This window comes from Malania oleifera, chromosome 1 (genome assembly GCF_029873635.1).
Source record: "Malania oleifera isolate guangnan ecotype guangnan chromosome 1, ASM2987363v1, whole genome shotgun sequence".
Taxonomy (NCBI): domain Eukaryota; kingdom Viridiplantae; phylum Streptophyta; class Magnoliopsida; order Santalales; family Ximeniaceae; genus Malania; species Malania oleifera.
Window position 1 is genome coordinate 128642644 of NC_080417.1, and position 72089 is coordinate 128714732.

Genomic DNA, 72089 nt, shown 5'->3' on the forward strand with positions numbered 1-72089 from the left:
TAGAAACTAAATCGAACTACCATCGAATTCTAATACACAAGCCCGTAACATATCCTCCAAGATTTGTATCGTCCTCTCTAATTGTCCATCAGTCTGGGGGTGGAACGCTGTACTGAAAGTAAACTTTGTCCCTAGTGCTTCCTGTAAGCTCTTCCAGAATTGAGAAGTAAACCTCGGGTTTCTATCTGAAACAATGGACACCGGTACCCCATGCATTTTGACTATCTCCTGCACGTACAAATTTGCTAGCCTACTCAATGAGTAGCTAACCTTCATCAGTATAAAGTGAGTTGATTTTGTCAACTTGCCCACGATTACCAGATTGCATTCTGGCTATGTAGTGCTGGTGGTAACCCGGTGACAAAGTCTATGGAGATGTGCTCCCATTTCCACTTCGAGATACTCAATGGCTGCAACGGCCTTACTGGCCTTCGATCTTCAGCTTTCACCTACTGACACATCATACAATGCTCTACAAATCGAGCAATCTCCCATTTCATGCCACTCCACTAAAAAGTCTTGTACTAATCCTGATACATCTTTGTACTACCCTGATGTACCGTATACAAAGAATGATGCGCCTCCTCCAGAATCGTCCTCTATATCCCCTCGTTGTTTGGAACACACAACCTAGTCCCAAACCTTAGCACACCTCCCTCAGAGATGTTAAAGTCTGTAGCCAACCCTTGCTGCACTTTCTCTTCAACCTCGACTAACTTCGCATAATTAGCCTGCGCAACTTTAATTCTCTCAAATAATGTCGGCTGGATCACCAAGTTAGCAATGAAATCGTGATGATTACTATCCACCAACTCCACGCCAAGACTTTCCAGATCCCGTTTGATATGATGCTGACTTACTACTGCAGATACTGATGCATGCTCTGACTTCCGACTCAATGCATCAGCTATCACGTTAGCTTTTCCCGGGTGATAGTTAATCGTGCAATCGTAGTCCTTAATTAGTTCCAGCCACCTCCTTTGCCTCATGTTAAACTCCTTATGTGTGAAAAAGTATTTGAGGCTCTTGTGGTCCGTGAAGATCTCATATTGTACACCGTACAAGTAGTGTCTCCAAATCTTCAACACATATACTACTTCCGCCAACTCCAGATCGTGCGTAGGGTAATTCTTCTCGTACTCCTTGAGTTGCCGAGAAGCATAAGCAATTACCTTCCCTTATTGCATCACCACAGATCCCAACCCTTTCAACAATGTGTCACTGTAAATCAAAAAACTACTGTCCCCATATGGAATGGTTAGAATCGGAGCAGTGATCAGTCGGCATTTCAACTCCTGGAAACTCTGCTCGCACTCGTTAGTCCAATCAAATCTCACACCCTTCCTCATCAACCATGTCAGAATGCCAGATAACTTAGAGAATCCCTCAACGAACTGCCGGTAATATCTAGCCAGCCCTAGGAAACTCTGAACATCCTATACGCTCTTTGGTGTCACCCAATCAACCATTACTTCTATCTTAATTACCAAAATCAGCTAAGATACCACCCTTCGACACGATATGGCCTAGAAACGTGACCTGATTCAGCCAAAACTCGCATTTCTTCAACTTAGCATACAACTTCCTCTCTCGTAATACCTGAAGTACCAACCTCAAATGGTTTTCGTGCTCTTTCGAATTCTTAGAATATACCAGAATATCGTCGATGAACACCACTACAAACTGATCTAGGTAGTCATGGAAAACCCTGTTCATTAGGTCCATAAATACGGCTAGAGCATTAGTCAACCCAAATGGCATGACCAGAAACTCGTAGAGTCCGTATCTGGTTCAAAAAGTAGTTTTTGCCACATCCTCAGTCCTAACTCTCACCTGATGATACCCTGACCGTAGATCGATCTTCAAAAAGACTTGCGTTCCTTACAGCTGGTTAAACAAATCATCTATACGAGGAAATGGGTATCGGTTCTTCATTGTTACCTTGTTGATCTCGCCGTAATCAATGCACATTCGCATCAACCCATCATTCTTCTTCACAAACAATACTGGAGCCCCCTAGGGCAAAACACTAGGTCAGATAAAGCCCTTATCCATTAGTTCCTGCAACTGCTCCTTTAACTCTCTAAGTTCAGCTGGAGCTATCCAGTATAGAGCTTTAGAAATCGGCACCTTGCCTGGTAGCAACTCAATAGCGAACTCCACCTCACTATGAGGAGGTAAACTGAGTAAGTCTTTCAAGAATACATCTAAAAATTCATTAACCACTCGGATATCTTCGATCTTCAGATCATCACGAGGTGGTTCCTTCGCGCAAACTAGATACCCCTGACAACCCTCCAAGAGTAACCTTCTCACCTGTATAGCTGATAGAATCTATGGCGTTGAATGCACACATGACCCCATGAACTCATACTCTTGCTCCGAAGGAGGTATGAACACTACTACCTTCCTATGACAATCAATGACCACATAGCTAGAGAATAACCAATCCATCCCGAGTATGACATCAAACCTAGACATGTCGTATACTACTAAATTCCCCGGTAGTTGTCTTCCCTGAATAACCACTATGCAGTTTCCTAACATCTTACTACAGATCGTTACACTCTCAGTCAGTGTAGCCACAGATAATCACTCATCCATTACTTGGGTTTCAACCCCACACAGTTTTACAAAGCTAGCAGATATAAACGAATGGGTTGCTTCCGAATCAAATAAAACAATAGTTCTATTCAAAAGCAATAACATGGTACATGTCACCACATTCCTAGTGTGTTCCGCATCTGTTGGAGTAAGAGAGTACACCCTCGTCGGAGCCGTGTTTGCCTAATATTCTCCTGAGGCAACTGATTACTTCCATGGTTCTGGCTTTGTGTAGACATTTTGCTCCTCTTTGCCTAATAGTTTCGAGACATGTGGCCTGATTTGCCACAATTGTAGCAGTTACCCCATAATGGCAGGCATTCACCATCGTGCCATTTATGGTACTTGGCACATGGTGCGGAGGATGGATCCCCCTAAAAACTCTGCTGCTCGCTATTCTAGCGATAATTCAAACTATAGTTCTTCTTCTTCTTCCACTATCCCTGTCGAGGACCAGTCTGAGAACTAGAAGGTATTGGCATCTTCCTCTATTCCTATACCATCTCATCTCCTTATAGGTAGCCTCAACTATGGTGGTTTTATCCACCAAAATAGAAAACTCTTGAATCTGCAGCATCCTCACAAGTCTGCTGATGTCCTTCCTCATACCCTTCTCGAACCTCCGAGCCTTCTTATACTCGTTCGGGACCAAGTACGATGTGAAACGAGATAACTCAATATATGTGGCAGCATATCTCTGCACCGTCAGGGTTCCCTACATCAAGCTCGAGAACTCATCAGCCTTTGTGTCACGAGTGGAAGCTGGGAAGTATCTCTCAAAAAATACCTCCTTGAAGTGGCTCCACGTCATACCAGACGGACCGGCTCTTTGCTTCTCAAGCAGACTCACAACTGTCCACCATCTTTCAGCCTCTTCTGCTAGAGAAAAAGTAGAATAGAGAACCTTCTGCTGGTCGGTGCAGTGCAGAACTTCCAATATCTTCTCGATCTTCTACACCCAGTTCTCTACTATTATCGGATCGGGTCCTCCCGTAAACGTCGGAGGGTACATGCGGGTGAACCTCTCTATAGTGTAACCCATAGTCATAGGAGAGTGCTCACATCTCCTAACAATCCATCCGATCTCCCACATAACCTGCCTCGTCAAACCTCAAGGCACGGAAGGAGACTTATCACTCGTAGTTCCCTCTGAACCACTATTCAAGTTGTTATCCTAGGGCTCCATTCTGAAAATAAGATAGGAATCGGTTAGAATTCCTATATCGTACACAGTTTGCACAATCATTGAAAACTAATCATGTCAACTACTACTCTCACTAGTCTAAGTCTGTCCTATCACACCGACACGAATCCATCAGTGGTTTGCCGTGATTTTACTAAAATCGTCATTCCAGAAAAAACATAGAACACCGCCAACGAGTCCCTGTCTAGCAACAAAACAACCCTCGACCTACTCTGCCCATTCCTTACATCCTATACTATGGAATGTACACATAAATACGCCTAACCAAGTCCACAAGACCTAACAACCTGGTTTAACTATGATGCTAAGCTGTCACGCCCTGAACCCTCGGATGGGTCCCAAGTGTGAATATAGTAACCTAACTTGTCTCTGTATCAATTAAATATACATGATACAATACTGAATAAGGGTCCGACCCCGTGGGTTACACGTGAACCATATACACATTCACATACATATCCATATTCATCAAATACGTAGTGAAAAATGTTCTTTCTATATATACATCATACCATACCAGAGTCTATACAGAACTAAAATATACGTTCCCAAAATTACGGCACATACTCTAGGTATTTACAAAACCCAACACTGACAACCCGGTTACAAAACTCGCCCATGGTAATTAGCCGAGACATGGCGTCAGCGTATGATAATTAGTCACCACTAGCTGATTCAACGTACGATAATTAGCCGCCACTAGCTATTTTTACAAAACCTGGAACATTTTACATACAACAGTTCATTCCACACTTATTTGGTATACAACAAATCATATTGTTTTCAGTTCAAGAATACATTTTAATATAAATATGGGTACGATCATCTTAATACTACAGTTTTAATACAACATACAATTTCCCAAAAAAAATAGAGATGATAATCGAAACCCCCAAATTTTCCCAAAATCTATAACCCGAAAATCCTGCATTTTTACCAGATAGATTTCCCCAAATAAGTAGCCAAAACATACATACATTCGTAAACTACAAGTTTACCAATCCCGATTTCAAAAATAAACTGATATAAAAAGAATTCCCTTACCTTTTCCCAAATACCAAACTATGAACTATACGACTCCAAAACTACGAACCAAGACACCAAAACCTAAACAACCAAGAACAATACTTCCTTACAATTCTTACTACTACACATATTTCGAAACGAAATTGCAATCAGACCCTTACCTTGGTTTTGGGTCAAAACCTGAAAATCCTCGAAATGATTTTTCAATCCACCATTCACGAAGAGATTCCTTCCCTGATCTACGCAGTAACATCGGATCGTCGAATCAGACGACGAACAACGAAGAATCAAAGAGAGAGAGAAAGAGAGATCCCGCTGGAGTGTGTTTTGGTAGCTAAGAAGCAAATGAAACAAATATTTATAGTACCTTTGACCCGGCCAACCTCGTCGACGAGATGGCGCCTTCGTCGACGAATCATCCATACATTTCATCGACGAATCGGCCCCTTCGGCGACGAACCCTATTCTGATATTTTACAACACGTTCAATATCTCTTCATTGACGAGACTCTAAATTTCGATGACGAAGAGTATGAGGTCCTTCGTCGACGAGAACAATGGCTTCGTCGACGAAGCCTACAAAATTTACCTTTTTACCCTTTCACCATTTAGACAATTTACATATCTTGGGTCGGGTTCTTACAATTATCACCCAGGTTCTATCCCGCACTTCTACTGCCTTATCAGTCTCTACAGGTACCTCTACACCTTGGTTTATTGATTTTGCCTATTGCAATCATATGACCTCTAATTCCTCTTTAGTGACACATAAGCAGTCTTTAAATCCTGTTCCCTTAATTTATACTGCTGATGGTTCTCATACGTCTGTTAGTCATCTTGGTCATGTTTCTACTCCTACTTTTTCTGTACCTGACACATATGTTATGCCTAACTTGTCTCTCAATCTCTTTTCTAGTGGTCAACTTGTTGAAAGTGGTTTGATTTTAACCTTTTCTCACAAAGGTTGTGATTTGCAGGATCAGAAGACGGGCCAACTTGTTGGGACCGGGCGTAAAGTTGGTCGCCTTTTCAAGCTCACATCTCTACATTTTCCTCGTTCGTGTTCTCCTCCGTCTCTTTCTGTTGTAGTGTCTTCCAGTGTTTGGAATTCTCGTCTCAGTCATACCTTGTTGTCTTGTGTTCAGCCTTTAGCTTCTAGTGGTTGCTTAGGAAATGTTAAATTTGAACATTTTGATTGTAATAACCTGGATAATTATTGGAATTAAATAATAAGGAAAAGAGAATGGAAAAGAATTTCTAAAGGGGGATATAGCAGGGCCTCTGCGTTCATCGACGATTCGTCTGCTTGGCCCCGTCAACGTGGACATGTGTCTCATCAATGAGAATTTACCGAGAGGCAGTTTTTCAGGGCCTGAAATTCGTCAATGAGGGTACTGTTTATCGTCGACGAACCGCCTTTATGGACTCATCGATGAGGCGATGTGGCTCATCGACGAGGTCACGTGGACAACATTTTTATATATAGCCCTAAATCAAATTTCCTATGAAAATTTCATTTCACCAGTTTCCTCTCTCTCTAAAATGTATTCTCTCACTTCTCTCTAAATTTCTGACTCAAATTCTCCCCGATTCTACGATTAGAAGCTACCAAAGATGATCCTAGAGAGATTCTCTACAACCTAACTAGAGCAAAAATTCAATTTGAGCAGTTTGGGAATCATTCCAAAATTAGGGTAAGTAGATTTCTAGGTATTTTTAGTATTACTAGTATTATTTGAGGTCAGATTTTGTATACTATGAAAATATATTGGTGTTTTGTGGAATAAATTTGGGGTTTCATATTTTAAGGAATAGGATGTTTTGGGCCCTATAGTCATGGGTTGAGGACCCCAACAAGTATCTCTTTAGGAACCCAGGTAAATTATAGTTTAAGAAATTTATGAATAGGCAATTTTAGGAATTATGGGTGTATTGATTTACTGGAAAATTTGTATATGTAAATACAGGTTTTGAGGTTGGTACACCGAGGGTGCGAGAGTGGAGTGAAGTAGAGGTCAGCCTCCCAGTCAGATAGGTAAGGGAAATATGTTATGTTAGGGATTTTAGAAAGTATATCAGAAGATTATGAATTTGTATATATATCAGCTTATTATTCAGTTTTTCCAGAATATTATTATTATTATTGTCGCGATGTCCCGGCAGCGCGTGTGCCCCGGGCGGCGAAATTAAAATGATTATATTTTTAAGGAAAATCATGGAAAAGGTCGGAGTCGCCACTAACCTTTAGTGCGGTTAGAACACATGATTACTACTCCGTTAAGGGTAGAATTGGTCTACATTACCAGAGTTGGGGTCGGGAGTTCGGTTACGCGAGGGAAAGGTACAAGTAGGGGTGTACACGGTTCGGTGCGGTTCGGTTTTGGCCAAAACCGAAAACCAAACCGAACCGTTCGGTTATGTCATTTCCGAACCGAAACCGAAACCGAACCGAAATTATGCTTAAATTGAAAACCGAAAATGTGGCGGTTCGGTTGCGGTTTTTCAAGTTTTAAACCAATTTTTTTTACAAAAAAATAACATTTATTTTTCATGAAGTAGTTGAAAATTTATTGAGCATTTTAATTTTTTATAAGGACCCATAATTTTAACAAAATAAAATATATTGGGCACTTTTAATGATAAAATATGTTGGTCACTTCTAAAATTAGAATTACATATCAATTCCACAATGTCCCAATCCTTAGGCACTTTTAATAATTAATTCTCTCTATCCCTAATTTCACAAAACGAGCAATGAAGCAAGCAAACATTCACAATAAACAAGAATATATATATATATATATATATATATAAATATCCCAAATTACAAATACAAAATAGACATTCTAATTGTTCATCAATGGTTCAAAATTTTAATGAATTAAAGTAATCCACATCCTTCCATCCACATTGTTCCATCTTCAAGATTGTAGCTTCAATTCTCCAATATATCGGTCAGCATCATTCCTAATAAAATGAAACAATATAAAAGTTACAACAAGATGAAATTAAATTGACGATCAATGTTCAATTGTTCATAATACATAATCTTACCAATAAATCATCCATGCTTATTTGATCACACATTCTTCCATCTTCAAAATTATTACTTCAATTCTCCAATCTCGATGTAAACATCATTCCTAATAAAATGAAATAATATGAAAGTTATAACAAGATAAAATTAAATTGACTATCATTGTTCAATTGTTCATAATACATAATCTTACCAATAAATCATCCATGCCAATTTGATCAAATTCTGAAATGAATGAAAAAAAAAAAGTTAATGAATTAGAGAAAATAAATACAAAACAATAATTAAAATAAAACAACTAGAAAATGTGAAAAAGATGTCTTAAGAAATTATGTTTTACCTTTCTCAAGTTTATCAAGTTCTTCAAGGCTTTCTTCATAGTTCACTGGTAATGGTGAATTTCGCAACCAATCTTGAGAACATATAAGAGCCTCCACAATCTTAGGAGTCAATGATGTCCTAAAAGAATCAAGAACACGACCTCCCGTACTAAATGCAGACTCAGAAGCAACAGTAGCTATGGGGATAGCCAAAACATCACGTGCCAACTGTGAAAGGATAGGAAACCTTGGATTATTTATCTTCCACCATCCTAAAATATCAAATTCTTGGCTACCCTCTTCAGGTGCCTCAGAAAGATACCTCTCAAGATCACTCTTGCCTTCCCCACCTTCTTTTTCTGACCTATGCCTCTTGAATTTATCTAGCATAACCATCATCATCTTCATTGTTGGTTCATCATCATCCACCACATAGTCCATACCAGAGATACGACTAGAAGAACTAGAGCTAGCTTCGGTAGTTTTACCACTAGGTCCACTACATTGGAATTGTCTACCCCCATTTTTGTAATCATCATACATTGAAAAAATAACATCCTTCACCTTTTTACTCAAAATTGAAGATGTAGGAGGAGGAAACAGTTCAGAAAGGCCCCAATCCACATACTCTAACTTGTATCGAGGATCAAGAATGGTAGCAACAAACATCATCATATTCAATTTTTCTGGATTCCCCCAATAATCATCATATTTATGTTTCATTTTGAATGCCATTTCACTTAATTCAAAATCATCACTTTTGCACCAATTTTCCAAAAAAGCATTAACCATGCAAATTTCATGGAAAAAAGTATTAGAAGTCACATAATTAGAACCAGAAACACGCAAAGTGAAATGATAGAAACATCCTAAGAACTGCACCATCTTCCTCACATTATCTCAATCATCTTCCATTGGCTTTCCTTTTCCACCATCTTTTGAAAGATCAAGTGTAAAATCTCGGTCTTTTTCATCATATCTATCAAAAAATTTTTGAAATTTTTGAGCAGTGTCCAACATCATATATGTGGAATTCCATCTAGTAGGCACATCCAAACACAAATGTTTTTTACAATTAACCTTTTCCTCATCTGCACACTCTTTGAATTTAGCAGTTCTACCAGGTGATTGCCTAATATATTTTACTGCTTGCCTAATTCGAAGTACAGAATCTCCCACAAGTTTTAATCCATCTTGCACAATTAAATTAATGATATGTGCAACACACCTCATATGCATGAACTCACCATTGAGCACACTACCCTTCCAATTGTTCACCCTCCTCTTTAAGTAATTGATGGCCGTACCATTAGAACTTGCATTATCTACAGTAATAGTAAAAACTTTATCAATTCCCCAATCCAACAAAGCTTTCTCAATAGCAAAACCTAACACTTCCCCTCGATGACTAGGAATTGGACCAAAACTTAAAATTCTTTTGTGTAACCTCCATTCATTGTCAACAAAATGCACAGTTAGACACATGTAACTAACATTCTGTAAAGATGTCCAAGTGTCTGTTGTAAGGCAAACTCGTTGACAATTATGTTTCAAAAATTTTTTCAATTTCTTCTTCTCTTCTCTATATAAAAGAAGACAATCCCTTGCCACTGTCACTCGTGAGGGAACCTTAAATCTAGGTTCCATGAGGCTACAAAAATATTTAAAACCTTGTCCCTCCATAAATCTGAATGGTAGTTCATCCACTATCACCATATATGCTAAAGCTTTTCTAAGAATATTAGCATCATACTTTTGACATGTTAACTGTTTTTCTTCCATTTTTGTCTCTGGTTTGAAGTTGATTTGGGATTGATTACGATCATGAGGTCTTATAGGGATACTTAGCACATAAATTCAAATGATTCCACAAAGCTCTTGTTCCATTCCTTCTTGAATCAGCACAAAATACTTTAGGACAATATTTACACTGAGCTTTAACCTCTGTAGTGTTATCAACACATAATCTAGTAAAATGATCTCATACCTCTGATCTTGATTTAAATTTCCTCTTCTCACCTAATTCTGTTCCTGCGGCAACATTATTACGGATTCTGTATTCATGCTTGGACTTGGACTTGGACTTGGACTCGGACAAGGAGTTGTATTAAGACTTGCGTTGTCCCCAAATTCAGACATCTATAAAAATCATAGATAAGTGCAAATTTATTAGATGAGACATGTTTAAAATGACAAAACAAAAACTTGATTAATTATATGCTTATTTTTGTCTATAAATCAAATAACAATTAATACATATGAATAAAATAATAACATTTAAAATATTATTATAAAAAATAAAAATGATTATAATTAATTTACATAATTACTATAGTTTAAAAATAGGAGCAATTTTATCATACATGACAACAAAAAAATATTCAAAACATTTTCTATATATTATTTATTCTCTCTTGAAAAATTTAGAAAATTTATGAATATTTTTTGTTTATTATATTTTAAATTCACATAGCTATTTTTCTTTAATTTTGATTTTAATTTACATATAACAATAAATAATTTGATCCACAAAATTACTTTCAGAAACCAAAAAACTAGGCATCAACTCCGATTTTCAATTTTTTTTAAAACAGTTATTGTTTGAAAAAATAAAGTAAATAATAAATTAGTAATATAAACAGAAAATATAAAACTAAAACTAAACTATAAAACAGAGAAAACAAAAAATATAAAACAGAGAAAATAAATGAAACTAAACTTACAGAGTTACAGGAGCTTATACCTTACAAGTTACAGGCTACAACAGCTAAACAGCAGCAGCAGCCAGCAGATGCAGGTGGTGCGGACTGAAGACACGAGAGCTAGGAGAGAGGCAGAGCTGCAGGCGCACGGCGGAGGCACAGCAGACGCACGGCGGCACAGCGCAACAGAGACGAGACTCGAGAGAGTGAGTCTGTGAGAGTCTGAGAGACGACTCAGACGAGGCCGGACGAGTGACAGACTTACAGCGAGAGGCGAGAGCCGAGAAGAGAAGAAGAAAAATGAGGAAGGAGGAGGAGGAGGTGGAGGCGGGAGGCACGCACGGCGGACGGCACACAACCGGTTGACAGAGTCACAGACTCACGGGCTTACAGCGAGAGGCGAGAGCCGAGAAGATCAGCAGAGATGAAGAAAACTGAGGAAGGAAGAGGAGGGGGGAGGCAGTGAGGCACACTGGCCGGCGGTCGCTACGCACGCACGGCGCTCACAGATTCACAGTGAAGAATCTGAAGATGAAGAACTGAGGAATGAGGCTTGAGGAAGACGAAGAGGAGGAGGCGGGAGGGAAGCGGCGGCGTGAAATTGAAAACTGAAAAAGGTGAGTAGGTGACCGTGAAAACTGAAATGAAAAGGTGAAAAGTGAAAATAATGATTAAAAATTAAAACCCTAAGCACGTGTGTGTGTGTGTGTGTGTGTTCCCGTGTCCTGGTGTCCATGTATATATAACTATAAATAATTTTATTTATGAAAATCAGTTTTTTCGGTTTTTTTGGTTCGGTTTAAACCCAAAACCGAAACCAAAACCGAAACCGAATTTTTTAGTATTTGCAAACCGCAACCGGAACCGAAAACCGAAAAACCGAACCGTTTATTGTTTCGGTGCGGTTTCGGTGCGGTTTTCGATTTTTCGGTAATTTTTGTACACCCCTAGGTACAGGCACCCCCTACGCGCCCGTTTTTACGAACGGTACCTAATTAATTTGAAATTATACTTAAATTAATCTAATAAGTCTTTAAATTACTCCTTTTTATGAATTTATAAATACCTATGAAAAATAAATAAATATATACATATATATTCCCTCAGAGCTTAGGGTACATGATGCCCGAAGGCTCATACCCCCGTAATAAAATCATAGGGAAAAAAAAATCGAAAATAATTTATAAAAATACACTCCCAAAATTTTTTTCAAATCTTATAGGGTTTTTTCTAAGTATAAAACTACTAGCTTGGGAGGTTTTTGAAATAACAAATAATATATATATATATATATATATATATATATATAATTAAAGAAAATAGTGAAAGTCAAGTCAAAAATGTTTTTAGAATTTTCTCTTAGTTTTCTATTTTTTCTTTATTTTTCTGTATTTCACAAAAATTTCAAATAGCTAATAACAAAAAATAATATACTACTTAAAATATAAATCAAAACCCGTAAATATTATATATCATAATAGTCAAATTTTCAATGATAAGACCCCAAGTATTAATAATCAAACCCTAATGATATACTCTAGAATGGAAATAATCAAACCCTAAAAATTATGTACTTTTTGTAAACATATAAGGAGATAGAATGAGATTATGGACAATAATTCACATCATGGATCTATTATAAAATATACACAAACTCTAAAATATTAATATACCTTAATATGGAAATGCTGTACATAAATATGGAAAATAAATCAAATTCTTCCAAGCCATATAAAAGCCAAAGAAGTAATATACATTTTATGGAAACCCTTAAGATCAATATTCAATGGTATGGAATCCCTAAAATTAGTACACAATAATAATATAGAGACGGATAAAACACCACTCCAAACCCTAATAACGTAAAATAGTCAAAACCCTAACATAAAACAATAACCAAAATCTTAAATGATAATATCGTGAAAATAATGTAAATAATCAAGAATCATGAACATACATAAATATTACAATCCTAAATAATAAACAATAATACATAAAATCCTTAAACATCCCATAAACAATAATCATGATAAATATCCTAAATACATCAAAAAGCCTAAATAATGTCTAGACAATAAAACAAACACCATAAATAATATGTAACAATAAAAATGATTACAAAAAAAAAATACAATGATAATATAAGTACTTTAAACAAATATACAACAATATTATATATGTAGTGAAAATCTGAACTTTAACAAATTTCTATAATAAAAACTTTACAATAAAAAAAAATATGAACACAAATATTAACCACATGAACAAATATTATTACATGAAAATAAAAATATTTATTATTTAAAATGCATAAAAAAAACAAAAAGAATTTAAACAAACATGAATATTATGACCTTAAAATTCCTCCGCAAAAAAAAAAAATAAAATAAAATAAAATAAAACATCCTACAATAATGAGAGCAAACCGGTTAATATTTACAATAATAAATAAAAAAAAACAAGATGATAATAAAATTAAATAAATATGTGGATAACTAAAAAAAAACATTTTTACATATATTTGCTGGTGTTTCAGTGTGTGTGTTTGTGGGTGTTCAGTGTAGGTGTGTGTGTGTTATGTGTACGTGCGTGTAGATACAGCAGGGGCTTATCGTGGGTGATCGCCGGAGCTAATGATGCTGGGTGGCCGGAAGGCTGGAGCAGGGAGCGACGGTGGCTGGAGGAAAGTTGCAAGGCGCTGAAGTAGACAGCAGGTCCGGCTGGAAGCCTCGGTGACTGGAGGGAAGTTGCAGAGGGAGTTCTCGGTAATGGTTGGCCGGAGCAGAGGGTGGTGCGTGGTTCCGTCGTTGCCGGTGCTTGAAGACGGTGACGTTGATGATGTTGGCGGGGTTGGTATGACGAGGGTGACGGCGAAGACGGGCTTTCAGGTAGCCGGAACTACTGTGGTGGTGTCCGGGACTCTTGCAACAGATGGAACAGGGGGTGGATTGCGAGCTCTCGGTTCTGAGGGCGACGGCGAGTGCGGAGTGGTGGTGTTAGCAGCGGCTAAAGTCGTGGATGGAGTTGTGGTTGGAGGGGGCTCGGGTTGCTGGTGAGATGGGGATGGAGAAGAGAGGATGGAGGCTGGGAAGTTGGTGGCTCGCGGCTGTCTGTGTGTTGCAGCAAAACAAGGTTTTTTTTTTTTGTTCTTCTTGCTGTGCCTCTGCGCGGTGTTGTGCCCATGTGCAGCGCCTCCCCCCTCCTTGAGAGAAGCCAAAAGAGACCCTTTATAAAAAAAAAATTTAGAAACCCTACTTCTCTTTTCCTTTTTTGGTTTTTTTGTATTTTATGGTATTTTTTTCTTTTTGGAAACAATATATATGAGTATAACTACTTATTATGGTAATAATAATAATAATAATAATAATAATAAAAATAAAAATAATAATAATAATAATAATAATAATAAAGTGAATATAGAAATAATGTTAATAATAAAGATAATAATAATAATAATAACAGAAATAAATAATAATAATAATAATAATAGTAATAAAGATAAAAATACTAATATAATAAAAATTAAAAATAATATTAATAATAATAAATAATAATAATAATAATAAATAAAATAGAAGTAAAAATAAAAATAAAAGTAATAATAATAATACTAATGAAAAATAATAATAATAATAATAATAATAATAATAATACAACTAATGAAAATTAATAATAATAATAATAAGAATAAATAAAATAATAAAAATACTAATAATATTAAAAATACTAATAATAATAATAATGATAATAAATATATTGGGCCGGAGTAAAAATGGGGTGTCTACAATTATTACAGTAGGAGTTACAGATTTAGAGCATGAGAATCTAATTGCTTAATTGTGTGGCATGAGTTCATAACAGTTTAGAAAAGTATTAATACAATTTTACAAATATCATGTTTTACAGTATACTAGCAGAAGATATCAATATGCAGTTTCCAGAAAACATGATTTATAGTATTTTTCAGAATGGCATGACTACAGAACCATAACACTCAGTTACTTAGTTATTCAGTTATTCAGTTTTTCAGCCACATATTCCGATTATGTAGATCAGTTTTGAAATGTTATGGTTATTTCAATATCATGGTAAAAATAGTAAGATAATTATATATATATCAGTACTAAATAGTATTAGACCTTGTGGAAATATTCAGTCAGATTTAGACAGCAGAGCACGGTACCATTACTATTTCAGATCAGAGTGCAACCACATATCTCAGATAGTGTGAGGATTCTATCTACCGTGCTAGGAAAGATTGCATTCTCCCTAGAAACTTGGGTTGAGGTGGCCGGTTTGACGAGGTAGAGTAGTAGCGTGCCCAGAGAGACTGCAGTGGGCCAAATTGTTGATTGGTAAAGATTCAGATTGACTTTCTTGGTAGGCCAACGATAGTTAAGTCCCACCTATGAGCCACACAACCTTGTCATGAGGGGTTAAATCATGACATTCAGTTCCCAGGGTATTATCATAATTGTTTCTATATATATACAGATTTACAGTGTAGCAGCGGTTTTATTATAATATTAGAATTATGTGTAACTAGAAAAGTCAGATATACAGTTGTATTTTTAAACTATAATAAATGTAATCTGTACGGTATACCAGACTATTAGTTTTACAGTTGCAGTATTATATCAGTATGTTAAATATGTAACTTAGTTGCCACACACTAGTGATAGCATATCTTCTCTTATTGAGCGTCGTCTTATCCTAGTGACTTAACATTTTTCAGGTGATCTAGTTAGGTGAGTTGATCTGGCTCGTAGGTAGAAAGGTTCTTGCGCTACCCTTTCTGAAGGGTGAGTGTTTCCTGGGTGTTGATTGTTTGGGTAGATCCCATGATTTTTGATGATGTCTCTAGGTATTTTGTGATGTATATTTTGAGACTTTTAGATTTCTAGTATTGTAAATATTGTTTACAGTTTTATGTTTACCGCCGCTTAGGAATGTAATGTGAACAGAGTTTTCTCAGTGCTCCCTTGGGGACTGAGATGTTTTAAACAGATAATACAGGGAGATTTGCTATATATATTTAAGTGGAAAAAAAATGGCATGAAAAATCAAGCTGTTACATTGATTGTATGCCTTGTTAACTTGGGAAACAGAAAGCTTTACCTTTTAATGAAGTAATTCTTTGTCTTCTGCACCTTTTGATTTGGTTCATTCTGATATTTGGGGACCTGCTCTTGTCCTTACTAAGGGCGGGTCTTGTTACTTTGTCATTTTTATCGATGATTACTCTCAGTATACATGGATTTATCTTTTGCATGATCGCACTGGATTACTTAATGTTTTTTGTGACTTTAAAAAGATGATTAAAACTCAGTTTGATCGCACCATTAAAGTATTTTGGTTCGATAATGCCCTAGAATATACTTCTACCCCTTTCATTGAAGAACTTTGAGAGGCTGACACCGTATCCCATCGATCCTGTCCATCCACCTCCCAACAGAATGGCTGTGCAGAACGTAAGCATCGTCACATTCTTGACATTGTTCGCTCTCAACTCTTCTTTGCTTCCCTCCTAGAATCCTTTTGGGGTGAAGCTACTCTTATTGCTGTTTACACTATTAATTGGGTTCCAACCCCTAGTCTTTCCAATAAATCTCCATATGAGGCTCTCTATGGAAAGGTACTTGATTATTCTCTTCTCAAAGTATTTGGTTGTGCTTGCTTTGTTTTGTTCCCACCTCATGAACATACAAAACTTGAACCTCGCTCTCATCTCTGTTGCTTTCTTGGTTATGGCATTGAACACAAGAGTTATTGGTGCTACAACCCCATAGCCAAGCGTCTTTGAGTCTCTCTGCATGTTCAGTTTTGTGAACACAAAATGTTCACTAGTATCTCTCCATTTTCTTCCGATTGTCTCTCATACTCTCCCATTTTCTTTGACCCTGCCATAGCTCCCTCTCCCGATTTCTCTTCTAATGTAGGTCATGACAACTCATTAGGTGATCCCTCCGCATCTGCCGCTCCCGAACCTGGACCATCTGATGATCATGCCATCGCTTCCACTCTGCCTGAGTCCTATGATTTAGATGTTCGTCATTCTGGTCGGGTAAGGGCACCTCCTACTTATCTTAGTGATTATCATTATTTTTCTACTCTTGACTCCCTTCACGAGCCTCGCAATTATCGCGAAGCTTGTTCTGTTCCTGTTTGGCAGCAAGCTATGTATGAAGAACTTGATGCACTTTCACAAAACTCATACTTGGGACTTGGTTGACCTGCCTCATGGTAAGACTGTAGTTGGGAACAAATGGGTGTATAAACGGAAAACGAACTCCGACGGTTCTGAAGTAAGACATAAAGCTTATTTAGTGGCAAAGGGCTTTACTCAGGAATATGACATTGATTATGAGGAGACAATTGCCCCTGTTGCTCGTATTACCTTTGTTTGCTCCCTTTTGGCTGTTGCCTCTGCCCGACGATGGCCTTTATTTCAAATGGATGTCAAGAATACCTTCTTACATGGTGATTTGGCTAAGGAGGTATATATGCAGCTATGACAACTCGAATTAAATGGAATTTAAATAATAAAAAGGAAAGGAAATTATCAAAGGACTTGTCGATGAATACAGGGGATTCGTTGACAAGGGTTTAAGAGAATTCATCGACAAGTACAGGGGATTCATCGACGAGGGTTTAAAAGAATTTGTCGATGAAGACTGAATTTTGTCGACGAAGAAATACCGAGGGAGATTTTGAGCCGACTGAATTTTGTTGATGAGGACTGAATTTCGTCGACAAAATTATTGAAGGATTTGTCGACGAATGACATGGATCGTCGACGAATCCCCTGCTCAATAAATATAAAAAATCTGAGTTTTAGCTTCCTAATTAAGAAATCTCTCTTCTCTCTCTCTCTCCTCTTCGGTTCTCCCTCTCTCTCTCTCTCTCTCTCTCTCTCTCTCTCTCTCTCTCTCTTTGTTTTTGATCTGAAGTCACCACAACGTTTCTGGGAAGTTCTCTCAAAATCTGCCGGAGCGGATTGTTGGTGGAAGCAAGTTGGAAATCATCCCTAAGTTGAGGTAAGACTTTTTAAGCCAAATTTGGTCTTGTGGTAGTTATAGGAAATGATGTACACGTGAAAATACTGAGGTTTAATACTAGAAATTTTCAGTTTCAGGGTATTGATTAGGAAATCCTACGGGGGTTAGACCAGGATATTTTAGGGGCTTTCTCAGTAGTCAGGTAAGGGAATAAACTAAAGCAGTTACTTTTCACGCAAATTATTATTATTTATGAGTAATTTGATTTCCTGAAAGTATTTACGATATTTGAATATTATGGAATAAATGTATGTTTGAGAAAAATACTGCCAATGTGATGAAACGTATATATATGTATGAGATGCCAAAAATTATGATTTTTAGAATATAATGTATGGTTTTATACATCAAATGTGTGCATGAATATTATTTTCCATGGAAGAATATCATGATATGACAATGATACGAATGAAATATGTTTTGTGAAATTATGAAAGAGTACAGTATATTATGATGATTTTGAAATACATGGTAAATGATTTATTTTCAGAATGATATGTATGATATGTTTGGCACGAGGCTGTATTTATGATATGTTCGGCACGAGGCCGTAATTATGAAATGTTCGGTGCAAGGCCGTAATTTATGAAATGTTCGGCGTAAGACCGTAATTTATGAAATGTTCGGCGTAAGGGCGTAATTTATGAAATGTTCGGCGCAAGGCCGTGATATATGAAATGTTTGGCACAAGGCCATATTTATGCAATTATGAAAGATGCTATATGATTATGTATTATATGTTATCAGAACCCGGATGTTAGTTTAGTTCAGTTCAGGAGTTCGGTACCGTAGCTATTTATAGATTAAATATCTATATTCGGACTTGTGCTAACCACCTCACAAGGGGGTGGGAGATGGATAGTTGATGTGGTTTTCAATGTAGAGTTGTAGACGTCCACCTGACAGTCTGGACCATGGTGTGGCAGGCCTATTGCACTTACAGACACTTTTTGACTCGGCAGTGGTCGGCCAGCCATTGTTGGGTCCCGCCTTCGGGCTGCACAACCCGTCATAGGGGGTAATACATGGCATCAGTTAGCTATTCATCCTAGGTATGTTTTCAGTAGTACCAATTATAACAGATGTTTATGTACGATATTATTTATCAGCAAATATGAAAATATATGATTATTTAGTACGATATAATGAATGTTTTCAGATATATGAAATGTACTATATGTATAATTACATTAAATGTTCATGTTGCCACACAGCTGTATTTAGTTTATTTTTTCTTACTGAGAAGTGTCTTACCCCCGAACTTAATTAATTTTTCAGGAGCCTCTGAGAGACCGGTAGGTCGTGACCGTCATTGAGTTATTGAGTTACCCCGTTAGGAGGGTAAGTCTTGTACTAGGATCAAGAGATTTTTGTTGTATGATCCTAGTGTTATTTTGACTTTCTGGAGATTGTATATATATATACAGTATATTGATGATGTAGTAGACTCTGGTATTATGTAATTAGTGGTTTGATGGATGAAATTTATTTTTACTGCTGCTTAGGTTTCCGCTGTTTATGCTAGACTATCCCCGCTACCCACAGGTTCAGGTTGATATCATTATTGTTTATGTTTATTATGTGATAAGTTAAGGAGGTCGTTACAGCAACCCCCTCCTGGGTATCCTCATTCTCCTGGCAAGGTCTGTTGTCTCTGCCGTGCTTTATATGGGCTTAAGCAAGCTCCCCGTGCTTGGTTTGCCAAGTTCAGCTCCACTGTTGCACAACTTGGGTTTGCTTCTAGCCCCTATGATTCAGCCCTTTTTACCCGTCACACTGCTACTGGCATCACTATTCTACTACTTTATGTTGACGATATGATCATTACTGGTGATGATACTTCTGGTATTCATGAGCTTAAGCAATTTCTATGTCAGAGGTTTGAGATGAAAGACCTCGGTTCTCTTCGCTACTTCCTTGGCTTAGAAGTGTCCCCTACCTCTGATGGCTACTTTTTGACCCAAGCCAAATATGCCTCTAATCTTCTCACACATGCTGATCTCACAGATTGTAAGATAACTGATAATCCGCTGGAGCCCAACATCAAAATTTGTCCTACTGATGGGGAGCTCCTTCCCGATGCCACTCATTACCGACAACTTGTTAGGAGCTTGATTTATCTCACTGTCACTAGACTAGACATTGTCTATGTAGTCCACCTTGTTAGCCAGTTTATTTCGGCTCCTCGTTCCGTTCACTATGTAGCTGTTCTTCGCATCTTACGATATGTGAAGGGCACATTATTTCATGGACCTTTTTTTTCCTCACTCATCCTTGACGTTGCAAGTTTATTCAGATGCTGATTGGGCAGAGGACCCTACTGATCGTCGGTCTACCACTAATTTTCTTTTTTTATTTGGTGACTCTCTTACCTCTTGGAGGAGCAAAAAGTAGTCTGTTGTTGCTCGCTCTAGCACTGAGGCTGAGTATCGGGTTCTTGCTGATACTACTTCTGAGCTTCTTTGGCTTCTCCAAGATATGAGTGTTCCTCAGCCCTCGAGCACTCCGCTTTATTGTGACAATCATAGTGCTGTCTAGATAGCTCACAGCGATGTCTTTCATGAACGCACCAAACACATCGAGATCAACTGTCATTTTGTGTGTTACCATCTTCAGGAAGGGACACTTCGCCTCTTGTCAGTTCCTTTGGCTGATCAGTTGGCTGAAATCTTCACGAAGGCTCATCCACCCGGTTTAGTCTGCAAACTCCAAATGACATCTTCGATACCACCTTGAGTTTGAGGGAGGATGTTAGCAAATCTCCCTAATTATCTCCCTAATTTAGGCACATCTATGTACTTACTGAATTACCCTTGTAATCTGCCTCCTTCACCTATAAAAGGATGACCTTTGTACAGTTTTATATACACAAAAGAATAATAATAATAAAAAAATTAAATAGCATAAGGTTATTTTAGAATTATTGTAGATGATGATGATTATCATTATATTTTGTGATAATTATCAGTAGTTATAATGATAAATTTGATTTTTTTAAAAGAAACATTAAAGGGAGAATTTCCTCAATGCTACGTTTGGAAGCATGAAGGCCCTTAAATCTGAACTTGTGTGAATTTGGATAAATTTTAATATGATTTTACATTACATTTTTTTCGTTTAATATGAATTTAAATCTAAGGTCAATTGAAACTTAGGGTTATATTATTAAAGAAAATAATTTGATATTTTTTGAAAAAAAAAAAAACACGAAAGAGCATTGCTGGTTTCTACTCGTGCAAATGTTATACACATGCATATATTCTTTAACCAAAAAGAAGAAGATCGACGGAGCTCAATATCTGCACCTCCACGTCGGATCTCCTGCGATTTGCTGGCGCACTTTGTCGGCATCGACGAGCAACTCCGGCGCCGGCTGCCAACATCCTCGTTGGGTTTGCTCGACCCACTTCCCGCTTACCCCGCCCCGTCCTCTCCCTCTCTCTCTCCCTCTCCGCGGCGTGATGGGAAAAAAGGATACCTCGAAGATGAACATCGCCATCATTCATCCCGATCTTGGTATAGGTAATGAATTGATCAAATAGCACAATTTCCTCATCACAGACTCTGTCCTGTTCTACACATTGTATTTTGTAAATTGATGAATGATTGGTAAGCTCTGTGGATCGATTCCGTATCCTTTAACTACTTTAGTGATATCTGATGAAACCCCATATGCCCATTTAGACCCGCTTTGAATTTCCCTGCGACAGTATGCCCCTACCGGTTGGCTGTGGAGAAATGGAAAATTCTTGAGTTTTTTCTTTGTTGTTGTGGTTTTAGGGCGACCAATCTTGTAACAAATTTTGAGGAGCTACATTTGTCAAGGGCAATTGAGCAATTTTGAGGACTCCAAGTGTATACGGGTTATCTTTGGCGTGACGTTTTTTTTTTTTTTTGGGAGAAGTCTTAGTCTTTTGGTCGAGTTCTGCCCTTGAATGCAACTTAATCTTAATGATATACGAGGTTATTGTTGTGATATTCATTTAAACGAAATTTTCTTGTTTTTTTAATTTCAATTTTGAGTTTGTGGTGTAGTTTATTGTCATGGGCCGAACACTTCACACCTCGTGAAGGACCACGAAGCACTTGTTAAAGTACTCTTGCTTAACATAAGAACATGTTTATAGTAGTTGAGTGAAAAGTAAGTTGAAGCAATAAGCTTCCATTGAAAGCAAGTGGCATGCAAGTGGAAAACATTGAAGTAACTTAATTCATTAATACTACCTCCATAAGGATTGTGCATTCGTGTGTTTAGCAAGGGAAGCAAGTAGGCTAAATATGTTTACAAAAGTTAGTGAGTTTTACAAAACTAATAAAGACTCACCCTCCCCTAAAAATATTTATACGTTATTTTAATTTTGGCACTAGTAAACATCAAAATGTCTTAGTAATATTCCAATTCTACACTAAGGCATTGACACCCTACATTAACAAAATCTATACTAGTATTTACATGATGGTACCCTATCACAGGCAAGCATAATGTCGTGAACAAGTTTGGCTCGTAACATTATTCCCCACTTATGCAGTTGATGTCCTCATAGACTTTTATCTTAGGTACTCTTTAACTTTGTCCATGAATGGTTGTGAGTCTTTAGCTGAAATCTAGTTGATTTCTTCGTCTCCAAGGCCATTCTGCGTCTTCCTTGATGATGTGGACTCTTTATTTGCAACAATGACTTCAAGTTCTCTTCTATTAAGTTGTGCTATCTTTAGTAGTACTTTGGTTGGTTGACTTCTGCTTGGATCTTTAGTTTTGGTGTTAAATGACTGATGTAGGACAATTCTAAGTAGCCCTAGTCTTATGATTGACCCTCTTTGTAGCACACACACAATATCACAATCTATGGGAAGAATTGAATTAACCAAGCATGAACATCACATACATATTCTAATGATCACAAGTTGTTGAGATTTTGAAAACATATATGATTTGGTTTAAAAGCCCTTAGTTGATAATTTCATTCAAGTAATCAAGTTCACTTTAAAAGATGTTATATTAGAAGTCTTAGATCACAAGTCCTAGCGTTCAAATCAAATATCCCTAAGCATGGTACTAACAAGCATGTTCATGTTGAAAATCTAGGAAGATTCAAAGAGAATGAACAAGGTTTTTCAATCAAGGATTCAGGTAGAGTTTCAAGGCTTACAAGGTACTTTTAGGGACTGTTTTAGATGGTCACAAACAAGGAATTGAAATGAGTTTACCAAAAGGTTCGTAATGACAAACACAAAGACACACGAGTACTTGATCACACCACGAACAAGCTTATTGATCCTTAGGAATATCGAGACAAGAATGAAGCTTGAGGAAGGTTGTGGTTGTGAGCTATGAAAGAGGAGTGGGCGTGTAGTGTTGATGATGACGTTGATGTTGTTGTGGTCTCTCACCACCCAATCTCCGGGACAGACGAAACGTAGCCTCACACTACTCACTCACAAGGAGAGGAACAAGTTTCACAAGTTTAAGCAAAGACTTCTTTTTTAATTGATAATGCAAAGATACCTTTTACGATACAAGTGATGACATATTTATAGCCTTACATGAGCTTGCACATGGCTTCTTAGATATTAAAAAAAATACAAAAGTAAAATAAAACATTTAAAGCATAGGTAATGAGGTTCCTAGGAAATAGTTTGTTATAGGAAATATGTGCCTAAGAACTAGAATAATTATAATAGTGGAGTCTAGGAACTTAAAATGAAATAAATGCTTCTTGAAAAAAACAAGACTCTTTGACTTGCAAGTTGTCATGCTTCTTGAAAAACCAAGATTCTTTGACTCGCAAGTTGTCATCCTCTTTCTAACTAGCTTCCAAGAGAAGCTTCAATTGCTGCAAATAAAGTTCACATCCAATGGTGGACTTCGGGTGGTTGTCCATGTGTCACAATATCCGCGAAAGATACTCGAGGTGCATGTTGATCCCCATCAATGACTTGGGGCAATTGACATGAAACATAGTATGCACTTTTATCCAAGTCAAAGGATCAACCTTGTAAGACCCCTTCCCGACTTTAGCCAAGATGGGCGCTGATCTTTCTTTTTTGGGAAGTAGTCTCCTATCTCGACCCCGTAGTGACCTGATCTATTCAAGATGGAGCTTAACAAGCACCAAGTTATCCTTGTTGAAGTGCAATGGTCTTCTCCCCTAATTTGCCCACTTCATTCACTTGGAAGCTTTCTTCATGATAGATCTTGCACTTTTGAGTGTGAACTAATGATTTTTCTTTAGTTTGTTTCTTATTGTTTGGAGGATATCATATTCTCTTTTTATACTCTCCTTTTTTTTTTTTTTGTCTTAATAAATATTTATTATATTTTTTTAAAAAAGGAAAAAAATTTGGGCATTGGAGGTGGTTAGTGGTGAGTGAGGGTTGGCAATGGGTGAGGACGTGGTGGCAGTTGTGGAGATTTTGGTGGCAGCTGTAGCAGTGTGGGGAAGGTGGAGAGCAGTGGCGCGGTGGGCTGTTTGGGTGGTAAGTGGAATGCAATGGTGGTGTGCTGCTGCTGGTGTAGTGATGGCAGTGCTGGTGCTTGTTTCTTTGATAAAACATAAGTTGTCATCTTAAAAAGTTGAATTAAAAGTGTTTATTATTATTTTTTATTATATTTCTAAGATTTGGTTCTTGTTTTGGGCTTATTTCCGGGGAAATAAACTTTATCCAACGAATTCTTATGATGTGTTGGCAGTGCAGATACATTATGATTTTCATTTAATGCTGTATTTATTCTTTGGTTATCTTGCTTTGATATATAGGTGGAGCAGAAAGATTAATTGTTGATGCTGCTTTGGGACTTGTGTCCCATGGACACAATGTTCATATTTTTACTGCACATCATGACCAATCTCGATGTTTTGAGGAGACTCTTTCTGGTAAGAATTTGTCAATATTTTTTTCAATGTTTTATGTCTTTTGAAAAATTTAGAAAATTAGTAAATAAAAGAAAATCAAGAAAAATCAAATGTAATTTCTAAACTACATGTAGGCCATCCATTCTAAACTTACCAACATCATACAAATAAACCATTCCAAGAGATAGTCACCAGCTGTAAGTTTAAATTGTTTCACTGTTAAGCTCTCACAAGGACGTTACTAGTATAATGTAAAAAATATAAAGAGAATTGAAAAATATAAAAAATGTGCACACATATAAATTGAGTCTACAAGACATAAATAGTACAACTGTAAGATCCTACAAAGTATACAAATAATGATTAGAAATCACCAATTTAACATAGTAAAAATTCATTTCATTATTTTAAGTGTTTGTGAACATATTTTGATCAAGTTGGGGAAGTCAACATAGAGCTAACGAATTATTTACCCGGGACTTAGCAATTGTATTTTGTAATGAAATTTCCTGTATTTAACTGCTAATTTTTTTGAGGCTAAATTAATTTGTTAAAGCATTGATTTTAAGATGTCCCCAAATTCAAATTTTGGGATAACAAATTTTGCTAAAATTTTGCAATTTTGTTGTTGGAAGGATGAATTGTTGCTTTATTCTTTGAGAGTTTTTTGAGTCCTTTTTTTTTTTTTTTTGGGGGAATTCAAGTGAGGGCATTTCCTTGATTATATGTGAAGCAAAATCTCAAGTGAATGAAAAGAAAAGAGTGATAATGACATTTATGTGAATGGCTTTGCATGTAATTATGTAAATAATCTGTTCATCCTATTGGAACCCTGGTCATGTGTGCTGGAACAGAATATGGTACTAATGAGGTAAACACCTTGCCCTAAAGGTAGTGTAAGAACAGAGCAGTTGTCCTGTGAGGCATACGAAGGATGTGCTTTACTTTAGATGCATGCTGTGCATTGCCTGGTCCTGAAGCTTCCTTGGTTTGGGCTTCCAAAAAAGACATATTGATTGTAGTTTGGGCTTTTTGAGTGACATGCTTCATTCTTTTGTATTTTCTCTGTGATTGAGAAGAGAGATTGATTAAGCATACGAAATTACTTTAGATACATGAAGTTATCATTTGTGGCATATAAAGGCATGTCGAATTCTCTATTGTTAATTGCTTTATTATTAAGCCATTAAATATACTTTTTTGCACTTGCTAAATACTTCGGTCAATTTTTGTGCATGTACATTATATTATCAATGTCAATTTCCAGGTGCCTTTGCAGTTACAGTGTATGGTGCTTTCCTTCCGCGGCATATTTTCTATCGGTTCCATGCCATATGCGCATATCTACGGTGCATTTTTGTTGCTTTTTGTGTACTGTTCTTGTGGTCTTCATTTGACATTGTACTAGCTGATCAGGTCTCTGTTGTAATTCCATTGATGAAACTGAAGAAGTTTTCAAAGGTAATTCTGCTTTTACACTAGTTGTGATTCAGATTATTGTGGTAACATTCATGTTTACATGTTTCACATTTTCTTCAGGTTGTATTCTATTGCCATTTTCCAGATTTGTTGCTGGCTCAACACACAACTTTTGTTAGGAGGATGTATCGGAAACCTATTGACTTCATAGAAGAAATAACTACTGGTCTGTGTTGTGTTTATCATGTGAATTGTTGTGTGAGTCGTGGATGTATTCCTTTTATTTCACAGGAATACTTGTATTCTATAAAGTTTGTAATCAAACTGCATCTGGGACATGCAGGAGTGGCAGATTTAATCCTTGTTAATAGCAAGTTTACTGCATCTACTTTTGCAAATACATTCAAAAACCTTCATGCTCGGGGAATTCAACCAGCTGTTCTTTATCCAGCAGTCAACATAGACCAGTTTAATGAACCCAATGCTTTTAAGTAACAAACATGATTGTATATCTCTCTGTGTTTGAGTTATAAGATTGCTGTCAAAATGCCATGTCTAAATATTTCTTTTGACTATATTTTTTACCTTGGAAAACTCGAGTCTAATTATTTTATTTTATTTTTTTGTCTTCTTATGTAGGTTCAATTTCCTCTCCATCAACCGATTTGAAAGAAAAAAGAATATAGAGTTGGCAATTTCAGCCTTCGCCATGGTACACACTTTTGAAAGCAATGCTCTTCAAGGCCAGAATTTGGACAATATTTCCTTGACTATTGCAGGCAATCCATTTACCTATTCTTTATTCAGTATATCATTTCATCCTTGTAAAATATTTTCTGTTGCATATTGTGTTTTTGCCATAGTTTTTATGTTAAGTTTCAGAAGTCAGCTTGTACTTGTTGAAGATTAGTTTTATGTTGATTACTGAGCAGATATATTCTCCTGTTTCTGTGTTTGGTAGTGGTTCTTACTGGTAAGCTTATCCAGAATCCAGATATTATAAATTGGGTCCTTTGCTCTAGTCGTTTTGCAAGTTACCTTAGGTGTGCCCCTTGCATTTAGACTTCTTATTCACTCAATAATGGAAAAGACATTCTTTGTTGTCATGTTATCTCAACAAAATTTCAAAAACTACAGTACAGTCTATAAGTTCGGATTTTGATAGGGGTTAATTTCACTTTGCGTCTTTAAGTTTTAGGCTGTTTCCAATTCCTCCCATAAAGTTAGAATTGAAGCAATGTCCAACCCAGTTTTAAATAAATCGTTAGACTGCTTCACTGTTTAAATTGGGACTAACATCAACGGCTCAAAGGTAATTGTTAGAAGAAATAGGCTATTTTAGTAATTATGTGGTGTAAGTAGGGGTATTTGTGGACTGAAGTAAGTTAGGAGTTACGACTACCTGCCATATGGGAAGAGGCACCAGTCAATAACCCATGAGGAGGGTGAAGAGGCAAGAAGCCCGGTTGTACTTGAATGGGGCATAGTAGCACTAGATGTGGAAGATCAGGTTTGAAGTTGGTGAACTATGCAGACAAGATTGTTATACTTGGGACATGGTAGATGATGTATTCTACTGTGAAGTGTTAATGGTAGAATTACTCTTGACAAAACTTATTGGCCCAAGTAGTTTTCCCATGGATATCCAGCATCAATCAATAGTATGATTTTTCCTTGCCATAATGTGTGCAAATGCAAGAATTGGCACGATGAACTCTTCGTCCCGGTACACTACTTTTTCCACGACTGCCATCCAAACCTCATCTTTGTCCTCCAACACTCCCTGACCATGGTAAAACATAGTGCTAAGAGCTAATCATGGACGGGCTATCACGTGAAGAAGTTTGAGAAAAAGACTGAGAGCTGTCTTTGGTGATCCATTTGATTCTAGCATATGTTTCATTCATAGATGGTATGGATTCACAGGCAAGAATCTGATCGCAGATGGTTTGAAGCTCTGGAGTCAACCCAAGCAAAAGCTAGGCAACCAAGAAATTTGCCTTTTACCTCTTAATCATCTCAATGTCAAAACTAACTAGTGATAGATGTTGAGTTCTTCCCACTGTCCCACAAAACCTTGAGAGTACTATAATACTCACTAATGGACCTACCTTCTTGGTCAAATTTATGAAACTTTTCATTTAGGTCGAAAACACAACTTTGATTTTTATCTTGTGAGAAGCTTCCACAAAGATCATCCCTAACAGCCTTGGTTGTTCTATGAAACATCATGTTATCAGTAATTTGTGGCTCCATGATATTCCACAGTTGCACAAGCAATATGTTATTTTTTTTCATCCAATATTCCAATCCTTGGAGTTTGGAGATGGAGGAGAATGCAACAAATATTTGGACTTTCCTTTCACATAAATATACACAGGCACAACGTGAGACCTTGAAAGGTAGTTGGAGGATCCAATCAATTTGATGGCTGCGATTTGTACATAAAACATATCAGTTGAAGCTATCTTTGTAGAGGCCATTAGAACAACCCCCAACATGCTACAATAAGCACGCATTAGTATCTTAGGTGAATCAAGAGGAAGATTCTTGGATAGCAAAGAAAGTTTGTGGTGGGACCAAGATATCCAAAAAGTTATATAGAGAATTTGGTATAAAATATGGGAAAAATATAGAAACATGGAAAACTTTTAAAAGTATAAAGAGGTGAGAAAAGATGCAAAGAAGGTCGTTATTGAAGCTAAACATAGATCATTTAATAATTATGCTAAATTAGATACAAAAGAAGGGGAAAGAGACATATTTAAAGTGGCTAGAGCTAGAGAAAGAAAGAATAAGGACTTCAATGTAAAATGTATAAAAAGTGAGGATGATATTGTCTTGGTTAAGGAAGAAGACATAAAAAGATGTAAGTTATTTAATGAAAACCAAGTAGAAGACTTAAACTTAGAATTGAAAAATGAGGAAAAGGCTAAAAATATGAAATTTATTCGCAAAATTAGAGTTAACAAATTAAAAAAAATGGAAACATAGAAAAGCTATAGGACTGGATAACATCCCAATTGAAGTTTGAAAATGCCTAGGTGATAACATAATTATATGGTTAATTAATTTATTTAACATAATTATAAAAACTAATAAAATGCTAGAAGAATGAAGGAAAAACACTTTAATACCTATATACAAAAATACAAAAATAGCGGAGATATTCAAAATTGTAATAACTGCTGTGGAATTAAAATTATGAGTCGTATAATTAAACTATGAGAAGGGTAGTTAAACAAAGATTAAGGTTAGAAATGAAGGTCTCAGAAAATCAATTTGGTTTTATAGCTGGGAGATCTACGACAAAGGCTATATATCTTTTAAGGAGATTAATGGAAAAGTTTAGGGAAAAGAAGGACTTGCATATGGTATTCATTGACTTAGAGAAAGTGTATGATAGGGTACCTAGGGAAGTTCTATGGTGGATTTTAGAAAAAAAAAAAGGTGTATGTAGTTGGTATATGTCATTAAGGATATGTTCGATAGAGTAATGACTAGTGGTAGGACTATGGGTGGAGAGGCTAGGGAATATTCAACCACAATAGATGTACATCAAGGATCTGCTTTGAGTCCTTATCTTTTTGTTGTAGCAATGGATGTACTTACTAGGAGTATCTAAATTTAGGTTCCATGGTGTATGTTGTTTGCAGATAATAATGTCTTGATTGATGGGACTATGGGTGGAGAAGAATCTAAGTTAGAATTATGGAGGGAAGCTTTAGAAACTAGAGACTTTAGGATAAGTAGAAATAAGACGATATACATGAAATGTAATTTCAATCATAGTAGGTGGATTATTGGAGAAAAGGTTAAATTTAGCTTGTATCTATTATGTAAGCTAAAGGAGAAAAGCAGAAGATGTAATGCATAGAGTTAAAGCAGGTTGGGTAAAATGGAGAAGTGCTTCAAGCGTGCTGCGTGACCGTAGAATATCCTTAAAATTAAAAGGTAAGTTCTATAGGATGGCTGTAAAACCAGCTATGCTATATGGATTAGAATGTTAGACAACTAAGAAACAACATATACAAAAAGTAAAAGTTATTCAGATGAGAATGTTAAGATGGATGAGTAGTGTATCATTAAAAGATAAATAAAAGAATGAACATGTTTGCGGTAAGTTAGGTGTAGCTCCCATAGAAAATAAGATAAGTGAGGGTTGACTCAAATGGTTTGGGCACCTGCAACGTATGCCAAATAATGTGCCTGTGAGGAGGAGTGAGTTATTGTGAGGGGAAGGGGTAGAGGTAGACCTAAAATAACTTAGAATGAGATAGTGAGTAAGGATTTAATAGCCCTGAATTTTTTGAAGGAAATTGCCCATGATCATGTGAATTGGCAAAAAAGGATTGATGTAGCCGATCTGAACTAGTGGGACTTAAGGCTTGGTTTTTTGTTGTTGTTGTAGTATCAGAAATGAACAACACAGTCAACACTGCAAAATCAGGCTGCACACACAAGCACAAAGCAGAACTTCAGAACTTCAAAGAGGGCTGCTCTGACTATGCAACATAAGTTACAATATCCAATGAGGAATTACTTGATCATGCAGAAGTGGGCAGACAACAAGAAGCACCACATGCACTTGATAAACAACCTGGCAGCATAGCAGCTACGACTATGAAGCTGGCAACAACTAGAAGTGAGTTCCAGCAAGATTAGGAAATGAAGTCATTGAAGTATTGAACACTAGTCAAAACCACCAGCAATTGATACAAGATTGCATCAATCAATCATGAACACACAGCATCATCATGTCACAGCCTACCAGTGAACAGCGGCAACAGCTGTATACCAGGAACAAGAGTGTCGCTTCACATCAGCAAATCAGCATGAACGTGCACAGCATCCGACCAAGGGTGCTGCACAGCAAAACTGAGATGAAAAGTGCCCTAAACAAGTCCCAAATCAACCAGAAAATCAGATTTGATAGCTGCTTAGGGAAGATAAGAGAGAAAACGAAGAACAGACTGAGGAAAAGTTAAATCAGATTCAGTGAAGATTAGCACTGATGTTGTGAAGTTAGAGATGGAGGATAGAAGAAGAAATGAAGAGAAGAAAAGAAGAAGAAGGCAGCAATTTCCTGGAGCCTTACATTCCGCACCAGGTCTGCAGTCTTATATTATTAATAATAAAAAATCTTGAAAGACAAAAATACCCCTACTTACACCACATAATTACTAAAAGAGCCTATCTCTTCTAACAGTGTCTAATTTCACTTTATCCCCCCTAAAGTTTGGGTCATTTGCAATGCTCCCCTTCGCCTTCCCCTTAAAGTTTAGTTGAGACAATCTCCAAAATACTATTCAAAATTGTCCATTTATACTATTCAAACATTTTATACCATTCATTCATTCAGATATGAAGGATTAGTTAAACCTCTCACATACTTAAGTAGAAAAAAAAAACATTTTTTTTTTGTTTCTAATATCACTAACAATTTATGGTCTTTAATAATGGGAAGTCTTTTGATGCAAGGGCAAATAAATTTTTTTTCTTAATTTAAAAAAAAATGAAAATTGAACACATCATAGTATTGCAAAAATGTAAGGTAAGGCTGTGTATTATAGACCCATTCCCCGGATCCCGCATACGCGGGAGCTTTGTGCACCGGGTTGGCCCTTATCATACTATTGCATTGAAGAATAGTTAAAGTTCCTTCTTGACCTGATTTTAATGTTTCATATAAGGTGTTTATTTTTTTTCAGCAATGAAACTTTATTACAGAAAAACTGGGGATCGAGAACAGGTCAAGTACAATGCAAACAACCAAAAACTAAAACAAACGCCAGTCACTGAAGTACATCTAGGAAGTCAAGATTAACAGGGAGGTCCCTCTTGGTCAACCCACAATGCCAAGTAGAGATCATGGAAATCCAGTTGTCTTTGACAGCCTGAAAAGAAGAGGTTGTCCCATCGAAAGACTGTCCTTTCTTTCTTTCCAGACCACCCAAAAAATAGCTAGGGGAAAGAGAAAGGGTTTGAGCTTGTTTGGGCTGATCCCTTTCCAAGCCCAAATCTTGCTCTTAACTGACGCTGTAATGACCCATTTCTGATTGACCAAGGACATGACCAAGCTTCAGAGATTCATGGTCCAGGGGCAGTGGAGAAGGATATGATCCACAGATTCTGCTTCTTTGAGGCACAGGAAACACCTATTCACGGTAGAGATGCCCTTTCTTTGAAGGTTGTCATGGCTGAGGATCTTCCCTAGAGTGGCCTCGCAGGTGAAAAAGGCAACCTTGGAAGGGGCTGCTGTTCCCAATGGGCTTCCAAGGAAAAGAGCTGGTGCACTCTGTCAGGCAGCCAAGGTGGTTTATAATAGGATTTGACTGTGAAAGTTCCCTTCTTGCTCAGGGACCACTTGGGATGGTTGGAGGAGCCCTGGCCTTGAACATTGCAACAGTTGCTGTAAAAATCAATAAGAGTATCAATCTCTCAATCGAAAACATTTCTGATCAGGGGAACTTTCCGAATGTTCCTGTGGGTTGAGCGTTCCTAGTGATGGCAAATGAGTGCATTGTTGTCATGGGCAAGTCTATAAAGTTTAAATAGACGGGAATGAAGTGCTAAGTTAGGAGCCACCACACCACAATACCAAAAGAATACATCCTCCCCATTTCCCATATTGAAATGAATGTGAGAAAAAAAGTTCTCCCACCATTTTCTAATGAATTTCCAAACACTTGTACCATAGCCTTCAATCATCTCTCTGGAGGCCAAACCACTGTGATGGAGGCCATATTTTGAAGCAATAACTTCCTGCCAGAAATGATCCTTCTCAGACATGAAAAAATCTTTGGCCCCCTGTGAAAAAAGAGTCGTTAGAAAGAAACAGCTGGCCTTGAGTGTTTTTTAAAAAAGCTGTAAGGTGCCTAAAAGTATTTTAAATGACTGAAATGGATATTTATTTTTAGGAAATATAATTAATGCATTGATAATTTTGTAATATTTGAAAAAAAATCAAGTATAACTAATTAATAAAATATTTTGTTGGAGAAAATACTAGCTTTTAGCTTTTAAAAGTTTCAAATCTGTAACCTTTAAAGCTCTCCAAAAAAGCTAAAAGCTGGCTTTTAAAAGCTGGAAAAGCTTATTACCAAACACATTAGACCCAGCTTTTGCTATGGAGAATTTGAGGCAAAAAAAGTGGGGCCAAACTCACCCTAAGACCTTCCCCTCCTCTTTGCATGGGTTGTTTGACAACCTCCCATCTCACAAGATGATATTTGAATCCTCTATTGTGTTCCACCCAAAGGAATCTTCTTTTGATGCCTTCCAATCGATTTGCCACTGCACTGGGGATGGGAGACAAAGACATCAAATAAACTAGGAGGTTGGCTAAGGTGCTTTTGATAAGGGTGAGTTTACCATGCATGGTGAGATCATCCTTTTCCAGCCAGCCAGATTTCTTTCAAATTTGCCAATAATGGGATTCCAAACACCTTTGTCTTTGAACTTGGCTCCCAAAGGCAGGCAAAATTAGGAATCCAAGGTTTCAGACGAGAATCTCTGCAAGAAGGGGGATACAAACACAAAGACACTTGGGAATGAGAACATTCTTGCTCAAATTCACCTTCAGACCTGTGACTGCTTCAAACCCAAGAAGGATGCATCTAAGGTTAAGAATTCATACAGGATCATCGCAGAAAATAATGGTATCATCTACAAAGAGGAGGTGGGAGACTACAAATTATCTCTGCTCCTTCCAATGTTAAGCCTCTAAAGAAGGCCACCTTCGTTTGCCTTGGTTCATGTGGCCCAAAACCTCCATAATCAACATAAATAAGAAGGGAGGGGGGGGGGGGGGGGCAAGGGGATCTCCTTGCGTCAAACCGTGCAAAGATCTGGAAAACTCTGTAGGGCAGCCATTAATCAACAGAGAGAATGAAGCAGTGGAAATACAATGACTGATCCAATTGCATAAAATTTGCCCAAAACGCTTCTTTTTTAGGATATGAAGCAGACAGTTCCAATTCACATGGCCAAAGGCTTTTTCAATATCCAGCTTACAGACTAATCCTCTTTTCCTGCCCTTTAAATAGGTATCGACGACCTCATTTGCAACCATAAAGGCATGCTAGTGTTTCCCAACCACTTCTGAAATTGCCAATTTGAGCCTGGCTGTTGAACTTTGTAGAGGAGTTTATACAAGCTACTGACCTGACTGATGGGACAAAAGTCTTTAATGCTTCGAGCCCCTGCTCTTTTTAGGGATCAAAGAGACAATAATTGAATTAATGTGCTAGTTATGAATCTGCCTGATCTGTGGAAGTCTTTAAAGATTCCAACAATGTCTTGCTTAAGGAGGTCCTAGTAGTGCCTATGAAATCCCCGTTGCAGCTCTTAAAAGCTGAAACAATTTACTCTTCATCAAAGGGTCTTTCTATCCATCGAGACATGGGGAAGTTTATATTTTTTGAAATAGATACTATTAACAATTGGTCTCTGTTGATTTATTGGGTAAAATGGAAGACCTAAACTCAATGATAGATCTCTCCCTCTATTTATAATTTATGTAAGTTCAATTGGAATGACCATAATACCCTTACTAACTCACACTTATTACTAACAAAACTCTTAACACAATAATAATACTAAAAGATTAAATAACCATTAACACTCCCCCTCAAGCTGGAGCATATGATATATATGCTCCTAGCTTGTTACAAATGAATTTCACATGAGCACCTCCCAAGGCTTGAGTGAACAAATTGGCAAGCTGAAACTCGGACTTCACATGAGTCGTTGTAATGAGCTTTTGTACAAGTTTCTCTTGAATAAAGTTGCAATCAACTTCAACGTGCTTTGTCTGCTCATGGAAGACTAGGTTGGAGGCAATATGAATAGCAGTTTGATTATCACACATCAACTCCATGGGCTGAGAATGTGGGAAACCTAGTTCTTTCAACATGTTCTTCAGTCAAACAAGTTCACATGTAGTGTGCGCCATAGCCCTATGCTCTGACTTAGCACTTGACTTGGCCATCACATCTTTGTTTCTTACTTTTCCAAGAAACCAAATTACCACTGACAAAGATACAATACCTGGTTGTGGATTTTAATCGGAAGGTGATCCAACCTAATATGCATCTGTATATCTCTGAATATGAGTGAGACTCCGATCCTGATATAAGAGACCTCTTCCTGGTGCACCTTTGAGATATCTCAAAATGCAAATTATTGTATCCCAATGACTTATTTTTGGGGAATCGAGAAACTGACTCACAACACTTGTTGCGAAGGATGTATCTAGTTGAGTGACTGTGAGATAATTCAACTTTCCAACAAGTCTCTGTTATCGAACTGGGTTAGGCAATAAATCACCCATGTCTAGCATTAACCTACTATTGGGATGTATGGGTATCAACTGGTTTGGATCCCAACAGCCCCGTCTCATTGAAAAGATCAAGAACATACTTCCTTAGTGACAAGGCAGTCCCCGTACGAGATCTCGATACTTCTATACCCAAGAAGTACTTCAATGGTCCCAAGTCTTTGGTCTGAAACTTACTCTGTAGAAAAATCTTTAGGTCCTGGATGCTACAATCATCATGACTAGTGATTACAATGTCATCCACATATACAATAAGCAAAATATCGTCCGATGGAGTATGATGATAAAATACAGAGTGATCCACTGCACACCAATGAAGGCCAAACTCAAGTATTACAACACTAAAACGGCCAAACCATGCTCTTGGAGATTGTTTTAATCCATACAATGATTTCTTGAGCCGACATACTAAGTGTGACTCCCACCTGAGCAACAAACCCAAGGGGTTGCTCCATATATACTTCCTCAAGAAGATCATTATGTAGGAAAGCATTCTTCACATCAAACTGATGTAGAGGCCAATGACAAGTGGTGGCTAAAGAAATGAATCAACGTACTAAGGCAAGTTTAGTGACTAGGGAGGATGTGTCTGAATAATCTAAACCATACACCTGAATATACCCCTTAGCAACAAGGTGAGCCTTCATACGAGCCACAAAACCATCAGGATTGACTTTCACATTGTACATCCAGTGACAACCAATTACAGACTTATCAGAAGGAAGAGGTACCAAATCCCAAGTATCGTTATCATGTAGTGCACGCATCTCTTCAACCATTGTCGTTCTCCACCCGGAATGGGATAAGGCTTCAGAAATAGATCTTGGAAGAGCAACAGAAGACAAAGTACTAACAAAATAGTAATAAGAGGGTCACAACAAATCATAACAAATAAAATTAGAGATTGGATGTTGGGCACAAGTGTGTTTACCTTTTTGAACAGCTATTGGAGGATCAACATCATGAGAAATAAGATCATCTGACAAGGTAACTAGAGGCACAATAGTAGAAGTTGGAGGAGGCACTTCCCCCTTGAGTCGCCATGTGTATACATGCAAATTGGGATGATTCAAGCGACAAGGACTCAAAATGGACAAATATGTAGGAGGATTGGGCACAGATGTATGGATTTGGAAGGCAAGGCAGAGGAAGGGACTCATCAAGGTGAATAGAACTCAAGGTATCAAAGTAGTATGGTGTAGACTGTAGACTCAAAAAAGGTGACACTAGCAGAGACAAAGAATCAATGTAAAGTAGGACTATAACATCGATATCCCTTTTGAGTATAGGAATAGCCTAGAAAAATACATTTGATAGCATGAGGATCTAACTTATCCATTTCTAGAGATAATAGATGGACAAAGGACACAACCATATATACAAGGAGGAAAAGAGAACAAAGTAGCGTTAGGAAAGAGAATTGAATATGGGATTTTATCCCAAGGACGGAGGATGGCATTTTATTGATGAGGGAGCAAGCTATGAGCACATCACTCCAAAAGACTTTGGGGACATCATTTGATACAATAAAGCATGAGTGAATTCAAGAATATGTTTGTTTTTCTGCTCTGCAATTCCATTTTGTTGTGGAGTGTGGGCACAAGAGGACTGATGGATCATACCAAAGTTAATCATTTAAGTACTAAATTGGGTACTAAAGTGCTCCTTAGCATTAACACTACAAAGTATCTTGACTAGCACATCAAATTGAGTCTTTATTTGGGAACAGAAAGCACAAAAGATATCGAACAACTCAGAACGATCTTTCATTAAATAAACTAAGTCATCCTAGAGTAGTCATCAACAGATGTAACAAAATACTGAAACCTCAACTTTGATGTGACATGACTAGGACCCCTAGTCCCCAAATGCAGAATGGACGAGAATGAAAGGAATAACCAGCCGTTTATCAACCCGAGGAGCAAAGGGAGCACAATGATGGTTGCCCAATTGACAAGACTCACACTCAATATTAGGCACAGAACTCAATGTAGGAACTAGCTATTTCAACTTGTCCAAGGATGGATGACCAAGGCAACAATAGATTTGAAATGGTGTAGCTGCGACTGTGCAGGCAATGGGTGGAGAAGGTGACTCAAAGTCCACGAGCTTCACGTTCTGTGTCAATTGTCTTTCTCGTCTTCAAATCCTGAATAACCACAAAATCAATAAGGAATGTGTCAGAACGATTTAGTGACTTTATAAGCTTACTAACTAACATAAGATTGAAAGAAGATTTAGGAATGTATAAAGCAGAAGAATGAGAGATAGGAGTATGATATACTACTCCTATCCCCTTAACAACAATAGTGGACCCATCAACAAGGGTAACTTGAGGGAGATTTTTAGGATATTGGAGATCAGAAAAGAAGTTGGTTGCACTTGTTATATTGTCTATGACAACAAAATTGATAATCCAAAGACTCGTAGGAAGGATACCAAATGACATGCTGACTATAGAATTACCTTTCTAGGCAAAAGAAGCAATGTAATAAGATTTTTTTTTTTATCCATAAATGTAAATTTATATTGATCAAAATGGATATGTACAGATACTCTGGGCATACCCGAGAAAGGGAAGACCAAATCTCCCCATCAACAAAACAAATACAATTAACATAGGCATACCTAGGGGCACAAGGCCTTCAATCTCAACTCAAAAATTCAATGGACATCAAAGGAAACTCAAAACATAAAGAGGTATCTTAAAATAACTTCAACCATCGCTGAAAAGAAACCCAAGATGACGAACACCGTTTGCGGAATTGAATAATGCATCAACAATGGGGAACTGCGATGAAAATCAAATCAGCAAATCAAAACAGTCTCCGTAAAACCAGAAATCGTTGCCGTAAAACCAGAAAATGTCGCCAGAAAACTTGACTGCTTCACCGAAAAACCAGAAAACGAGACAAAGTCTCGCCAACTAATAAAAAGTCTTCACCGGAAACCAAAACAAATTCAGAAAACCAATCTTACTTGGGAAGTCAGATTCTAAGACCCCAACAATGGAAGCCCACTAAACATAACCATAATTAGCTTGAGAGCCAAACCATGATTAAATATCTTTGAAGCAACTCCAACCTTCGCCAGGAAAAATTACCATGTTGACGAAAACCGTTTCCAGAATGAAATAATGAGTCAACAATGGAAAACTGCGATGCAAATCAGAATTATTATCAGATGCAAATCCAAGGCTGTATTACAGAAATCAAAAAGACACCTGAGCTCAAACAGCTGCTGCCAATACTATTCAGCACCAACAACCAAACTGTCCTATGCTCATGAGACCAACCAGAATCATCTCCAGAATTAATAAACCATCAACAGAAAGTAAGTGAACCACAATTTCAGAAGCTGCCAGCACCATCCAGACAATAACAGGACTTCCAATACTCAATGGGATACATGGTCTAAAGAGTAAGCTGTTCAAACACTCAACAGAAATCAGCTTCAGTTTCAAACCAGCTACCAGAGCCAAGGACATAACTCTGCAATTTCTCACATACACTCCACCAAATCACCCTCTTTTTCAGCGACTCAAAATATAAAAGTATCAACTTCACTACCAGCAATTTTTTTCAAACCATCCTGTATCTCAATCACAGTAAATATGAACCCAATACCAACATTCATAACAACCTGATACTGCAATCTGATCAACAGTATCCAGATTTCAGGAAAGAAGCATCTTCCAAACCAGAATTCAGAAGCAGGCCCATAATCAGTCTAACTAGGGAAAATGGAACACATCAATTCCCTTCCAACATTCAAACAATTTCTCCACCCTTCCATCAGAACAGAACTCGAGCACAAGGAACTTAAACAGTAGTTTCAGTTCCTAAAAATTTTAAATTCAACTTCTGAAGAATGATTGGAAATCTATCAAAAATATTTTGAAATGTATGGGTTTTAATCACTTTAATTATGATTTCTGAAGTAATATTAATACCCTCAAACTTCTTTTTATTTTGGAAGTGCCAAATGAAATAAACCATTGTAGCCAGGCATATTCTCTTTGCAGCAGCCTGAATACGTGTACCCTTTGCCTCCTTGTTTAACCATTTAAGTGTTTCTTTAATAGTTGACATTGATCTCCTCATGGCCAACCATCTCTTCAGATTAACCCAAATCTGATTTGTAACTCTGCACTTGAAGAACAAGGCACATTCTCTTTGCAGCAATGTAATAAGATGCTTGTTAAGACAATTGATACCGTAGAAACCTTGAATACTCCTCCTCTGATATAGTCATAGTACGCGGTTCACTCAAACAAGTGACTAGCAAAGGAATCATACTTTTGGGAGTTGTAAACGCCATCCCAACATTCACAAACTCAGACCAATGATCATAAGATTAATTGCTGGAATAGTCGAAATGACCACGAACAACGTGACCCACCATGAACAAGTCACAGATAAATCAGTACAAGGCTGCCATAGCACCAAGAAATTCAGATGCAGCCCCAAGAAAACAACGCTCAGCACTGGAACAATTGGAGAGTGAACCACCGAAACTACCATGAGCAAAAATCACCAACAACCTCAGATGCAGCCCCAAGAAAGCAACACACGAGTGCATTGTCACAACAAAGATTGGATCTTTGAGCAAAAAACACATTCCCAACAGCTTGATATTTTGGTATATGGAAGGAATTAGAACAGTGAATCAAAAAACACAGCAAATTCCACTGTTTCAGTTCCAATAAATTTAATAATCATTGATAAACAGTTTTACGAAGCATCAAACAACCATTCATTGGGTGACGCACTGCCACAGACGAGGTTAACAACTCACCAACGGATATAGTACTATCACAGCCTCACAACTGAACATATGAACACTGCCACAGCTTAAAAAAACTCACAAAAAAATATCGCAAACCTTGAACAGAAATTAACAGAACGCCGCGAGTGCATAGTCGGAAAACGTTGAATTTTTTAGCAAAAAATTGACCTAACAGCTTGTTGATATAGTCTAGGAAGGAATCAGAGCATGGCAGAGGGGAAATAAAGAAAAGAAAAAAGTAGCCAAAAATTCACTCGCCCGCTGGCATGTGGGGTTGGCTTTGTCGGCATTTGGCCAGCGCATAGGGGGTCCTCCGGCGATGGGGTTTTTGGTGTGAGTCGGTGGGGGGGGGGGGGGGGGGGTCTGATTATGGGTGTATGGTTGTTTTTGTGAAATAATATGGTATGGAGGTAAATCTAGGAAGGATAGCCACGGGAACGGTGTTTTATGGTGACAGCTGAGGAGAATAGGGTTTAGTTTGGATCACGTTCTAATACCATGTTGAGTAATTGGGTAAAATGGAAGACCTAAACTCAATGATAGGTCTCTCCCTCTATTTATAATATATGTAAGTACAATAGGAATGACCATAATACCCTTACTAACGCACACTTATTACTAACAAAACTCTTAACACAATAATAATAATAATGCTAAAAGACTAAATAACTATTAACAGTCTCCAAGATTCCTCCTCAGTATACAAATTTTTGTAAAAACTGCATATGCCCCCTTTAATATCTCCCTCCTCCTCAAGGAGTGCACCATCCATTTCCACCAAATTATATCTTTGACGCGCATTAGCTATGTGGTGGAAAATGTTGGTGTCTGTGTCTCCTGCCTACAACCAAAGGGCCCTAGATTTTTGCCTCTAGACTATCTCCTTTAAGTTAATGGTCTTGGCAAGGGCTTTATAAGAGCAAATTTTTTTTGTTTTATCATCAATATTGAGGCTCCCTCTAAGCTCCTGATTGTCGAGCTCCTTTATATCAATTAAAATCTCATTTTTCCTCAAAGTGATTTTGGCGAAGATGTTCTTGTTCCACCACTTCAGCTATTTTCTTTTAGCAATTTTAATTTAGAAGCGGCCACATAACTGGCCTTCTCTTCAAATCACATGCCAAGCCACCAATTCTTGATCAAATCACCATAACCTTTGTGGTTAAGCCATTCTCAAAATGGAAGGGAGTTGGCCCCCACCTGATTCCTCCCGTGTCAAGTAAGATGGGAAAGTATTCCAAAGCAGGCCTAGGGATAAAGATTGTGTTGTTTTCCTCCTAATCCGATGAGACAAGGAATCTGTCAATTCTTGAGTGACAAGGGATCTCTATTGAGTTAGACCACGTGAAAGAGCCTCTAATGAGGGGGAGGTCAATGAGTGAAATCATCGATGAAGTCATGAAACTCCTACATATTGGAGGAGTCCGAAGAGTTCCCTCTCCTTTCCTGAGGACACAGAACCAAATTGAGATCTCCCGCACTCCCCCCAAAATAAGACGAAGCCTCCCATTTATTTCTAACTTCCATGAGCTTGTTCAAAAAAAGATGCCTGGAAATATCTTCTCCAGGACAATAGAACCCAGTGAAGATCCATGGGAAGTTATCTTCCAAGGTCTTAAACGGGCAGGAAGCCGACAAATAGGATTATAGGGCAATTTTATTGGTACAAGAGGAGGTTTTTTGAAAGTGGTTTGGGAGGGATTTAAATAATTTAAATTTTAAATGGCCTAAAACAGCACTTTTAGAAAGTATTGTCAAGAAATTTGTCTAACTTTGGCAAGGGGAAGGGTTTTGAAAATGACTCCAAATTTTAGGGTAAAGGGAAATTAAATACGTCTTATTCATTAAAGTTAACCCTAATTTGAACAGTGGAGGGCAAAGGACAATTAATTTAACACTAGGGTGTACATTGCCGTGTTATATCTTTAAGGATGCTTGGGGGGCAAAGTAAATTCAACAAAATATAAGTTGAATTTATTGATATTTGTTCAGTCAGCTCGTGAATATACACCTTTAACCATGATTTGATGGAATACCATCTCCAGAAGGTTAAAGTGTAATTAACAAGTTGGACAATTGTTTGATACTTTTTTACGCTAGTCAATCACACCAGGCGTATTCAATTTGATTAAACTGGTTTTGAAAGAAGATTTCTTGTTTGGAGTGTCGATAACATCCCAATTGAAGTTTGGAAATGCTTAGGTGATAACGGAATTATATGGCTAACTAATTTATTTAATACAATTATAAAAACTAAGAAAATGTCAGATGAATGGAGGAAAAACACTTTAATACCTACATACAAAAATAAAGGAGATATTCTAAATTGTAATAACTATCGTGGAATTAAACTTATGAGTTATATGATGAAACTATGAGAAAGGGTAGTTGAACAAAGATTAAGGCTAGAAAAGAAGGTATCAGAAAATCAATTTGGTTTTATGCCTGGGAGATCTACCATAGAAGCTATATATCTTTTAAGAATAATGGAAAAGTTTAGGGAAAAGAAAAGTGACTTGCATATGATATTTATTGACCTTAAGAAAGCATATGATAGGATATCTAGAGAAGTTCTATGGTGGATTTTAGAAAAAAAAGGTGTAGGTAGTAGGTATACTGATATCATTAAGGATATGTACGATGAAGTAATGACTAGTGTAAGGACTATAGATGGAGAAACTAGAAAATTTCCAATAACCATAGGTGTACATCAAGGATCTGCTTTGAGTCCTTATCTTTTTGCTTTAGTGAGGGATCAACTAACTACGAGTGTTCAAAAGGAGGTTCCATGGTTTATGGTGTTTGCAGATGATATTGTATTAATTGATGAAACTAGGGACGAAGTAGAGGCTGAGTTAGAATTATGGAGAGAAGCTTTAGAATCTAGAGGCTTTAGGATAAGCAGAAATAAGACTAAATATATGAAATGTAATTTTAATAATGATAGGAGGAATATTGGAGACAAAGTTAAACTTGATGATGAAGAAATAAATAGCACTTGTAGATTTCAATACCTTGGATCTATTATGCAAGTTGAAAAAGAAATTGAAGATGATGTAATGCATAGAGTTAAAGCAGGTTGGGTAAAATGGAGACGTGTTTCAAGTGTGCTCTGTGATCGCAGGATACCCATAAAATTAAAAGGGAAGTTTTATAGGACAGCTCTAAGACGAACTATGCTATATGGATCGGAATGTTGGGCGACGAAGAAACATAATATCCAAAAAGTAAAAGTTGCGGAGATGAGAATGCTTAGATAGATGAGTGGTATAACTTTGAAAGATAAATTAAGGAATGAACATATTCGCAGTAAGTTAGGTGTAGTTCCTATAGAAGATAAGATAAAGGAGGGACAACTTAGATGGTATGGAAACTTGCAATGTAGGCCACATAGTGCACCAGCGAGGAAGAGTGAGTTAGTTACTGTGGGAGATAGTAGAAGGGGTAGGAGTAGACCTAAAATAATTTGGGAAGAGATAGAGAGTAAAGATTTAATATCCCTGAATCTGTCAAAAGAAATGGTCCACATGATCGTATAAATTGGCGGAAAAGGATTCATATAGCCGACCCCACCTAGTGGGAATTAAGGCTTGGTTTTTGTTGTTGTTGTTGTAGTCTCGATAGCAACTCAGTTAGAGTTTTGATTTAAACTCTTTTTGTTTGCATTGCACATGAAGTACATGCCTCTAGTAATTATAATTTTGAACACACGCGCACATGCTTACAAAATGCTTACAAACGTTAGTACTCGCATGTGTTTCTCTAGAGTTTGTGCTATATTGTTCATCCTTTGAAGGAGGCCAATAATGTGGCATTGATAGTTGGTGATGAAGCAACGGACTGAATATATTTAATAGATTTCTTGAGAAGGATTCCTTTTCTTAGTATTTTCATTTTAGAAGGGATTTGAATGAGAGAGTTGGAGGAGCGTTTTTCTTTGCATCTTGTGTTGGACGGTTGCTATATCCAAGAGGACTGATGCTTGAATTTCAAATTTGATTCATCGAGGGTTATTTGTGTAAATATTTCATCTCTTGTTTAGTTCAGGCCCATGTGTCTATTCCTCCTTTTTGGGGCACATGAAATGCTCAAATTCCTTCTATGATAAAGTGTTTGTTTGGCTGGTGGCCCTTAACTCCAACAATATGCTGCAGAGTAGGAGGCATTCTAAAGCTTGGTCTTCAGATATGTGTCTCATATGTTGAAATAGCTTTGAGGATGCATCTCATTTGTTTCTATTTGGAGTTCTTGGTGAATTTGAGTTTGCCTGAAATCAGTGGAGGAGCTTCTGAATATTTCTTTTGATGGTTTTGGGAAGAGCAAGAATGTTGGGAGGCTGTGGAGCGTGCTCTCTGTGCTGTTCTATGGGGAATTGGGTTGGGAAGGAATGCTAGAATGTTTTCTGGAAATAGGCTGTAGAGGTATCTTCTTCGGGACAGAGTGCGGTATTTGGCTTCTCTTTGGGCTCATAATGCAGGCTGTTTTAGGACTGCTATATCAGGATGTTAACTGAGACTGGTGCCATTTTTAAGACGATGCTGGTTCTTATTTTTTTCTCATGTTTGAGGACTTCTGCTCTTACTTTTTTGTATTTGTTTGTCCTTTCTTGTCTCAATAAAGCTTCTTACCTATCATATATATATATATATATATATATATATATGTTTATTTTTAAGAGATTAGGTTCCAATTTTGCCATTCTGGATCAAGATGCAGAAAGTACTAGGTACTGAAAGTGTAACCCTGGATTTTCTAGGATGACTATAGTGATCCTGGTAACTATGCCTCAAAACTAGGGCATCTATGTCCCTTGTTGACCCTTGTCCCTTTCCCATGGAAATCCAGTTGCAGACTTCTTGAGCATCCTACGACACTTCATGCGTCTGAAAATGTACAGATTTTTGGCTGTTGCTCTTGGTCAAGGCATTTTTCTTTGCAAGTATATGGGTCAAGTCATGCTCAGTAGTAATAATGTTTCCTCTCCAAAAGGGGAGAATTTGTATATTTCTATCATTTTTAGTTTGGTCTCCCACATGTTATTGAGTAGGCATAAATGTGCCAATTACTACCAAGACTACTGTGCCTTCTGCACTAACTTGCCTTGTTTGTTATGTTGGATTTTATGCTCAGACAGTTTTTCCCATATTAATGCAACGCCAGCATCTTGTGGTGTAGAATCTAGCTGGCCTTTTCATTTCATGGAAGCAAAATATTTTTACATTTATCTTTTGTTTCAGGTGGCTATGATAATCGTCTGAAGGAGAACGCTGAGTACTTGGAGGAACTCAAGGGCTTAGCAGAAAGGAAAGGAGTCTCTGATCGGGTTCATTTCATCACATCCTGCTCAACTGCAGAAAGAAATAAACTTCTCTCTGAATGCCTCTGTGTTCTTTATACACCAAAGGTGCACTTGAATCCACCATTTTCGAAAATGATCACATCTGGAAGGAAATAAATATTAAATCAAAAACTGTTCAATTATTGCAGGATGAACACTTTGGCATTGTTCCCCTGGAGGCAATGGCAGCTCACAAACCAGTTATCGCATGCAACAGTGGGGGCCCTGTGGAGACAATTAAGAATGAGGTGACGGGGTACCTCTGCGACTCTACGCCACAAGAGTTCTCTTCGGCAATGGCTAAATTCATTCAAGATCCCAAGATGGCTGAAAAAATGGGTGAGGAAGCCCGGCAGCATGTAATTCAGTCATTCTCAACTAAATTATTTGGCCAGCATTTGAATCGGTATCTCATTGACATTGTCCGGGGGAAGAGCGAGTGAACTAGGTAGAAACTGGCCTGAGAAAGAACATGACAGCTGCTCTGCATGAGCACAAGAAGGGTTTACAGGGCACAGTTCAACAAGGTCCTTTGTTAGAGTAACAGCACTGTTAACTATATATATTGATCATCAGTTGCCTTCTGGATACATATTTGGCTAAATGGTCTTTGACCATGGGACGATGTGATTTAACTTTTGCAGTTGTTAGTTTCGGTTTCTTTGGCATGGAATAGAGTAGATCAAGTTATGGTGCTTATCCTAGCGCTTGCAGTCTCACATAAACTTTATCCGAGTTTTTCTAGTTTAGAATAGACTGAAATACAAGGAAAAACTATTTGATGAATCTCATAATTGTATTTTATTCTATTTTTGCATATCATAAGATAATGTGTTCATCTTTATGCTTTAATTTTGGTTTAGACAGCAGCAAGTCAGATGTCACATTAAAATTTAGTGAGTTGAAGTCAAAATCAAAGTCATTAAATGGATCAAAGTCAATTATGCCAGCACAGAGTCCACCTGCAAAGGACTTAGATGACCCAAAACAAAAAATATGCAACTTAATTAACCTAAGTTTTAATTTGCTTAGTATAACAGTCTTGAACCCAATCTTGATGAAGTATTATCCATTTTGATTCATTTACTTCATGGATTTGTTCTATAAAATGCATTTTACATAGTTAGATCCCAAACCAACCCTATAATCCTAAAATTGTCCTAGTACACATATGATATGTATCGTAACATTCTCCCTCATGTAATCTCTGATGTCCTCGTCAGATTACCTTCAAGCAGGGTATCATATGATAGTACCCTAGAGTGGCTCTAACATAAAATGTAACAGTTTTGACTTAACTATAATGGGGTATGCTTTGACCCATCGGCTCACGGATTTGTCCTATAAAAGGCGCTTCACATAGTTGAAACCCAGACTAAGCTTATAAGCTCTAGATTTCTATAGTACACATCCAATGTGAGACTATGACACTAAGCTTAATCAAAATGAGTGTTGTTATGAGTCTGCTCCAAATAAAATCGCATAAAACTTGATGAAGGCAGGGTTGTCCAAAAAAAAAACGTATATTAGACCTATTCAAACCAAGCTCCCCTTAGGCAAATTAAAGCCACATTCATATATAGGTCCATCAAATAAATCACAAGGGGAGGCAATGATTTTTTAATATAATACCACCATTCCTATACTATGACTTCTCCATTTTGATTAACTTGAAGAGAGGAGAGCTACAACTTAGAGTTTCCAAGACTGCTCTTATGCTCGAGTGGCTTTCAACAAGGCTTCGCTATCAAATATGCAAGTAAATGTCATTTTCTTTTCTTGAATCAAATCAAATTGCTTGATCAAGAAAAAAGCATTTGTGACATTTGTGTGTACAAATTTTTATATGCTCAGCCTGACGTTTCTATCTCTCATCTCATTTTCTATGATTAACCTTTAAAAAAACTTCACCGACAAAATAAATGAAATCAAAGAAGGTCCAACCCACTGCTAAGAACTCCTCCATTAGCAACAATGACTCCTCATCCTTTGTCATTGCAAAGCCAACGAAACTACCTCTCAGAATGAGCTAGTTGATATTTCACACTTGCTTTTGTACAAAATATTTGAGAGGAATTATGAACCAGTGATCTCATTAGCTCCATTAATGCAAAGAATCATAACTCTTTTAATTAGTTTGCCTATATGAAATTGCCCATTTTGTGTGAGGATGCTATATCCATAGAATTCCTATTCAAGAACATGTTCATATTCTAGTTCTTCACTTGGAAGTCCCAAGGCTTTTTTTTTTTTTCCCTCTCTCCCTCTAAAACAATCAGAATCAAAGGTCTCTTATTCCATTATGCTAATCATGTCAATTGGGACTATTTCCATTGAAAAGTCACTGTCTAAAATGTGATGAGTGATTGAAAAGCTCAATAAAACTGCAAAAGATAACAACTTTCAAATTGAGGAGAAAAATCTCCAAATCACTGATCATATAAAAGAGCTAAAAAGTAGGAAGTTTGAGCAAGCCTCCCACCATGTTAAGAAGGAAACCAGAAAAGGATTACTTATGCAAGGATACTTGTGGAAGTTGATGTGGCAAAGGAAGCTAAACATGAAGTCATTGTATGGCTACCAAATGGAGATTCATTCAGTCAAGACGTGGCCTATGAGAGTATGCCAAGCTTCTGCAAGTACTGTAAGAATGTGGGGCACCAGGAAGGAATTTGTGATCTAAGAAGATGAATGAGGTTCAGAATGGAGGAACAGGGAAGGAAGGTATTTAGTACACAATTGGCAATGCAAACAATAAGCCAAATGTCTGTTTTAAGTGTAAGAAACAGGGCCACATGAAAGGAAATTGCAGAGCTGATGATGTACAAGATAAACAACTGGAATCTGGTATAAACATTGGGGTGCTTACAGGTACAGAAAGCTCTGAGCAGGATAAGCAAAAGAAGCTTGATTGGAGTGATGAGAGGATGATGGTATCAGATAATACAGAGAGTAGAAGAGTAGATGCAGACTTGAACTTAAATGCAAGCAAAAAAGTTGAGGAAACAATGAAGGCAATAAATGAAAGTGAAAAGATATCAGATGGTGACCTGTTAGAACTTCCTCAAATTGAGAAGAGGGGAGAGGTTATCAATACTGATATAAAAGAAGCAGGGGTAAATGTGAACTCTACAAAAGATAAAAGAAAGGCAGTTGTTCAGGAAATGAATGAGAATTCTGAACATGTTGATAGTGATTTGAATGTGAGGTTTCTCTTGGGAAGGAACTCAGTGTGTGATCTGTCAGGTGATCCACAAACTTTTAAAACAAAGGGAGGGAACAAAGAAGCAGACTTAACAAAGAATGAGGGCAGAGGTGAGGGAACAGAGGAAACAGATAAGGACAAAGGTAAGGGTGTAGGTTCTGATCATAAGGATATTGTCAGTACTGAAGGTTTTACCCCTGTAAAATATAAAAAGAAGAACAAAGGAAAGAAAAAAAAGAATCGTTCTGGTAACAAAGGGGGGATGAGACCCTGAAATCTCAATGAAGGTAGCTTCCTGGAATATTAGGGGTTTGAATAAAGCCCCTAAAGCAGAATGGGGTTGCAGATCTCATTCAAAGGAACAATGTTGATTTGATTGGTGTTTTGGAGTCTAAAATGTCAGTTGATAGTCTTGAGAATCTCATGAAAGAAGAAGTTTCCCAGTTGGTGTCAAGTTAACAACTTCACACATCACACAGCTGGTAGAATTATTGTGTTATGGAACCCTAAGAGAGCAGACATAACTGTGGAAGGCAGTAATGCACAGGTAATACACTTCTCTGTAAGGTGTCTGGTTACATCCAATTCATTTTCTATTAGTTTTGGGTATGGGTTTCGCACTATTGTGGCTAGGAGGGAGCTGTGGTATGATATAGCTCAGCATAACAGAGAGGCTATTCATCCTAGAATGATCATTGGAGATTTTAATAATGTGTTATCTTCTGAAGAGAAGAGAAATGGAGTTCCAGTCACAGCATATGAAACCAGAGACCTGAGGGACTGCTGTACTGAAGCTGGTTTGGTAGACCTTAATTCCTGTGGGTGCTACCATACAAGACTATGGTGTAAGTTGGACAGAGCCTTGATTAACAATGATTGGGTACAGAAGGGTTTCAATGCTTATGCTCATTTTCATTTGCCAGGAATTTTCTCAGATCACTCTTCATGTATTGTATCTTTGTTTGAGGATGCTGGCTTGGGAAGAAGGCCCTTTAAAGTCTTAAACATGTGGACTAGTCATTGTGACTTCCAGGATGTTGTCAGAATAGGTTGGGGACATAGGGTCCATGGTTGCAGACAATTCAGACTTGCAAAGAAACTGCAAGCTCTGAAAAGGCCTTTGAGGGAGCTAAATAGGCTTCATTTCTCTCAAATTTCTACCAGGTCAGATAGGGCTAATGAGGAATTAGTAGAAATTCAAAGATGCTTACATGACAATCCAGAAGATGGAGACTTGCAGAGGGAAATTATTACAAAAAGAGAGGAGACTGTAAGATTAGCTGAAGCAAATAGATCATTCTTAGCTCAACAAGCAAAGAGCAAATATCTAAAAGATAGTGACAAAAGTACATCTTTCTTCCACTCATTGATGAAGAGACATACCAATAGGAACTACATTGCTTCCATTTTAAAGCAAAATGGAGAAAACACTACTTCCCAGCAGCAAGTGGTGGAGGAATTTATTTCTTTTTACAAAGGGTTACTGGGCTCAGAAGGGGATTGTGAGAATTTAGATCCTCAGTTGCGAAAGGGTACACTTTAAATGAAAGTCAAGCTGGTCAGATGATAACTTCAATAACTGATGAAGAAATTAGAGAGGCTCTGTTCAGCATTGGGGAAGACAAATGCCCAGGGCCAGATGGATACTCTTCTGAGTTCTTCAAGAAAACATGGAATATTGTGGGAAAGGAATTTATAGAGGCAGTTAAAGAATTCTTCAGTAAGGGTAAGCTACTGAAACAAACTAATCATACTTTTATTGCCTTGATTGCCAAGTCTAATCATGCTTCATCAGTTCAAGACTTTAGGCCAATTTCATGTTGTAATGTTGTTTACAAAGTCATTTCGAAGATCTTGGCCAATAGAATTAAACCATGGCTTAGTTTAATCATTAACCCATCTCAATCTGGCTTTGTATGTAAGAGGAGTATGATTGAAAATGTATATCTGGTTCAGGAATTGGTTAGGAAATATGCAAGTAAGAGGATATCCCCTAGGTGTATGCTCAAAATAGATTTGAAGAAAGCGTATGATTCAGTTTCTTGGAGTTTTCTTAAAGAATTGCTTGAGCACCTTAAGTTTCCAAATATCATGATAGAATGGATAATGCAATGTGTTGCAACAACTTCGTATTCTATTTCATTGAATGGGGGATTCCATGGATTTTTTAAGGGCAGGAAAGGTCTCAGACAAGGGGATCCCTTGTCTCCTATTCTCTTTGTTATTTGTTTGGAGTATCTTTCGAGATTGTTGAGAGAGTTGGAAGAAAATTAAGAATTTAAATTCCATCCTAAGTGTGGGGAGTTGAAGATAACTCATTTAGCATTCGCAGATGACCTGATTTTATTTTCAGGTGGGGACCTAAGATTGGTGGAGTTGATTATGGATTGCTTAGGTAAGTTTTCTAAATGCTCTGGGCTCAGTGCAAACTGCGTAAAATCAAATCTATTCTATGCTGGTATTAGAGACAATGATTTGAGGGAAATTAGAAGAGTAACAGGTTTTGCTGAAGGTGAATTTCCTTTCAGATATTTAGGTATTCCTCTTGCATCTACCAGGTTAAATTCTATGCATTATTCTCCATTAATAAACAGAATTGCAAGCCTGATTGCTTCTTGGCCTGGTCAGACAATTTCATTTGCGGGGAAGCTGGAGCTGATAAATTCAGTCCTACAAGGGATAAAATGCTTTTGGTTTTCAATCTTCCCCATACCAAAATCAGTGTTGAACCATGTGGTTAAACTATGTAGAGCGTTCCTATGGGGAGGCAGAAGAAAGCCCTTGGTGGCATGGAAAGAAGTTTGCTTACCAAAAAATGGAGGCCTTGGAGTCGTTTGATTTGAACATTTGGAATAGGGCTCTGCTCACCAAAGCCCTATGGAATTTTCATGATAAGAAGGATACTTTATGGTCAAAATGGGTGAACCAAATATACTTGGAGAGGTAGCATTTGGGAGGTTTATCCAAAACATGAGGACTCCCCTCTTTTTAAAAAGATTTTAGAAATAAAGAATATGATCCTGCAGGAGGGTAGAGATCAAGAAGATGCAAACTCCATGATTAGGCAGTGGGTTATGGGGGAGCATCTGGATTGTTCAAAGGCATACCAGTTTTGGAGGGAAAAAGGTCAGAAAGTTGTGTGGTATTCATTGGTTTGGAAGTCGGGGTGTACTCCCAAATATTCATTTGTTTTGTGGCTGAGTGCTAAGGCCAAGCTTCTTACCAGTGACAAAGTCCTGGTGGAGGAGTTTGACAAATCTTGTGCCTTTTGTGGAACTGAGATAGAAACATTGGATCATTTATTTCAAGTGCAGTGTAACAAACCAGATTTGGGTTCACCTGAAGGCATGGTTGGGCATGCGGAGGTTAATGTCAACTATTAAAGCAGCACTTAAATGGTTACACAAGGAAGCAAAGGGTACAGGAATTCAGGCAGCAGCAAAGAGAATATGCCTGGCTACTATGGTTTATTTCTTTTGGCACTTCCGAAATAAGAAGTTTGAGGGTATTACTACTAAGGCAGAAGCCATAATTAAAGTAGTGAAGACCCATACTTTTCGAAATATCTTGATAGATTTCCTCTCATTCTTCAAAAATTGGATTTAAAATTTTTAGGGGACTGAATAGTTCCTTTTAGATACAGATGCAGTTGTTGAATGATCGAAAGGGGTTTTGAGTGGATGTTTATTAACATAATTAGATTGTCTTGGGCCTGGCTCTGGACTTGGTGTTGTCTGTGGAAGATTGGAATCTTAATTACATGCTGGTCTGTGTTTTGGTATCTGGTATTTGATTATAAATATCAGAATGTGAGGTGTGCTTCTGTGGTTCAGATTTCTGTTTTGTAAGTGAAGTCTGGGTGCAGGTGGCACAGTCTGCAGTCTCAGTTTGTAATGAAGGTTGTCACTGGATTCATATCTGTTGCTGAGTTAAGGTAGTGGGTTGTTCTCTGGAATTTGATTTCAATTGACTGAGTGATTTGAGTTGCTGCTGGTCTTTTGATGGCCAGTTCTGTTCTAGCTCCTGGGGTTTCTGAACATTAGCTTCTGGTTTGTAGTCTCACAATGAGATTGAGTTTCAGAAGTTTCAGTCTTCTGCTTTCAGTTCTGAGATGAATATGTTCAAAGATCCCTGTTGATAGGTTTTGTTGTGTTAGTTTTTGGTTCTGAGTTGGGGGTGGGTGATTCTGTTTTGATGGTTCACTGGCTTGTTTGATGCTTCAGTCCGGTTTCCTTTTCATCATGACTTTATTCTGGTGGTAGCTTGAGCTTCCTGAAGGTGGACTCCCAGCTACTTGAATTTGATTTGGATGATGCTGGCAGCTTCTGATTGTTTGGCCGGAAAGAGTGGATGATTTACTGAAGGTTATATGTTTGATATGAATTTTTGAGCTTCAGAGACATGCTGTGTGTTTTTCTTGCTGGAAGTGAAGTTGGGTTTGAGTTCTATTTGCTGATATATCAAGTACTATTGGGTAAGTTGAAGATTTAAGTGCATTGAAGTTAATGCAATTTTACTTTGATGTTTGCTCTGCTGGAAGAGGACTTGAAGTTTGTGATTTGCTGCTGTAAATTTAATGGCTGCATCTGTTACTGATTTTAAGATCATTCAGGGAAGTTGGGTGGTTAATGATAATTGTATCAGTGTGGTGCTTTTAAATAATTGAAGCTGATTTCTGTAGAATGTTTGATCGGGTAACTCTTTGGAGATGGTTGATTAAAATTCTATTCCCTGATACTGGTTTTTGATTTTGAGAAGAATTGCAGAAATGATTCTCTGAAGGCTAGTGTTCTGAAATTCTGGGATGCTGACTTTTGAGTGGCAGGACACTAGGACTCAAATGCGGTTTTGAGATTTTGATGTCTCTGTACTGTTCTCAGCTGCTGAAATAACTGAGATGGGCGTTCAATGTTACAATTGTACTGTCTCTCTCTGATGGTCTGTTGTTCAAGGTAATGACTGTTCAGTCTGTTATGATGCTGTCTGCAGTTGCTGGTTGAATCAGGGACAGTTGGGTCAGTTTCAGTTTTCAGTTGATGCAGATTGTCGCTGAGTTTGAATTATGATTTTCTGGCTTCCCTAAGACAGTCTCTGGGTACTCGGTGACAGTCTTGTTGGTTTTCCGGTAAGGTATTTGGTTTTTTGGCTATGGTTTCTGGTTTTCTGGCAACAGTGTCTGGTTTGCCGGTGACAATTTCTGGTTTTACGGCGACAATTCTCTAGTTTCCCGGTGGAGGCTTAAAATTTTTATTTGATTTTGCATCGTGATCTTACATGCTTTTACATGGCTCCTTTCACAGTTGGTTTTAGCCAAATATGGTTTTCTTTCTGACGTTGATTGAGCTCTTTTCAAAGGTAGCTTTTGTGCTTTTGTTGAGATACTTCTTCTTTTGACTTTGGAGTTGTTTAGATGGCCTTTGTGCCCTGGGTATGCTCAGGTTGAGTGTATATGCATTCTTTTGTTGATGGGGAGTTTGGTCTTCCCTTTCTCGGATATGCCCCGAGTTTCTGTACATATCCATTTTGATTTATAAAATTTACATTTACGGATTAGAAAAAAAAAAAAGGAAGAGGAAACCAAAAACTTAAAGTACGTGCAAATTCTCCCAATTTGTGGCCACCATACCTTCTATTAGGCATTATAATAGCTATAGTTTAAGAGACGAACCAAGCTATCTACTTTGCTTTGAAATCATTATCTTTTCAACAATACCTAAGAGTACAATATAATAGGACATCTTATTAATATACTCTCCTATACTCTGAGCTATAGACTAATAGAATCAAGTACCATTGATATCAAACTCCCCCAGTCCTAACAGTTTGAGGAGGGCGATCCAAAGCAATCTGTTGCTCATTTTATTTAAACACACAAAACACAATAATGCTTGAGCAAAGGGTAAGCTCATTCCCAAACAATTCGCCCCTCTTAAATGTCATGTCTTTAATTGGTATAAAAATTTGAAGCCTGAGTCCATTGGCAGATGGGATCCACTGAAACAAGAGTTTCTAAATAATTTTTATAGCTCTTGAAGTACTGTCAACATGTGCAAAAGCAACAAGAAGCGTTCAAAATCTAATTTCTATGATGTTTTTCATTGCCATTGCATTGATCTGCTAACATTTCGTGCTCTTTCAACTGGCATGAGGAGTGGGCACCCAAACAGCTTTCATTAGTTTTTTTTAAAAAAAATTGCATTCTTAGCCCACTGGTAGAAATGCTCAACCAAACCATCCAAATTGTCTAACATTGATATTCCACATCAAATCAGATGGTGAAAATTTCCACCAAAAAAAAAGTTGATGACCCTCAGAAGTTGGGTGAGGCACAAATCACACTATCATTTTACGATGATTCATGCCTTTCTCTATACAACTAGTGTGAAGGATTAATAACATATCGCCTGCTTGATACACAAACTTTGCGATTGAAACTTCTTATTAATATAACTTTGCCTCGATTTAAGGAAAAACAAAGAAATAAAGAATAGAACAAATTAGAGCTAAGAAGCTCTACAAGACTAGTAAGGAGCCTAAGAATACATTGATTAATAAATAATTTTACAATGGAAACCTTTCAAAAATCAAGGCTTTGCAAACAACAGAGTACAAGCAAAGAAACTCAAAGTTGCATTTGCTTAAAAAACATGAACAAGGATTACAATCGGTATATAAGAATTAAAATTGCAGTGCATAGTTATTTACACCAATAAAATGGAAACCAAAATAAAAAACTCACTTATCCTTTTCTTCATCTCTCCTGGGCACAGGAAGAAATATTTTCTATTTGCTCATTTGTTTGAAGAGAAAATATCTTGACAAAGCAGACAATCAAAAGGCAGTTCAAAAACTTTGGCCAACGTATCAAGATGGAACAATCGTGTTCCTCAAAGTGATATGCCCCTATATTTATCAGAATAGAAGTAAAAAAATTAACAAAGTGTTTATTTACAGAAATAAACCTATACTTTTTACAAATTTCTTTGAAAACAATATGGGGTGAGCACAAAACCGGTACAACCAATTAATTTCACACCTTGGAGAACTTTGTGTAGCAAAAAAATAAAATCATAACACAAAACTTGTTTGGCATATGCATCGCAAGGGAAACCACAACCACATCAACCACTTCTGAACCCAACCAACCCCCAAAATAGATAAATAAATGAGAATTCTTTAAGTCCAACAGTGATCAAATCCTCATGCTAGTACTGGCAAAAAGTAAACTTGTGAGGCATACTTCTATCTGTTTGGCTGTGGCATGATTGTCTTCAGCTTTCAAACTGCTTGGAAAGGAACACATTCACATGTTCACCTTCAGAACTTTCACCCATTGCTTGAATTTTTTGCGTGCAACTGTTCAATCAGTATTGCCTTCTCCTTTTGTATAATATCTATCTCAGATCTTAGCGTCTGCACCTCTCTGCTGAGACTATCTTCACCCTGCAGGAAGAAAGCCATAAAAAAAGGAATGATTAAAAAAAAAAACTGGATGCACATTTATGCAAATGAAAACAAAAGATAAGGAGAATACACAGGTCAAAGTAGAACAGGAAGATTTTGTATGAACAAACACTAAGAAGACAAAGACAATGATGAACACAAATCAACAGCCTTACGACTTATCCAATAGATCCAACTATCAACTCTTCTTTCCAATTAAATCAAACTGTTGCGTAGAGAGAGACTCATTTCCAGAAATGCACACAGAAAGTCCTCAGGTTACTAGAGCCCATTCTGTTCCATCTATTTCCTGCTATGAGCCCCAAACAAAAAGTAAATTCTCCATTGAGAGAGCCCGAAAGAAGATAAAAGAGCTCCTTTAAGATCAACAAACACATGAGAATTAACATATATTTTTCTAAATGGACCACCAAACAATGAATACTTTCACTCCACGTTATGAAGAGAGAAGAAAACATAAAAACCGAACCAAGAAAGAAAACAGAACTGATCTGCATGCATCATATTTACAAAGTCTCTACTGCTTAGAGTCCATGGAACTTGAGCAGTGATATATTTATTCCCTGCAGAAAATATTAAAATAATTACTGAAAAAATATTATTGAGAATCTAAACCAAAGTTTTAAGAAAATGGAGGTTCGAATTATGGGTCTAAATTTTATTTTTATTTTTCAGAGGATCTCACACTGTGACTAGGTGGCTTCAATAGAGATGACAACCATATATATTGAGATCCACCAAGCTACAAGGAAAAGAATAGGATATGACTAGTCGATTTCCGACCATCAAATTTATTCTATACTGCCAATAAATTTATACAGGAGACGCATCAAACCTCTGTACGAGTAAATAAAAAAAAAAAAATTATATTCAAAATTTTTACACAGGCAATCTTTTGGATGCTGATCTTCTAAGTGTCCTCAACTCTAAGTCTACAAAACTTATCATTTGGGTTGATTTCAAGAAACTTTTTTCAGCATCAATTGTAAGGCCACATATTCGGTTATCTTACACAGCCATAAGACATTCTCTTTCTGCTTCCCGTAGTGCCTCCAACTTGAACCAAATTATCCTATCATACAACTATTAAATATTTTGCATATGAAGACATTTAGCCACCAAGCATTCATCTCTCTCTGTACTTTACTTTGTGGTCATTCATCCACCTCAACAACTTCAATCAACTATTTTATAGCATTCGGCACTACAGGTCACACATGCATAAGAGCACTTCAAAGTTGGAATCTCAAGCAGAATTTAAGTACATGTTCTGCCATTAAGTTTCCAGCCACCCTTTCTTTTATAAAATATTTTATCTTTCTTGATGTTTACCATGTGGTGTGTATCAAGCAATTTAGAGGATGATTAAAAAAATGGAAAACATGGATGATGAAATATAACTGTGGAACACAATAGCAGCCGACCTGAAAAGATGGCATCACCCCAAGTAAATTATGTGCCAAACAGAATGGTCCATTATTGAATGACAAATCATTGAGATGTTAAGGGGTTAAAGCTTCATATCATCTCCTCTCGCTGGCTGAATTATTCACTTTCATGAGGCTACCGTGTAAGATAGACCTTCAAGCCTTCAATTTTCGGAGGAACTATGGAGAGCCAAACAAACATATGAGTTGAGGGCTGCAAATGAAGAAAGCAGCCTCCGTCTCAAGCTTGGTTTAGCTTATTATTATTTTTTATGAGCACAAGCTCACCTTGAGCTAAAAAAATTTGCCAGGTTGAGCTTGTTCATTTCAGCTTGTCAAGCTCATAAGCAAAGTACAAGCTTTTGACAAGCTGCTACAATAATTAAATTTTAAAAAGTTAATTCTTGATAATCAAACATTTGTTATATGACATAGGCCGAACTTAATGGGGAAAAAAAAAAGATAGGTAACGACTTGACATATCTAGCCTTTTCCTTTGAATTCCAGCCAATGTTGAATTGTAGAATACAGCCATAGAGGACTTCTGATAGCAATAAAAAGGCATACCTTAGACAATATAGGTCACCTGTCATATCTATGAATATTTTTTTAACAAAATAATAATAACAAATAAGATTGTGTTTTAAGATGAATTGCTTCACATAAAAGGATAAAAAAAGATATATATATATATATATATATATATGAATTATGAAGTGTTAAGAAGTATCTAAATGAGCTTTTACCAAGCTCCTTCATGAATGTTGACTGTGAATATATGCGAGTGATGCCACCCCTTTGAAAATTATGTTTATGTTTAACTTGTTCATCAAAGTTAAATGAACATAAACAAGCTTTTCTCATCAGGCCATATTATGTGGGAGGGACTTTATACTCCCCAGAAACCAGCAGCATGAGTACAGGATCACAAAAGCTAATTACTGCTACTTCAATCCAAAACCATCCCTTTGAATCTAAAGAAGGAAACAACAGTAGAAGGAAAGAAAATAATCTTCCATGAAAAATTCAAATATCAACATTTAATTGGATTTCAACACAGGAAATGAGAAATATTGTTTGATAAAACACCAATGCTGTGGTTATTACACCAATAATATCAAGAATAAAAGTACATATCAATAGTGATTTGTGATGCATCAATAATAATACTTGGACAATTTAATATCAATACCACAAATCTGTAGATACATTACTCAGTCATAGATATGTAAATCTAGGATATATAGGTAAAAGTATTGACATTTCAAAATAAGATAAGGGAGGGGCTGTTGGGAATTCTGGTGTGGAACCGTCGGCAGCAGCACCTCCCCATGCAGCCTATGTTGACATTGAAGAATGGTGGCCACCTGCTCTGCAGACTTTGCTGAAATTGCAAGCCACCGTCTTTGATTTTTCACTCTCCCCTTGTGTATATATATATGTGAGAGAGCTGTGATGCACTGTGCTGTGTAGATGTGAGTGTGGAGTTGTGCGCAGGGTGTGCTGCATGTGAGAGTAAGCTGTGTGTGTGCAGCAGTGAGTTGTGAGAGGTGTGTGTGGGTTGCAGAAAATTGTGTGTGCTGTGTAGCAATGTGAAGGTGTGCTGTGCGTGTGAGTGTATGAAGCTGTGAGTTGTGTGTGTGAAGGAGAGGAGAGTGCAGAGAGTTGCAGTAAGAGAGAGAGAGACAGAAGTGTGAGACAGAGAGAGTAGAGTTGAGCAGTGTGGCTCCTCCTCCTTGTATTTTTCTTCCCAGTTTATAGTGCAGTAGTGTGTGCTCTGTGGACGTAGGTCAAATTCGACCGAACCACGTAAATCCGGTGTTCCAGTGTGGATGTGTTTGTGATTTTTCTTCGTGTGTGATTATTGCTCCAGGTTTAATCTCCCAACAGGGGCGACTCAGATGGTATGGACACTTGCAACATAGGCCACATAGTGCACCTGTGAGGAAGAGTGACTTAGCTACTGGGGGGGCAGTAGAAGGGGTAGGGGTAAACCTAAAATAACTTGGGAGGAGATAGTGAATAAGGATTTAATATCCTTGAATCTATCAAAAGAAATGGTCCATAATTGCATAAATTGGTGGAAAAAGATTCATATAACCGACCCCACCTAGTGGGACTAAGGCTTAGTTTTGTTGTTATTGTTGTAACAAATTCAGCAATGCACGTGCATAGCATACTTTGGCCAGTCATTGTTTAGATGCACATAATTAAAAACACCAGAATGCACACAGGCATGGACACACAAACACACACAAAATAATCTTAAAACAAAGTTTGAGCAGAAAGCAATATTATGAATTGCTTCACTTACTTCGTATAATTCTCTACTATCGTATTCAGTGCCTGAAACACAAGAAAGCTCTGTGGTAGACACATGTGGCAGCAACACATCAGCATTAATCCTGTTGTATTTCAGTAGTGCACCTACAGCTCCTAAGAAACCTTCATGTTGTAAAAATACAGCTTGCATTTGACCTTTGGACCTTACAAAAAAGGGGGAAAAAACATGGGAACACAGAACAGTGAATCAGCTAGTACTTCTATAAAGAAAACAAAAGGAATGCTTGGTTGGTAATAGACTTTGAAAAGGCATTGGACATTCAAAAGTCTCACTTCATAGTCCATGGAAAAGTGATTAGTATCACATCCTTACCAGTAATTAAGCCCGTATGAAATATTATCCATTGTGAAGCCATTCCTGCGTATGTATGAACCTCCAAAATAGATCTTCTTAAGCCCCAAGAGGGCAGCTACAAGGTAGGAGATCTGAAATTTATTAAAAAGGCAATAACAATGATTAAAGAACCAAAAAAGTAGAATAAATAAATACATATTTACATAGCTTTGTTGAACATTTAAGCTTGAAAAGATCATAAAAAAGAAAAGAAAGCAAAGAAGAAAAGGGAAGGATGTCTCAACCAACTCTAAATGTTAATTCAACAAAAAATTGATTAAAAGTAGATATAAAAACCCTACATAGGATATGACAATTCCTAAGTTTAAAAAAAATAATTAAATGAAACAAATAAAGGGAAAAAAAATACCCCACAGACTAGGCCCCCATACTCTAGGTCAAATTTTTAACACAGTATATGAAAGATAAAAGAAAAATAAGGGCTCATTTAGTTGTGGAAACATTTTAAATTTGAAAATTTTTAGTTTTCTAAAGAAATAAAAAATTTTAGCTTTTTAAAAAACTTTTAAGATCCGTATTAAAATAGTAGAAAATAAAGAGTCTCTTTAATGTGCAAAAAAAATTTTCATTTTTTATTTCTAGATTTCAAAATAATCACATAAAGGACAATTTATTTTCCAATTTTTCCAAATTTATATAAGGTAATATTTACAATCATGGATTTTGGGGCTTGAATTTGGGTCTGTGGATTTAGAAAAAACTCTATATATAATCCACAAAAATTAAAGTCCAAGATCTGATTTTCATGCTCCCATATGCAAAGTAAGAGTTAGAAATCTAGAAAATTAATGAAAAGAAGTTTTTCAACTTTTCTATATAGACTTTGAAAACTAGAAAACAAGGTGGCATTTTTGTATTGAAAAGTTAGAATTGAAAAATAAAACTATTTCCACAAGCAAATGGTGCCAAAACAGTTTATTGTTGTCCATTTGTTTCATACAAATGTTGCGAAAATGAAAAATTAACTTGTAATTTTTTGAAAAACTAAAATGGAAAATGAAATTTTTTTCCATAACTAAACGGCCCCTAATTATTACATTTCCATAATTTCTTGGGGGACAACAAAGTCCATTTCTAACAATTTTCTTTCAACACCACAAGCACGTATGCGCTCACATAAACACCCACTCCAGGAAATTTGAAGTCATTCCTTCCTCTCTCTTTTGGCAGAGTAGATTTTTTTTATTGTTTCCCTTTGGCCTCTTGGATACTCTGGGGTGTTTCTTTGTTTGATTGGCAAAGCATGGGGCAGCTCTTTTTATTTGCATTTGTTGGTTTTGTACCCTTTCCTCAATAAATTTCTTTTTCTATCTAGACTACAAACGGTGAGTGCATTATTTTTTAGTCAACATTTCTATTTTGAAGTTATAATCTGGACTGATAAAGCAACAAGCCCACACTCATGATAAAATTTTCAACAAGATATACTGAGTTTCAATTGAGATTTTACTATTCTTCATGCCCATAATCTGTTGCTAAGGATTCAATGTGAAACTAATGTGGTCTGTTCATGATAACCCAGGTCACATGCATGCATACTTTATGCATTTATTACCTTTCAAAAAACAGGGAAATAACGCCAACATTTATGAAGTTATTGACAGAGGAGTATGATCTGGTATTGTTCGCAAATGATAATGAATATAAGTTTCAAATATATGGTTTTTGCTTCTAACATTTGATATCCATTGGAGGACTGCAAAGCCACTTTCTTATTATAATATGAATTCAAGCAACATATACAAAATTAAATTAACAATTGCTGCAAAATTAATGATCATTCTCCATGAAACTTATATTTCTCCCATGTAGATGACATAAATTAAGTAGACTCATTACCAGTAAATTGTGTATAGACTCGAAGGAAAAATAAAAGAAAATAAAGTTTGCATACGCAATCAGGGTAAACTTTCCCAACACAATTGCTTGGTCATCCTTTTCTCACTGATTAAGATGTTAACAATGGGTGGTTACCTGTGCTATATGGTATGTAAAATCTCTTAAAAGAGTGGCTGCAAGATCCTCAACTTTGTATTCTGAAAGCTTTCTACTGCTGTTGACCTTCCCAAAGCTAGAAGCAATGGCAGAGGGTGAAAGATTATGCTGAAAAAATTGAAGCAAATCATATAATTATTAATCCAGTAAACACATTAAGGGGAAATTAAGATGGCAGTTAAATAAAGGAGCAAGGAAGATCAAATAGATTATCCACTAAGAAAAATTTCCTTTTCCATTGCATTAACCAAACATCAGATATAACCTCAAAGATGTAGATCTAAGCGAAAATGAAATGAAATAAGCAACCCCATGCTTTATTTTATCATTCTTAAAATAATCCAGGAGTCAGGAAAGCTATTTTCTCTAACAATCGTAGGAATATGCTCCAGGTCAGTTTATAATTGTCCGATAGTAATCAATCTGGCTAGAACAGTTTTGGGTTGGGGGAGTAATGGAGTATGCTTAAACACATTAAAAGTTACAACCTAAGGGGACAAGAAGCCCACCTGAAAGAAAAAAAAAAACAGAAACAAAAAAAAAAAATCAAAATAAGAAATTAAAATAAAAATAAAAAATAAAAATAAAAGAATAGTACACCTAACCAAGAAAACCCTTTCAATCCCTTTCTGTCATAATTCACCGAGAACTTTAAATTTGCTAGCTCCCTCTAACCCTCCTTCACTTTGTACTTGCCCCCTATCAAAGCACACTTCAATTCCACCAGCATCACGCATTTTTAAATCCAGTTTATCCATTATATCTTGGGCTTCTGTGTCCTTCCTAGAAATCACCTCCACTGGTGTAGGTAAAATTCCATCGTTGCATGCAGTTTATTATCCAAACCATTGTTCTCAAAATAGGAACCCCCTCCAATCCTTCCAACAGGGCAGGATGTACATATGATAGGTCCCCGAGAAACATCACAGGAATCAAAAACGTATCCATATTGTTCCCAAATCTCATCCAACAGAAAACCACCATCACAGTCAATAGGTTCCCAAGAACATCACAGGAACCAAAAACATATCCGTATTGCTCCGGAATCTCATCCAACGTCAAACCACCACCACAGTCAAAATCATTGATGTTATTACTATCGTTATCTGAAAAATCTCCCCATTTCCTAGCCTCCTTTCTTTTGCTAACTCCATCACTTGCTATATCCTTCCTCTTAGCAAGTTTATCTTCCACAATGCTCAACTCTCCTTCAGAATCTCTCCTCATAACTCTCTGGAATGCTCTCTCTTTGCTTCATATAATTTCCTCATTCACACCCATTGATAGCAACCTTGCCATGTGCATACAACTTAGGACCCTTGCATTTTTCAGAATTAAATCCTGAAACACCAGATTTCCTATCCAATCCAGCTTCTTCTTTTTATCCTGGAGACACCAGCCTCTAATCCCTATGCAAAACCAGAATCAACGGACAATTTGACACTTAATTATTATCATCATTTTCATCACGAACTGTTTTCAAAACCAAACTAAAAATCATCCTGAATATGCTCTGCATGTAGATTCATTCTATATTTATTTTGGAGATCTGGAGAGAGATTTTGTATTTCATTAACATCTTGCTGAATACCCACATATCCCATATAAAAGTTTGGCTAGGATAGTGGGCTTGTTCAGTAACAGAGTTGTGCAAGGGAAGGGCCTGATCACCCATATCCTTGAACTTCCTTTTCAGATACGAGGCCCATCTGTGAAAGCCCCTGTTTATGAGAGCCTGCTTTTGAACTAGAGAAAAGCCCATAGCATTCTTGTCAAAACATTGGGCCTGTTCTATTAATGGCCCAATTTTGTTAAAAAAGAAACACCACCTTTCTCACAAACCTGGCCCACATCCAAGATGAATACCAGACAACCAGGCCCATATTTTGTAGCCTTGCCATCCCCTATTACAACCCTAGCCACCTCTGCAATATTAGCAGCAACCACCAGAACCCTTGTTCCTTGCACCTTACAGTTCAATCATTGTGCCATTCGTATGACTGTACTGCACTCTAGTTTACACTACAATGACAATGAACTAGAAAAAGCTTGTGTTTCTTTTTGAGTTTCTTTCAAACATGCTTAAAATACATTCTCAGAATTAGTTTGATTCAGGAATTAGCTTTATCAAGGTTTTTCAGCTATTAGAAGGTTGAGATCTTCTCTGAGGACAGTGAATACTCAACTAAAATTTGTAACTTCAGATCTTTATTTAAGATTGTATGATTGCTTCATTTCTTCTTCTTCCTTTTCTATTCTTGTTCTCCTCCTCCTTTTTCTCCTTGTTTAAACTCCTCAGTTCTCCTCCTGTTCTTCTTAATTTGTCTTTTCTTTATATTATTTCTAAAGCTAGGACACCACAAACTTCCCCTGCAACCATCAAAATAATCCTCTATTAGACTTCATAGGTCCAAGCATAAACCAAGTTCTAAATCATAGTGTTGAATTTCAATAAATCAAGCAATCATCCATAATATGCTTAATTTTAGAACTTAAGTACAGAACTTATCATACTATCAATAAATATATGACATATTCATGGAATTTATGAACTGAGAGTAATCTAAAATTTCCTCTCACAGGTAAACAAGGCAATTGAAAATATAAGAAGCTGATATTTTTAGAATGAAACCATTTCAAAGCCCCATTTCTAAGGATCTAATCAAAAGCACCAAAGCAAAAACTGAAATAAGTTCATAGACACACGTAGACAAGCATGCAACATAGGAAAATTGATGACATTGCAATACTTTGAGGAGAAAGAGTGAATAATGTTACAGGGATTTGTAAAAGAGAGATACATATGGGATTTCTTTCCATGTGTATTATGATTTACTAACTATGTTTAGTTTGCAAAGCTCTCCTTCCCTATCAAAACCTGGGGAACATGAATGCTTGATAGGAATTTGATACAATTGTATAAATAAATAAATAAATAAATATATGTACACATAAATTAAAGCAGAACCAGTAGAGAACTAGCTGTTGCAAGGCTGCCACATGGCTCAGATATTAAATGCTTGCATTAAATCATTATATATAAAAGTACAAACAGTCTCAATCATTTTTATGGACAAACATATCATTGTTTTTGATAGTAAAACGAAAAATTCCTAACAAAAATTAATTTCTATACTATATATAGAAGTATGAATAGAGTAAATAAATTTGTAGATAAAAAGCATCCTAATTTTTAAATGCAAGGCTAAACATTCCGAAAAGAAACAAACTTTCATAAATTAAATGCTGTTATGGTTGAAGATTGACAGCCTATTGTCACGGACTTTGAAATTCCAACACTTCCTTCCTGGCACTTAAAACACTCTCAGACGGCTTTGAATGCTAAGTCAACCTTAATCTAGCCAAACCAGCTCAAAAAGTAATGAATGAAAGAATTAGGAGAGTGATGTGAGTAAGAAGACTCTAATAGCTTGGATGCTCACAGATGATATTTCTACATCTATTTATACTATTACACTTCCCTAACCAATGGTGGAAATTTTGATCCTATGATTTACAACAAGCATCTAGAATGGTCCTTGGAAATATTTACAACTTTCTTAATTTTCCATAATAACAACATTTTCTACATCATTTCCAAGAAATTTCTAGAAATTATAATAGTTACATATAATAATTATATTCTTCTAGATTTTTCTCCAAGAAGATTCTAGAGACAAATCCACCTAAGTCTCCACGTAATACCCACAAGCATTCACATGGGACCACATTGTTAACGAGTAGGCGAGTTGTGACATTCTCCCCACCTATCCGTTAACATCATCATTGTAACTTTTTCTTGGGAGTCTTAATGTTCTCAACTTGATTCACTATCGGGGTTGTCCCTTCAACTTCACCAAGTACTCCACATAGGTTCATATGATCTCCTAATTAGGAATGACCCAATGAGCAAAGACACAGTCCACCTTCTTGTCATAAGAAGTAGTTATGAATTTGGGAGCCCTCTTTGAATACCCTTGGCTTGGGTCTTCCATGTTGGCATGATATGGATTGAGTAAGCTTACATGCAAAATAGGATAGATCCTGAGGTAGCTTCACTTGGAAGGTCACTTTGCCAACCCATTGAATGATAAGAAAAAGGTCCTTTACACCTCGTAACCCCTTGTGTAACTTCTTGAATGCTCCAGCTTGGTAGAAGGAGCTTCACCAAGACAAGCTCCCTTCTTGATATTCGTCACCATCTCTTATATGCCCATTTCTTCATCTTCTTAGCTGCCAAGGTCAAAATGATTTGTCGATATCAATTTGCTTATGCTAGGCTTTGACAAATTTGTGAGCCGCTGGACTATTGCTTATACACCCTATAGTGATGGTATCGAGAACAGTTGTTCAATTGTTGTCCCGTGGCTACCAAAAAAAGGCTCCCATGTGCAGACAGACTTCTTTGTTAGTTATAGGTGAATTGAGCTATATCAAGCAACTTTTCCCAATCCTTTTAGTTAGCACTCACCTCAAATATAACTCCAATAAGCATTAAGCCTTTTGGTTTGGCCATTAGTTTGTGGATAAAAGCTTGTGGAGAAGTTAAAATTCAAACCGATGAGCTGGAAGAGTTCCATCCAAAATTGCCCCATGAATCTTCCATCCCAATCACTTACTAAGATAATCAGAACTCCTGAACAATTAAGCACATTCTTTAAAACATATATATAAATCACTTCTTCAACGGGCAGGTATAAACACCTATATAGGGTAATATTCCATGAGCACCATCAACAGAGCCACCTCACCACACCGTTTCCCAAGGCATAATTTTATATTGCACGCTATACCATAGATGGGCTTGGCCTAAAAGTTCACTACCTTAAGCCACCCTTGCTTCTTGGGATATTTGATCCCAAGTCGTTCCCTCGATGAAATTGTTGGAAGTATCCATATCCATCAAGGCACCAGTCTCCAACTTGTTCACCATAGTCTTCACTTACATGTGGCTTTTATTCTCACTCATGGGCAGCTCAAATTTCACCTTGATGGCATTCAATAGTTGTAATGAACTGATTTGTGTCTCCTCTTCTTGCTGATTACGCTCCTCTTCTTGAAACAAGTTGGAGAGTTTGCTCCTCTTAGGGCACTCCATGGCTAGGTGAGGGGCTTCATAAAGGAAGCAAGTGAATGCTGGTTTGTCACCACCACCCATGTTTCCATTATTCGTCTTGTCTTGCTTGAGGATGGCTTGTGAGTCCCCTCCTTGGCTAGACTTCCATTGTCTCCTCCACCTTTTCCCTTATTGTTCTTTGACCCCTAGTACTTGGATTGGTCATTCTTAAATTCCACAAGAGATACCGCTACTACTATTGCTGCAGCAAGGTCTTGCGCATGTCGCCTTTGTAGTTTCAAATTTTTAATCTAGCCCAAGGTTGTAGGCCATTAATGCAAGCAAAGGGAAATTATTTCTCAAGCATGTCCAAGATTTCAAGCAAGAACTCAGAGAATTCTTTCACAGAATCCCGAGCATCCCCTTTATGGGTGAGCCGTCCAAGCTTGCCATGAGCTTTGTGCTCCATGTTTTGAGAATAAAATTGCTTCTTGATATCCTTCTTGAAGTCATCCTAAGTGTTGATGATGCAAGTTCCTTACTCTCTATGTTTGAAATATCTCCTCCTCCACCATACTAGGGTGGAGTCAAAAATAAAGAGGTGCGGTCTTAATCTTCTTTTTTTTTATTTCTTATTAAAAGGCATCATGGAGATGCAACCCATGTACAAACAACAATAAACACAAGTGTGTCAACTAAAGACAAACCACCATGCCATCTAGTAATAGTAGTAATCTAGAAGTTTTTAAAAACATACAAGGGCATTGTTGTTCCTTTGAAAGCTCTCTAATTCCTTGCCCTCCACAAAACTAAAGTATGTCCAAGGGAATGAGGGACAAGGCTTTCTTCCTCTCCTTACCAGTGAGGATTCCTTTCGTAGCCCATAACTCTCCTTCCACTATTCTAGCAATAGTCCACTAATGTTTGATTAAGGAAACAACCAAGTTCCACAAGGTTCAGTCCCAGGAATAGTGCAAAAGGATGTCATCAATAGTTTCTGCACTATGAAAATACAAGAAGCGTGCCCCTTTTTTTGAAGGTCATGTAAGAATTTTCTAAAGAGTTGCCTCCCATGCAAAGAAAGAAGCTTTTGTAGGGGATCTTGTTTTCAAGATGAGTTTCCAAAAAAAATTATAACAAAGGGCACGGTATTGATCTTCTTAGAATCCTCCCTCATGCCCACAACCTCAAATATTGTTCAAGTCTCCATAAGAAATTATCATTATCAAGTTCTTTCCCAGAGCCACCATAATATTTGGCAGTGGAACATCAATTTTAGATGTCACACAAATAGTAACATTACCTTGAATTATCACAGTCTTATAAAGGGACCAATCCACTTTGACATCCTTGATTTCTTCCTTCGAGGCCACAGGATCGACTTGGAGTTACCCCTGGTTGGTTCCTTGATGAATCCATCATGGAATTAAGGAGGCCTTGCATCTTCCCATGAAGCTTATCATCCCCCAACTTGAGCCCTTCGATGCCCGACCTTTAAACAGTTGTTCAGTCCGAAGAAACTCAATCCATTGATTCAAATGTTTTGTCTCAAACATCGTAACATGTAGGAGCCCGCCAAGACTGACACTCTATTGTATTCCCATCTGAAAGGATGTCATTCTGCCCTTTTGTACATCTCTTGTTGTGCCTTGAAAGATACACTACTTTGACAAGAGTTCCTGTAGTTGATAATCACTACTATAAACTGATTTATGCTGAAACAATATGCGAAAGAAAAAAACTAGACAGTAAAGATATTTTAGCATAACAAAAGTTTCCAATGGGTAAACTTCAACAAATTGAAAGTGAAAAGATTCACTTCAAAGTTTAAAAGCTCCAATAAAATGATCATAACATTTCTACCAGAAAAAAAAATTAAAAAAAAAAAGATAATATGTTTCCAGTTAAATAGTTAAATATCCAATGATAATTTCAAAATATTAAAAGTGACAAAACCTCTTTCAAAGTTTAAGGGCTCCCATTAGAGTGATCATACAATTTTCTCCCTCAAAAAATTGAAGGGAAAAAAAAAAGGTAATTCATTTACATTAAAATGCAAAGTAGGCACAAAACGAAATAAAATAAATAAAATAAAATATGTGGGTTATAAAAAGTTAACTAATTAAACTCTCAAATTTCAATCTGTTTACTAGTAAAATTACAGTACCAAGACTAAATCCAGTTTTAAAAAATGGTGTCCCATATTCTATATACAAATTGTGGCATCCCACATATTCCATATTCAAATTGATAAACTATCTATAATACTTCACAAATTCTAATCTAATTCTTGCAGCATATGTGTCTTTAAAAAGCAATATTCTAAGCAGAAATACAAGTGGAACCTCCAATGTCTAATGATATGAGAGAGTTCTCAAATGGAAGTTTGGGAAGAAGAACTTGTGGATCCAGCTTACGAAATTTTTGATGAGCCATAACTCCATTGCGTTCAAATTCGCATTGATGCTTTGAGTTTTCCATTTTCAACACCTGTAAGAGACCGTAAGGCTTAGTTATCATGCTCAAAATCAACATAACAGTGAACAGAGACCAAGAAGTACTTATTATGGATTCAACTTCCAATCATTCTACAAAAAGATAATAAAATACAATAATACAATTGGGCAAATGGTTTCCAGCAACTGGCATCATTAGGGAAGTATAACACATACATCCAAAATCTTCCATGTATTACCTTCAAAAGAAGATATTAGCCATGTCAATGAGATCTCTTAAAATCCAATTGTAATTAACAAGATAGTTCTAAAGTCTCTTACACTGCATTTGGGAACATGAGTTCAATTCATGGATTTGAAATTATGAGAATTTACACAAATCGCAACAGAAAATCATGTTGAATTTTGTCGAATTCCACACATACTCAAATACAAGCCCATTACGGCTGAAACTACTTATCCATGCCACTTAATATACTTAACTACGCCTTAATTCCAACTCCTTTCCTTGACGTTGCCCACATGATTTTTTTTTTGCCATCCACATGAAATGCAGAAGAAACTTACATTTATATTAGTAGAGGCAAGAATGTACTTGCTGTAAATGAGTGTTTATGTGACAAAATAGCACCTTCCAACAATCAATGACCATGGCTGACCCATAATTCATTGACTAATGTGAATATCAATTTTTTAGCGATAAAAACGATGAATTTATCACACAGAAACATGGGCTTCGTTCAATCCAGCTTCAGAATCCACAACAGGTCAAGCATTTTTGGCAACTACCTGATAAAAAAGGAAAGCATGTTTGGCAACGATAAGAGTTGCCTCATTGGCATTTCTACATGCAAGAGATACGCAAACGCTTCGAATAATTCCTCAAACGACCTGCATCTCCAGCAAGCCAGCCACACGATACAGGGGGGGGGGGGGGGTGGGGGGAGAGAGAGAGAGAGAGAGAGAGAGAGAGAGATGGGATTTATTGAATGGATAGATTTAAGGCAAAATAAACGACCGTACACGGCTGTCTACCCTCCAATTTATTCGCTGAGGAGGAAACTGCGGTGCTGAACGGATCGGAGACTGGATGCCGTCACCGGCTGCCGTCTAAAAATCGCAATTAATAGCATAAAAAATGGATTGCGGCTTATCAGATTGTGAATGGAATAATTCGCTTTTTGGACAAGTTTGAAATTGCAGATTTGAATTCGCTAAATTTAGTTAAAATGTAATATCAAATTACACTAACCTGCAATTCCAGCTTATAGGAAACATTCGAGACGCGAGACCAAAAACCGAAGCTCCCTCCTCGGAACGAAATTCATCGAAATAGTAAGACAAATAGTCTCTGGCATTAGCTCAAATTATAATCAACTTCAATCAGTTTCTCCTCAAAGTTCATGGAAAATTTGAAGTTCCTGGAAATTTTGATTGAAGTTCATAAACAGCGAAATGCTATCAACATTTTTGGCACGGCTGATTGAAATTCATGGAAAATTGAGCTCATACCAGAACCCTTAAATCTATTGGCTCGATGCTCATCGCCTGCGAACCTGGGCACCGAAGGCAGTTTCATTGTTAACCGGTGCAAGCTCCTGAGCTTTCCTTCATAAAACAGAAGAGTAACACTGCCACTGTAAAACAAATGGTAATGTAAATTATAACAAACTTATACTATTAAGAAAAAAATATAAAATATATATCTTTAAATTTATTATGAAAATATTTATTTTTTATATTTTGTAGTAAATGAATATCACACAAAATTTGGGCAAATAATTTTTTTTAGGATATTTGTTATCAAAGATGTAGAAAAATAAATAGGAAAATAAATAAATAAATAGACACGAGACAGAAATTTACATTGTTCGATTATGCCTACTCTACGGGCAAATGGGATTAAAACTTCACTATCACGGGAGGAATTACAATATGATATGGAACCGGCCTTATACAAAATATCGGAACCGATCTTTTACAAGATATCTTTATCTTCTCTTTATCTTTCCTCTTCTTTCTATATAACCTACTTACTTCAAGTATACAAGTAAGTATTTTGTTTTATCAATTAGTTTTTCATTCTATTTTTCTGTTT

General features: G+C 37.0%; 2 protein-coding genes across 16 annotated transcripts; one reads left to right on the top strand and one right to left on the bottom strand.

Annotated features, from left to right (window-relative positions):
* Positions 1-21143: 21143 nt before the first annotated feature.
* On the top strand, positions 21144-46542 carry LOC131151262 (uncharacterized). The gene is made up of 8 exons (XM_058102516.1): positions 21144-21473; positions 24710-24826; positions 26073-26266; positions 26345-26450; positions 26568-26715; positions 26864-27003; positions 45590-45756; positions 45840-46542. Exons 1-8 carry the CDS (start codon positions 21191-21193, stop codon positions 46131-46133), a joined length of 1449 nt encoding a protein of 482 aa, XP_057958499.1. The 5' UTR covers positions 21144-21190; the 3' UTR covers positions 46134-46542.
* A 9195-nt stretch (positions 46543-55737) lies between these two features.
* On the bottom strand, positions 55738-71644 carry LOC131151268 (pantothenate kinase 1-like). Of its 15 annotated transcripts, none has more exons than XR_009135708.1 (9): positions 71504-71637; positions 71244-71412; positions 71015-71101; positions 69953-70025; positions 68839-69214; positions 62459-64849; positions 60443-60555; positions 60101-60272; positions 55738-56338 (listed from the first exon to the last, which is right to left on the bottom strand). XR_009135708.1 is itself a non-coding variant. In XM_058102531.1 (8 exons), exons 4-8 carry the CDS (start codon positions 69977-69979, stop codon positions 56222-56224), a joined length of 558 nt encoding a protein of 185 aa, XP_057958514.1. In that variant the 5' UTR covers positions 69980-70025; positions 71015-71101; positions 71244-71412; positions 71504-71637; the 3' UTR covers positions 55738-56221. The 15 variants fall into 15 exon arrangements, 7 of the variants coding, with proteins under 7 accessions (XP_057958514.1, XP_057958510.1, XP_057958522.1 ...); XR_009135705.1 differs by having other exon boundaries at positions 62459-62587; positions 70559-71101; positions 71504-71615; XR_009135709.1 differs by having other exon boundaries at positions 60101-60264; positions 60443-60539; positions 62459-62587; positions 70559-71101; positions 71244-71605.
* Positions 71645-72089: the final 445 nt, after the last annotated feature.

Bases quoted from the DNA above. Each gene is read 5' to 3' on its own strand.
- LOC131151262 (XM_058102516.1), top strand. From the start codon at position 21,191: ATGTTATACACATGCATATATTCTTTAACCAAAAAGAAGAAGATCGAC. The intron at 26,451-26,567 runs GTCTGTGTTGTG...TGGGACATGCAG, and splicing joins CATAGAAGAAATAACTACTG to GAGTGGCAGATTTAATCCTT. The intron at 26,716-26,863 runs GTAACAAACATG...CTTCTTATGTAG, and splicing joins AATGAACCCAATGCTTTTAA to GTTCAATTTCCTCTCCATCA.
- LOC131151268 (XM_058102535.1), bottom strand. From the start codon at position 69,979: ATGGAGTTATGGCTCATCAAAAATTTC. The intron at 62,588-69,952 runs GTAAGCTGGATC...CAATTTTTTCAG, and splicing joins TATGGCTCATCAAAAATTTC to CATAATCTTTCACCCTCTGC. The intron at 60,273-60,442 runs GTAAGGATGTGA...CTTTTTTGTAAG, and splicing joins TCATACGGGCTTAATTACTG to GTCCAAAGGTCAAATGCAAG.